This window comes from Carcharhinus amblyrhynchos, chromosome 35 (genome assembly GCF_965287045.1).
Source record: "Carcharhinus amblyrhynchos chromosome 35, sCarAmb.v2.hapA, whole genome shotgun sequence".
NCBI classification, from domain to species: domain Eukaryota; kingdom Metazoa; phylum Chordata; class Chondrichthyes; order Carcharhiniformes; family Carcharhinidae; genus Carcharhinus; species Carcharhinus amblyrhynchos.
In genome coordinates this window covers 8,802,672-8,857,431 of record NC_137358.1, presented here as the reverse complement: position 1 = coordinate 8,857,431, position 54,760 = coordinate 8,802,672, and the positions used below count along the sequence as shown (strand labels likewise).

At 48.8% G+C, this 54,760-nt stretch overlaps 2 protein-coding genes across 2 annotated transcripts in view; one reads left to right on the top strand and one right to left on the bottom strand.

Moving 5' to 3' along the window:
• LOC145361723 (dual specificity protein phosphatase 8-like) overlaps positions 1–4,463 on the bottom strand; it is a 19,355-nt gene extending 14,892 nt beyond the window's left edge. Inside the window, exons 1-2 of the mRNA XM_080217648.1 lie at positions 4,331–4,463; positions 48–269 (exon numbers count right to left, since the gene is read on the bottom strand). Coding sequence (XP_080073774.1) covers positions 48–263 — 216 coding nt within the window. The 5' untranslated portion in view covers positions 264–269; positions 4,331–4,463. The remainder of the gene's footprint in view (positions 1–47; positions 270–4,330) is intronic.
• Positions 4,464–24,507: 20,044 nt separating this feature from the next.
• LOC145361709 (cyclin-dependent kinase inhibitor 1B-like) lies at positions 24,508–29,429 on the top strand. Its single transcript, XM_080217628.1, has 3 exons — positions 24,508–25,152; positions 26,387–26,495; positions 28,873–29,429. Exons 1-2 carry the CDS (start codon positions 24,750–24,752, stop codon positions 26,467–26,469), a joined length of 486 nt encoding a protein of 161 aa, XP_080073754.1. The 5' UTR covers positions 24,508–24,749; the 3' UTR covers positions 26,470–26,495; positions 28,873–29,429.
• The last annotated feature ends 25,331 nt before the right edge of the window (positions 29,430–54,760 follow it).

Sequence of the window (54,760 nt, the reverse complement as noted above, 5' to 3'; positions counted from 1 at the left end):
TAGGGAAGAAAAAATAGGGGAGAGAGAGGAAAATGGCCAGAACAAACCGTTATTGTTGGACTCGGCTGCAGGGGGTCAGCGAGTGACTCTTCCTCAGTTGTGATCTCTGAGGCGCAGATGTTAACTGCATTCAGCACGTGAAGGACGTGATAGTCAGCAACAGGGCGACAGTCGACAACTAACATCTTCTCCTTTTGGCCTTGCAACATGGCCGCCAGCCTATTGGCCCTGATGGCTTTCACCGGCTTCTTGTCTCCTGCCATTAGATTCTGGAGAAGAACGAACATTTGAAAAAAATTAAGTCACTCTTTAATTAACGATTTAACCTCCCCCAACACCCCTCCCTCCCAACCAACTGTTCTCTCCTGAAGACCCTGACTCATCCTGCTCCATTTGTCACATATGGGCGAGTTTTGGGCGAATCAGAGCAGGCGAGGGGCAGACCACGGAACGCTCCACTGACCTTGGGCAGGGTTTTCCGGTTTTGGGATGAGCGCCGGAAAATCCCACCCATTACATCTAGGCCTCATGCATTGGCAGGCTATTTGATTGTGTGGGGCATCACCAATCCCTGAATCTTAGAATCACTACAGTGCAGAGGGAGGCCATTTGGCCCATCGGGTCTGCACCAATTACAATCCCACCCAGGCCCTATCCCGATGACTCCACATTTTTACCCTGTTACATTTACCCTGATGCAAAGGGGCAATTTAGCATTGACAATTCACCTAACGTACACACCTTTGGACACCAAGGGGCAATTTAGCATGCCAATTCACCTAACCTACACATCTTTGGACACCATGGGACAACTTAGCATGGACAATCCACCTAACCTAACACCTTTGGACACTAAGGGGCAATTTAGCTTGGCCAATCCACCTAACCTAAACATCTTTGGACACTAAGGGGCAATTTAATATAGCCAACCCAACTAACCTGCACATCTTTGGAGTGTGGGAGGAAAGTAGAACACCTGGAGGAAACCCACGGATTCTGGGGAGAATGGGATGGTTTGCTATATTAAAGGTGCTATATAAATGCAGGTTTCTATGGAAGATTCAGCAACCATGCTGCACAAACTGCCAGTTGCCAATCAGGCGGTGACTGGGGAACGCTCCCAGCCGGCATGGGAACACCACCGGCTTTTGATTGACGTGCACTCTGGGACACTGCTGTCACAGGGAGTCCCAACACAAAACCCCCTTGTGGATATCACCCAGTGATGTCAAAGCGGATTGAGGGGATTAACTCCCAGGCGAATGCCTTAGTTAATACCTAAGCTTCCCTTGAGAATCACCAGTGTTAACAAAACTGTGGACCAGGAAAATACAAGCTCTGGCACTCCAGATGTGAGATATAATCCAACAATTATCTGTGGCTTTTGACTAAAAATTAAGTAAAGTTCAAACAAATAGAAAGAGAAACAAGTTCAGCACTCTAGTAATGGTGAAGGTTACTTTTCCAGACTCCCAAGAGCTGCGCCATCTCTCCTGAACATGATTCACTGCGGCTCAATGGGTAACCCTCCCACCTCCGAGCCAGAAGCTCAAGTCCTATTCTGCAATGAGCTGAGAACTCCCAGTGCAGTACTGCAGGAGGACTGCACTGTTGGCAGTGCCATCTTTTGAGATGCGACATTAAACTACAGCGCCCTCTCAGGTGGGAGTAAAAATCCCATGGCATTATTTTGAAGAAAAGCAGGACAGTTCTTCGACCCCACATCCGGTATCTGTTAACAAACCATCCAGTGCGCAGGTGCTGTGGTGACGTCAATACCTATATATTTTTCGCTGTGTATTATTCTGCCTGGAATGATTATGCCTCAGTTGGATTGCATTATACTCCAAAAAATTCCTTGTCTCTCTCTCTCTCTCCCTAACCCCCACCCCCCGCCTCCCATTTCTCTGCTCAAGAATCTCCTCAGAGATCAAGATTCTCCTGTTGTGTAGCTCTGTCCAAAACAAAACCCAGTCCATCACACAAACCAGCCTCCCATCCATTGACTCTGTCCACACTTCCCGCTGCCTCGGAAAAGTAGCCAGCACAATCAAGGACCCACGCGCCCAGGACATTCTCTCTTCCACCTTCTTCCGTCAGGAAAAAGTCTGAGGTCATGTATCAACCAACTCAAGAACAGCTTCTTCCCTGCTGCTGTTGAATGGATCTACCTCACATTAAGTTGATCTTTCTCTACACTCTAGGTATGACCATAACATTACATTCTGCACCCTTTCCTCTCCTTCTCTCCTCTGTGCGCAATGAACGGTATACTTTGTACAGCGCGCAAGGAACAATACTTTTTACTGTATCCCAATACATGTGACAATAATAAATCAAATCAAAAGCATTCTGAAAGAAAATGTTTTTTAATAAATCATGGAAATGTACAGTACAATGGAGGCCATTCAGCCCTCATCACTGTACTGTCTGGAAATGGAACTATCCAGTCTCATTAAGTCTCCATGATTTATAATCACTCAATTCATCAACAAAAATCTTTAAGCAGACTGGCCTGGATTTTTACATATCTGAAAATTCTGCACAGAATTTGCCCACCACACTCTATCAGGGTTAAATACTTACATCTTTGCCCCCGTTCGCTTTCTTCGCACTTCTAATATCTTTCCTCTCCAACTGTTTGGTCAATGGCTTCACCAGCCCCTTGTGGTCACCCGTTCTACACTTACAAACGGAAGCATTTATTTAACGGCTTTCATGGCTTCCCAAAGCACTTTGCAGCCACTGGAAGTTATTTCTGAAGGAAACTTGGTAAGCAAATTGCACGCAGCAAGCTCTCAGAAGCAGCACTGTAACAATGGCCAGGTGACCTGATTTAGTGATCATCATCGAAGCATAGAATCCCTACGGTGCAGAAGGAGGCCATTTGGCCCATCGAGTCTGCACTGACTCTCCGACAGAGCATTTTACCCAGGCCCTACCCCCATAATGCCATGTATTTACTTTGCTAATCCACCTAACCTGCACATCTTTGGACACCAAGGGGCAATTTAGCATGGCCAATCCACCTAACCTGCACACCTTGGGAGGAAAACACGAGCATCCAGAGGAAACCCATGCAGACACAGGGAGAATGTGCAAACTCCACACACAGACAGTGACCCAAGGCCGGAATCGAACCTGGGTCCCTGGCATTGTGGACAATAACTATTGGCCATGACACTGCCAGAACTCAACATCCCTCTCCCACCTTCAAAATAGTGGGCAGCAGATCATTTACATTCACCTGCGAGGACAGATGGGGGTCTCGGGTTAACATTGCAAGGGATCTTCCTCAGCACTGCGCTGGAGCATCAGCCTAGATTATGTGCTCAAGTCAGATAATAATCCTTGCATAAGAAAAATCCCAATTTTCTCCATGTTGGTGGCACTAAATGGATGTTATCCTCCCCACGACCCCCTCACCCTCCCCTTGTTAACCATTCACCACTCACCCTTCTCAAACCTCTGTCGAGTTTCCCCTGCTCTGTTCCAATGAAGACAAAACCCTTCTCTTCCAAATCTGGCATCTTAACTACACGCTGACATAATCTCAGACCAATCTGTCATTTACCTCTTCCTCCTCCTTTAAGACAGTGGGGTCCTCAACAACTCTGCAGGCAGTATTGTAGCAATGGTCCAAGCAAGATTGTAGTCCAGAATGTGGAGATGCTGGCGTTGGACTGGGGTAAACAGGCAAGATTCACCAACAAGCCCCTTTTTGCTTGTACATTCAGTCAACACCAATACCACCACCCCCCCCCCCACGACTTCTCAATAAACTAAGCAAGATCCACTACTTTTGTACTGCCTGTCCCACCTTTCAATGGTTTAGGGGGGGCGGCTAAAATGTTTCAGCCATCTGCTGCAGCGAAGGGGATAGATAACATCTCTTAAAAAAACAAAACAAGACTTTGCAAAATCCAACTCTCACCTTAACTGTCCCAAGGCAACCTCAGAGGTGTCTGGGGCAAATGACATCAAATCGATTAAATATTTAAAACCACGTAAAGTGACTGCAGAGCTGATTTGACAGAAGAATGGCAGTGGGGGGGGGGGGGGGGGAGAGAAAAACGCTTCATGATTGATGACTTACCAAAAAGTTGCCACGATAATAGATAATATATTTTGTTTTAGAAAATTAGCTGCAAAAATGCATGCCTCCACCTCGATATTAGCACATTTTTTTTGCACCTCACATATCAGTGCAATCTTAAAATTAATTCTTAGCAACATGTCACCTTTGACAGAATTTTCCCCCGACTGATGCATGTCCACACCTGGGTAAGGGTGTTTTTTTTTGTTGCTGTTGCGAATATTATTAACCTACCTCTTGTATAAATTCCTCTTCTGTTTGCAGGGGTATTTTAAAATCTTGTCAGCGGCGGTATTGATGTATCCCAGGCGTTTGCAGGTAAGAGCGGGTCCCTTGCACCATGCACTCAGGATTCACACACACACATATACACTCTCTCTCTCTCTTTCTGTGTCTCTGTAATAGCTTCGATCTCTTTCCCCCCCTCCCTCTCTGAATACAATGAGGTAATGCGGTTAAAAATAGTTCAGGTACAGCAAATATGTCATCTCTAACCAATGGCAGGCTTTCCCCTTGTGTTGTGTTTTTTCTCTCCCTCTCCTGACTGATGTCAGAGGTTTTTTAGACATGTCGACTTCTCTCTCTCTCTCTGGGACATGCATAGAGACATGGATTTAAAAGACAATCCATCAGATTGATGATCAGATGTTGAGCAGAAGAAGAATTTTTTTTATTTTTTTATGAAAAAAAGCCAGTGCAATTCCCTGCACCATTCATTTCACATCACCCTTCCTGCTGGCCTATTGTCTAATCGCCTCGCATTGTCCCCGTTTGCAAGTTATCCCCCCACCCCAGCATCGTTTGAGCAGTGACAATGGCCTTTCAAGCACCCCAATATATCCCCCAGAGCACTTCCAAACCAATGAAAGTAGTTTTTTTTTATGTTCTGAAATGTAGGCGCTGCTGTAATGTGAGGGGGAGGGTGACAATTCGTACACAGCAAGATTCCACAAACAGTTGCTATGATCATAACTTGGCTTCTTGTTTTCTCCAGAACAAAGAGAAGGCTGAGGGTATGGGGTGAGGTGGGGGAGGGGGGCGGGGGGGGGGGTCGTGGTGTGGGGGACATTAAATTATTGAATCCTTGCAGTGCAGAAGGAGGCCATTCGGCCCATCCATCCTGTACCGTCAACAATCCCACCCTGTCCGCAAAACCCCACGTTTTTACCCTGCTGGTCCCCCTGGCATTCAGGTGCAAATTAGCTTGACCAATCCACCTTACCTGCACATCTTTGGACACTAAGGGGCAATTTAGCGTGGCCAATCCAGCTAACCCACACATCTTTGGATATTAAGGGGCAATTTAGCATGGCCAATCCACCTAACCTGCACATCTTTGGACACTAAGGGGCAATTTAGCATGGCCAATCCACCTAACCCGCACATCTTTGGACACTAAGGGGCAATTTAGCATGGCCAATCCAGCTAACCCACACATCTTTGGACACTAAGGGGCAATTTAGCATGGCCAATCCACCTAACCTACACATTTTTGGGCACTAAGGGGCAATTTAGCATGCCTAATCCACCCTAACCTGCACATCTTTGGGCACTAAATGGCAACTTAGCATGGCCAATCCACCTAACCTGCACATCTTTGACTGTGGGAGGAAACCGGAGCACCCGGAGGAAACCCACACAGACACGGGGAGGACGTACAGACTCCACACAGACAGTGACCCAAGTTGGGAATCGAACCCAGATCCCTGGCACTGTGAGGCAGTGTGCCATCCCCATGAATCTTTGCCCACCACTGAGTCTGTAAGGTATCTGCCCTTCATGGTCGCATCTGTTTTCAGCTGTGAAGCTGAACCTGGTTTCCAGCAGCCTGCTTCCAATATGGATGGTGAGGGGAGGTGTCCCTCACGAGGTGTCTGCATGTCAGAGCAGACCCTCAGAAGTGGCTGATTCTCCCTTTCCCTCCCCCTGCCCGAGAAACACCCCAATTCCCCTGCTTGGGAGCTGTTGAAATTGCACAAGACAAGCTAACAGGCTTCAAATCCAGAGGATGGCCAAGGCGGCGCGGTGGTGAGTGGAGGGGGAGGGTGGGCTCCAAACCAGGATGCAAAAGTGGAATACTGCGGATGCTGAAAATTTCTTTAAAAAAAAATACAAAAAAAGCTGCAAAAACCCAGCAGGTCTGGCAGCATCTGTGGAGAGAGAAAAAGAGTTGCAGGTCATAGAATCCCTATAGTGCAGGAGGAGGCCATTCAGCCCATCGAGCCTGCACCATCCCTAGTCCCGCAATCCCACATATTTACCCCGCTAATCCCCTTAACACTAAGGATCAATTTAGCACGGCCAATCAACCTAACCCGCACATCTTTGGACTGTGGGAGGAAACCAGAGCACCCGGAGGAAAGTCACGCAGACACGGGGAGAATGTGCAAACTCCACACAGACAGTGACCCAAGCCGGGAATTGAATCTGTGTCCCTATCCCAGTGCTAATCACTGTGACACCGTGCTGCCCCGAGTGACCTTATATCAGGAAACATTGCTGACGAACGGTCACTCGACTTACAACTCTGTTTCTCTCCCCACAGATGTTGTCCAAACTGCTGGGCAGGAATTTTCCATCTGGGCCCACCCCAAAGCCGGAAAATCCCACCGAAGAACTTTGCAATGGTCTGTGTCCCGTCCTCTCTTGATTCCCATTATTTAAAGTTTATTTATTAGTGTCACAAGTAAGCTTACATTAACACTGCAATGAAGTTAGTGTGTCCTTTGTTACAGGTTGGTGGGCAGGACAGGAAAATTCTGCCCACTGAGTTTTATTTGCACCATTCTTCTTTGTTGTTTATTGTCAAACTGAGATTGCATCCGATCCAATGGGATTCAACAGACACTTGCCAAGTTCCCCTCCAAACCACTCATCCCACACATCATTCCATCCCAATTGGAAACATACCTTTGATTTAATTTGATTTATTATTGTCACATGCATTGGTTTACAATGAAAAGTATGGGTTCTTGCGCGCTGAACAGACAAAGCATACCATCCATATCGGCCATTCCTTCACAGTCATGGGCTTACAATCCTGGAATTCCCCATCTAACGCATTGTGGGTCAACCCACAGCACAGGGACTGCAGCGATTCAAGAAGGCAGCTCACCACCACCTTCTCAAGGGGCAACTAGGGATGGGCAATAAATGCAACAAAAACATTTTGCTGGGGAGGAATTTAAAATCAGTGCCCCGAATCTGTCAGACTTAGTGCCAGAGAATGGCGTCTTTACCCAGTGGACTTTCAAGGCAGTGTTTAGGGAGTGATTCCTCTGTTGCTGTTGTGTAATTTACTATGAAAAGTATCCTGGTAATACTGCGTGCATGTCATGTCCCCAAGGTCCTATCTCATGCGGTGTTGTCAAGAAAACAGAAAAAAAGAACTAGGTCATTGAGTAAATCACCAGCTCACAATTAACAGGGTGCTTTTGCGAGAAATATACTGGAGGATGATGTCAGATCCCTCAGGCTGTTTACACAGAGCAGGGCAGATTAGAATCACCGGCAAATGCGGATTCTCCCCCAGCAGGATCGGCAACCTGGCACCAGGCAGGGATTGGGAAGGTGCCCTTGCCTGACATTTGAAGGGGGTGGCACAATGCGGGGATTAGGGATGCCACGCCACGCAAGGATTGGGAAGCAAGTGCGCAGGGATCCGGAAGACATTTGTTCAATTTTTTTTGTCCTCATATTGCTGGGAAATGCAACCATAGAAATAATACCGCACAGAAGGAGGCCATTTGGTCCATTGAACCTGACACCGACAACAATCCCACCCAGGCTCTATCCCCATAGCCCCACATATTTACATTGCTAATCCCCCTGACACTAAGGGGCAATTAAGCATGGCCAGTCCACCTAACCTACACATATTGGGACACTAAGGGGCAATTTAGCATGGCCAATCCATCTAATCTACACATCTTTGGACACTAAGGGGCAATTTAGCATGGCCAATCCACCTAACCTTCACATCTTTGGACACTAAGGGGCAATTTAACATGGCCAATCCATTTAACCTGCATGTCTTTGGGCATTAAGGGGCAATTTAGCGTGGTCAATTCACCTAACCTACACATCTTTGGACACTAAGGGACAATTTAGCGTGGCCAATCCATCTAACTTACACATCTTGGGACATGAAGGGGCAACTTAGCGTGACCAATTCACTTAACCTGCACACCTTGGGACACTAAAGGGCAATTTATCATGGCCAATGCATCATAATCTGCACATTTTTGGAGTGTGGGAGGAAACCGGAGCACCCGGAGGAAACCCACACAGACATGGGAAGAACATGCAAACTCCGCACAGACAGTTATTCAAAGCTAGTATTGAATCTGGGTCTTTGGCTCTGTGAGGTGCAATGCCAACCGTTGTGCCATTGTGTTGCCAAATAGAGATAGTTACAGTTGTAATTGTGGTTGTTGGGAACAAGATGTAGCTTTAAGTTCAATTTATGTTTTTTATTTTTGGTTTAAAAAGGTGAAACCTGGGCCTAGTTTTTCTTTGAGTGGAGTCAGCAGGTCGTTGTTTGTACAACCTGCATTAATGAGATTTTCTGACTCTTGAATGGAAGTTAAGAAAAACATAAAGTTAAGAAAAACTGTGGCTTAGCAGAGACCCATGGATAGACAAGGTGAGGTGAAAGGAAGCATCTTTTCACAGGAAGTGCCAGAACAGGTAGGACATGGAATGGGACAGATGGCAAGTCCCAAACTAAAGAAGAAGCCAGAAACCAGGGAGTGGAAGAGGAGCAAGATCCCAAGGGAAATCTTCTAGCCAAAGGAAAAGAACAAGAACCTGGAAAAGTATCCTGTTAAGTGAAGTCAAGATTGAGGAGCAGAGGAAAAGGCTCCAAGATAAAAGATGGGGCTGAAGAAAGCTGATGTAAAGTAAAATAGGCTTATGAGAAGCCAGAATACGGTGAACAGTTTTGGTCCCCTTATCTGAGGAAAGATGTACTGGAGGCAGCCCAGAGAAGGTTTGCTGGCTGATCCTGAGTATAGAATCATAGAATCCCACAGAAGTCGTCCATTTGGGCCATCGAGTCTACACTGACCACAATCCCATCCAGGGCCTATCCCCGTAACCCCAAGCATTTACCTTAACTAGTCTCCCTGACACTGAGGGGCAATTTAGCAGGGCCAATCGACCTAACCCACACACCTTTGGACTGTGGGAGAAAACTGGAGCACACAGAGGAAACCCGGGCAGTCACACGGAGAACATGCAAACTCCACGCAGACAGTGACCCAAGCCGGGAATCGAACCCGGATGTTTGGCGCTTTGAGGCAGCAGTACTAACCACTGTGCCACCGTACTGCCCCAATGGAGGGATTTTCTTTCTTATAAGGGGAGATTGAGTGGGTTGGGCCTGTACTCATTGAAGTTTAGAAGAATGAGAGGTGGCCTTATTGAGACATATTGGACTCTCCGGGGGTTGACAGAGTAGATGCTGAGAGATTTTTTTCCCCTTGTGGGAGAGCCTGGGATCAGAGGGCATAACCTCAGAGTGAAGGGGTTCACATTTGATGGACATGAGGAGGAATTTCTTTTCTCATAGGGTAGTGAATCCGTGGAATCCTTTACCACAGGGGGCTGTAGAGGCTGGATCATTGAATATGTTCAAGGCTGAGATAAACAGATTTTTAATCAGTAAGGGTTATAGGGATAAGGCGGGAAAGCGGAGTTGAGGATTATCAGTCATGATCACATTGAAATGCAGAACAGACCCGATGGGCAAGCCATGTTGCAGCTTTATAGAACCTTAGTTAGGCCGTTCTTAGAATATAGCGTTCAAATCTGGTCACCACATTACCTGAAGGAGGCTTTGTAGAGGGTACAGAAAAGATTTCCCAGGATGTTGCCTGGTATGGAGGGCATTAGCCATGATGAGAGGTTGGAGAAACTTGGTTTGTTCTTACTAGAGTGATGGAGGTTGAAGGGCGACCTGATAGAAGTCCACAAGGTTATGAGGGACATGGACAGAGTGGATAGTCAGAGGCTTTTTCCCAAGGGGGAAGAGTCACTTACTAGGGGGCACAAGTTTAAGGTGCGAGGGGCAAGGTTTAAAGGAGATGTACGAGGCAAGTTTTTTTACACAGAGGGTGGTGGGTGCCTGGAACTCGTTGCTGGGGGAGGTAGTGGAAGCGGATACGATAGTGAGTTTTAAGGGGCATCTTGACAAATACACGAATAGGATGGGAATAGAGGGATATGGTCCCCGGATGGTAAGGAGGTTTAGTTCAGTCAGGCAGGCTTGGAAGGCTAAAGGGCCTGTTCCTGTTCTTTGATCTTTGTTCTAATTGCCTTGGTGAGCTGCTTTCTTGAACCTCTGCAGTCCATGTGGTGTAGGTACAGCCACAGTGCTGTCAGGAAGAGAGTTCCAGGATTTTGACCCAGTGACAGTGAAGGAGTGGAGATGTATTTCTAAGTCAGGATGGTGTGGCTTGGAGGGGAACTTGCAGGTGGTGACGTTCCCCATGTATCTGCTGTTCTTGTCCGTGAGTTAGAGGTCACGGGTTTGCAAGGTGCTGTCGAAGGAGCCTTGGCGAATCGCTGCGGTGCGTCTAGTAAATGGTACATTCAGCTGCCAGTGTGCGTCGGTGGTAGAGAAAGTGAATGTTGAAGGTCCCAGCCGAGCTTTGTCCTGAGTGGTGTCCAGCTTCTTGAGTATTGTTGGAGCTGCACTCCTCCAGGCAAGAGTTTTCCATCACACTCCTTACTTGTAAAGGCTTTGGGAACCAGGAGGTGAGTTCAACATGGCGTGTGGGCCAGGTCAAATTACCAAGAGTAACAACAGAAAAAGCCTGAAATACTCTGGGTGTAAGGCTGCATCCATGGAGAGCCAAACAGAGTTAACATTTCAAGGCAATGACCTTTTGATAGAACACCCGCAAAGTTTTGAATTTGCTTTTGAAAAGAATGGGTCCACAAGCTCTGTACATGTAATAAATGGTGAATAATATCTTATTACCAATTTGAATGGGCAGCAGGTAACTTAGGTACTTTCAAAGTCCTCAGAGGTATTGTTGAGTCAATAGTGTTGTTAGAACACATCCAAGTCTAGTATTCCCCTAGGATTTATATTACTGTGTGTAACGTTTCAGCCATGCCATTATTGAGTTGACACTTTGCTAATATCCTGTTAGTCCTTGTGTTCTTATCTTTTACACGATGTTCTGAAAAAAAAATCCCCCATTTTCAATTTCTAAGTTTCTGGTTGGAATTATAGAAAAGTACAGACTGATGGGGGCCATTTGGCCCATGCTGCCTGTGCTGGTTCTTTCAAAAGGGTAGAATCCCTGCTGTGCAGAAAGAAGGAGGCCATTCGGCCCATCAAGTTCTGCACCGAAAACAATCCCACCCAGGCCCTATTCCTGCAACCTCACACATTTGCCCTGTCAATCCCCTGACACTAAGGGTCAATTTATCATGGCCAATCAACCTGACCCGCACATCTTTGGAGTGTGGGAGGAAACTGGAGCACCCAGAGGCAACCCACGCAGAAACGGGGAGAACGTGCAAATTCCACACAGACTGTGACCCGAGGCTGGAACTGAACCCGGGTCTCTGGGGCTGTGAGGCAGCAGTGCCAACCACTGTGCCACTGTGCCGCCCTGTGCTGAAGAGTCATGCTTAGTCCCACACTCTAGATTTCCACGTGTAAAAGTTCCTCATTTTCAATTAAGTACCTGCGCAAACCCCTGTTAAAATTCTTTATGATTTGATTGGATTTAATTGGATTTGATTTGATGTGTTACTGTCACATGTATGAGTTTACAGTGAAAGCCATGAGGTGGAGCTGCTGGCGTTGGACTGAGGTGGGCACAATAAGAAGTCTCACAACACCAGGTTAAAGTCCAGCAGGTTTATTTGGAATCACGAGCTTTTGGAGCACTGCCCCTTCATCAATTGATTCATCTGATGAAGGAGCAGCACTCCAACAGCTTGTGATCCTAAAGAAACCTGCTGGGCTTTAACCTGATGTTGTGAGACTTCTTATTGTACAGTGAAAAGCATTGCTTTTTGCACGCTATACAGACAAAGCATACCGTATGAAGAGAAGGAAAGGGAAGGGTTTCAGAATGTAGTGTTACAGTCTTGGCTAGGACATAGAGAAAGATCAACTTAATATAAGAAAGTTTGCAAATACAAACATGTGCAGGTTAGTGGGATTGGCCATGCTAACTTTCCCCTTAGCGTCCTATGATGTGGAGGTTAGATGGATTAACTATGGTAAATGCATTGGGTTATAGGAACAGGGTGAGGTAAAGCACCTGGGTAAGATATTTTGTCAGGTGACACAATGGTTTGCACTGCTGTCTCACAGCACCAGGGACCTGGGTTCGATTCCCGGCTTGGGTCACTGCCTGTGTGAAGTTTGCACGTTCTCCCTGTGTCTGTGTGGGTTTCCTCTGGGTTGTCCGGTTTCCTCCCACAGTCCGAAAAAGGTGCTGGTTGGGTGCATTGGCTAAATTCCCCCTCAGTGTACCCGAACAGGTGCTGGAGTGTGACAACTAGGGAATTTTCACTGGACCGTCATTGCAGCGTTAATGTAAGACTACCTGTGGCTAATAAATAACTTTAGCAGGTGTGGATTCAACAGGCCAAATGGCCTCTTCTGTACTGTTGGGATTCTGTGATTCTACTTTTTCAGGCATTCCAGATTACTTAAGTGAAAATAACATTTCTCACCATCCTCCCTCTAGCTCTTTTATCAATGATTTTACAACGTTTGATTATTGACCCACTGTAATAATCACAATGAGGCCCATGAGGTTGGCCTGTTGGAGTATGAGCTCCATGATTGAGATAATGATTGGAGTATGAGCTCCCTGATTGCCCCTTAGTGTCCAAAGATGTGTAGGTTAGGTGAATTGGCCATGCTAAATTGCCTCTTAGTGTTCAAAGATATCGCTCAGCAAGTGCGTAGATACATAGAATTCCTATAGTCCAGAAGGAAGCCTTTTGGCCCATTACGTCTGCACTGGCTCTTCCCCAGGTTTAACCCGTAACCCCATGTATTTAGTTCGCTAATCCCCCTAGCCTATATATACGGGGCACTAAGGAGCAATTTAACATGGCCAATCCGCCTAACCTGCACATCTTTGAACTGTGGGAGGAAACCGGACCATCCGGAGGAAACCCATGCAGACATAGGGAGAACATGCAGACTCCACACAGCCAGTCATTCCAGCTGGGAATTGAACCCAAGTCCCTGGGCGCTGTGAGGCAGCAGTGCTGTACACCGTGCTGCCCATGAGTGATAAGGAAACAAATGTTTCTGTTTCGAGTTGGGTCAGGAACACAGGAGTTCTGGATCACTTCCAGGTTACAGAGGATAGGATTTCAGCAAAGAGTGCATTTTAGTAGTCAAGTCTAGAGGTCACAAAGTCATGGGTGAAGGTTTCAGTAGCAGATAGCTGAGGCAGGGGTGGGATCAGATACTGCCCAAAGATGTGCAGGTTAGGTGGATTGGCCATGCTAAATTGCCCCTTAGTGTCCAAAGATGTGTAGGTTAGGTGGATTGGCCATGCTAAATTGCCCCTTAGTATCCCAATATGTGTAGGTTAGGTGGATTGGCCATGCTAAATGCACGAGGGGCTGTGGGGAGACTAGATAAGATACTCTCTTGCGGAGCTAATGCAGACTCAATGGGCCAAATGGCCTTCTTCTGCATTCTAGGGATTCTAATATAAATATGCACTTGATTTCTGGAAGGATTTCTAGTCAGCAGTGGCAAGCAGAATCATCGGCCAGTTTTTCCATAACTCAGGGTTTCTAACACATCATTTCTGGGATGGCCTTTATTTATTTTACTGGGCGATGATCATGCCCAACCTGTCAACTCTTCCCACACCCTTCCTGCTGTCCCTCTTTAGTCAGCCGGAAGGTGTCACCCTCACTGCGCAGCGCAGTAATGTCCCTCCACCATCAGGGGGCAGCAGTCTCTCACTGTTAAGCTCCAGGCCTGGTTTGGTGTGTCTCAAAGACATGAATCACTCTCCAAACACTAATTGCAAACAAATTGTCTTGCAACACAGAGACTACAATTAAACCTACTTTTATATTAAAGCGGGGCAGCTGGCAGCAGGTGTGTGGTCCTCCTGCCAGCCAGTTCCACTTTCCTTTCACACAATATACTTCATTCATGACGTTTGTCAAAATACGTTACATTAGAGTTCAGTTTTGGCGTTATGTAAAGGGCGATAAAGCTTAATTTCCCCCAGTAGACTGCACCCTCAATGCGCTTACAATTATGGGTTATATTTACACAATGCATTGGGTGGCACAGTTGTGAGCACTGATGCCTCACAATACCAGGTTAAAGTCCAACAGTACAAGCCACTAGCTTTCGGAGCGCTGCTCCTTCATCAGGTGAGTGGGAGTTCTGTTCACAAACAGGGCATATAAAGACACAAGCTCAATTTACAAAATAATGGTTGGATTGCGAGTATTTACAGGTAATCAAGTCTTAAAGGTGCAGACAACGTGAATGGAGAGAGGTGCCGGATCATCGACATGGATGCCATCATCTTACGTGAGAACACCATCCACCAGCTACACGGCACATACTGTTGCAACTCAGCCAATGTTGTCTACCTGATACACTGCAGGAAAGGATGTCCCAGGGCATGCTACATTGACAACAGATGAATGAACACCTCTCGACAATTACCTGGCAAGAGTGCTCTCTCCCTGTTGGCGAATCAGGAGTCTGCACATTCTTTGCATGGGTTTCCTCCGGGTGCTCCTGTTTCCTTTTGCAGCCCAAGATGTGCTGGTCAGGTGCATTGACCGTGCTAAATTCTCCTTTAGTGTAGCCGAACAGGCGTCAAAGTGTGGCAACTAGGGGCTGTCATCTAACTACACCTAGGTTGGTCCCTTTTTCTGCTGGTTCCCACAGTGGCCTGCTGTCTCACAGCACCAGGGACCCAGATTCGATTCCCAGCTTGGGTCACTCTCTGTGTGGAGTCTGCACATTCTCCCCATGTCTGCATGGGTTTCCACACGGTCTGAAAGATGTGCCTGTTCGGTGCATTGGCCATGCTAAATTCTCCCTCACTGTTACGTTTGTGTGTGTGTGCACATTCTCCCCCTGTCTGCATGGGTTTCCACACGGTCCGAAAGGTGTGCCTGTTTGGTGCACTGGCCTTCCTCAGTGTTACCTGAACAGGCACCAGAGTGTGGCGACTCGGGGATTTTCACAGTGACTTCATTGCAGTGTTAATATAAGCTGACTTGTGACGCTGATAAATAAATAAATGCACAAACATTTCCACTGATGCCAGTGTGGTATCATCCACTTCAACCTTCACTCTGGTTTCTTTAAATTTATTCCTTCCGACTCCCATTGCTTTTGCTTTTTTGGCTCCACCATATTCAGTGATGATTCACCCAGAGTCAGCTATAACTGTAACACTACATTCCACACTCTCTCCTTTCCTTCTCTCTGAAGGGTTTGCTGTGTCTGTATAGCGAGCAAGAAACAATACTTTTCACTGTATGCTAATACACGTGACAATAATAAATCAAATCAAATAGTCTAAACTCTTGAGTAGTTACCAAACTAAACAGCAGCGTCCACAGACTGCTGCCTGAGGCAGTGTCTGTAAAGGTGTTTATTCAAAGCTACAAGTCAGAGACACCCCACTGGTTTGGTAACACGAGGTAACAGCTTGTCTCAGAGATCTATGCGTGCTGAGAGTTTTTGCTTTAAGCAGCACCTGTCTGTCCCACACAGTGTGGAGCTGCCAGCGTTGGACTGGGGTAAACAGAGTGAGCAGTCTGACAACACCAGGTTAAAGTCCAGCAGGTTTATTTGGTACTGAAAGCTATCAAACAAACCTGTTGGACTTTAACCTGGTGTTGTGAGACTTCTTACTGTCCCACACAGTACAGGGTCTGCAATTGTGACAGGTGTCTTTGTACATCTGTGGCTGCTATGGGTAAAAGCAGATTACCCAACGGCTCAGAGAGGGTGGATGAATAACTGGTAAGAGAGATAGCTCCTAGAGGCACAATATGCCTCGAGGGACCAAAGAGCCACTTGCGTGCAGCACTTGTGACTGTTTTCACCCTGACTTTCTCCATACTGTGGAGAAAGACTACTCTCTGGAATCAGTTGCATTCTTGGATGCATGTGTCTCCATCAAGAACAGTCACCTCGGCACTTCACTGTACCGCAAGCCCATGGATAACCTCACGATGCTCCACTTCTCCAGCCTCTGCCCTAAACACGTTAAAGATACCATTCCCTATGGACAAGCCCTCCGTATACACAAGATCTGCTCAGATGAGGAGGATTGCGACAAACACCTACAGACACTGAAAGATGCCCTCATAAGAACAGGATATGGCACTCATTGATCAACAGTTCCGACACGCCACAGCGAAATACCACTCTGACCTCCTCATCTCTTTGTCATCCTGTACTTCCCCAGAGCGGAGAAGCTACGACATCTTCTCCGGAGCCTTCAACATATCATTGATGAAAGCATGGCCATCCCCACACCCCCACTTCTCGCCTTCAAACAACCGCATAACCTCATACAGACCATTGTACGCAGCAAACTTCCCAGCTTTCACGAGAACAGTGACCACAACACCACACAACCCTGCCACAGCAACCTCTGCAAGACATGCTGGATCATTGACACGGGTGCCATCATCTCACATGAGAACACCATCCATCAGGTACACGGTACATACTCTTGCAACTCAGCCAACGTTGTCTACCTGATACACTGCAGGAAAGGATGTCCCGAGGCATGGTACACTGGGGAGACCATGCAGAAAATACACTAATGGATAAATGAACACCGATTGACAATCACCAGGCAAGAGTGTTCCCTTCCAGTTGGTGAACATTTCAGCGGTCACGGGCATTCAGCCTCTGACCTTCGGGTAAGCGTTCTCCAAGGCAGCCTTCACAACGCAGAGTCACTGAACAAACACTGACAGCCAAGTTCCGCACATATGAGGACGGCCTCAACCGGGATCTTGGGTTCGTGTCACACTATCTGTAACCCCCACGACTTGCCTGGGCTTGCAAAATCTCACTAACTGTCCTCACTAACTTGAAGAAGGAGTCTGAGACTCCGAAAGCTTGTCCTACCAAATAAACCTGTTGGACTTTAACCTGGTGTTGTGAGACTTCTTACTGTGCTTTCTCCATACTGCCAGACACAGATTGTCATGTGGGTCTGCGTGCCTGAGGCCCCCAACCCAAATATAATCCCCACAGAAAACAATCTAGCACAGGAACAGGCCCTTCGGCCCACCAAGCCTGCACCGAGGCATGGTTTCTATCCCTCTGTTTGTCTTCCCTTCATGTGTCTACCAAGATATTCCTTGAGCATTACTAAGATGCCTGCTGGCAGCAGGTTCCAGACACCCATCACCCTCTGTGTGAAAAGCTTTCCCCCCACATCTCCCCTAAACTTACCCCCCAAGCCCGAACAAAACTCACCATAATAGATATAACCGCTGGATCAGCTTAATTTAAAAGAAGCATAATTGTGATATGATTTGCTGTGCGAAGCTGAAACAGACTACACATGCCATAGATGTCCTGTTTACCCTTGAGATGAACCACCAACCCTATGATCTCATAGAATCCCTACTGTGCAGAAGAGGCCATTCGGCCCATCGGGTCTATATCGACTTTCTGAAAGAGTGTCTTACCTCTCCCCCACCCTACTTCCGTAACTCCACACATTTACCATGGCAAATCCATCTAACCTACACAACGTGGGATCTTAAGGAGCAATTTAGCACAGCGTGGTGGCACAGTGGTTAGCACTGCTGCCTCACAGCACCAGTGACCCGGGTTCCATTCCGGCCTTGGGTCACTGTCTGTGCAGAGTCTGCATGTTCTCCCCGTGTCTGCGTGGGTTTCCTCCGGGTGCTCCGGTTTCCTCCCACAGTCCCAAAGATGTGCTCAGTTAGGTACATTGGCCATGGTAAATTCTCCCTCAGTGTACCTGAACAGGAGCGTGACGAGTTTTCACAGTAACTTCACTGCAATGTGCATGAGTTGCAAAAACCCAGCTTGCAGGTGCAGCAGGTGGTCAGGAAGGCGAATGGGATGCTGGCCTTCATAGCGAGGGGGATTGAATATAAAAGTAGGGAGGTCTTGCTGCAGCTGTATAGGGCATTGGTAAGGCCGCAGCTGGAGTACTGTGTGCAGTTTTGGTCACCGTACTTACGCAAGGATATTTTGGCCTTGGAGGGAGTGCAGAGGAGGTTTACTAGGCTGATACCGGAGTTGAGGGGGTTGAGCTATGAGGAGAGGCTGAATAAGCTAGGCTTGTACTCGTTAGAGTTTAGAAGAATGAGAGGAGATCTCATTGAGACGTATAAGATGATGAATGGGATGGATAGGATAGAGGTGGAGAGACTCTTCCCGCTCAGAAAGGACAGTAGGACTAGGGGGCACAGCCTCAAGATAAAGGGGGGGCGGTTTAGAACGGAGTTGAGGAGGAACTTCTTCAAAGGGTGGTGAATCTCTGGAATTCTCTGCCCATTGAGGTGATGGAGGCTACCTCGCTAAATATTTTTAAGACACGGGTTGATGGGTTTTTGATAAGAGAGGGGATTAAGGGTTATGGGGAGAGGGCAGGAAAGTGGAACTGAGCCACGACAGATCAGCCATGATCTTATTGGATGGCGGGACAGGCTCGAGGGGCTAGATGGCCTACTCCTGCTCCTATTTCTTATGTTCTTATGTTCAATGTTAGTGTAAGCCTACTTGTGGCACTAATAATTAGACCTTAAAATACTTTAGTGTTGGGGACCAGCAGCATAAATAAATGGGGTTACAGGGATAAGACCTGGGTGGGATTGTTGTTGGTGCAGGCTCACTGGGCCAAATAGCCTTATTCTGCACTATAGGGATTTTATATGATTTCAGTTCTGGAAATAGTACATAGATTCTATGGAATGAAAAAAAAGCCGATGCATTTTGTAGGATAAATACGTGGGGTTACGGGGATACAGTCTGGGTAAGGTGCTCTTTCAGAGACTCGGTGCAGACTCGATGGGCTGAATGGCCTCTTTGTGCACTGTAGGGATTCTTTGACTATTCCAATGCATTTCCTGGCTACCACTCCCATCTTCCAACTGAGCTTGTCCAATGTTGGCTGTTTGTATCAGGAGCTAACCATTCACCCATCGCCCCTGTGCTCACCGACCTACTTTGGCTTCTGCTTGAACAATGCCTTGAGTCTCAAGTTCTCATCTTTCTTTTCAAACCTCCCCATGGCCTATCCCTTCCCTATTTCCATAATCCTCTCCAGAAATACTGCACACCTACAATTCTGGCCTCTTCTGCCTCCCTGATTTTAATTGCCCCAGTGTCCGTGGCTTCACCTTCGGATGCTCGGACCCTAAGCTCTCGAATTCCCTCCCTAAATCTCCCCACCTCTTCTTTTTGAACATTTCTTCCAGTCCGTATCTTTCTGACCAAGTGTTTTGAGTCAGCTGCCTGGACCTGCTCCTTGTGTATCAGATGTTAATTCTGCCCCGGTGAAATGCACTGGGATATTTACTACCTTGACAGGTGCCACATAAATGCAAGTTATTATTGTTCTTTACTGCAAAATGGGACTTTCACCTGGAGGACATTTCCACACACAGGACATGGAATGTCAGATTGACCCAGCAGCTAATCATCCCCTGATTTCCTCTGGGCTAATTCTTGTTTATAAATGTTGGACTATTTACCTGTGTGTGTGTGTATGTGAATGTGCTTGTGTGTGTGTGTGTGTGCTTGTGTGTGTGTATGTGAGTGTGTGTATGTGTGTGTGTGAGTGCATGTGTGTGTGAGTGCGTGTGTGTGTATGTGAGTGTGTGTATGTACACGTGTGTATGAGTGTGCTTGTGTGTGTGTGTGTGTGTGTATGTGAGAGTGTGTGTGTATGTGAGTGAGTGTGTTTGTGTGTGTGTGTGAGTGAGTGTGTGTGTGTGTATGTTAGTGTGTGAGTGTGTGTATGTGAGTGTGTGTGTGAGTGTGTGTGTATGTGAGTGTGTGAGTGAGTGTGTGTGTGTATGTTAGTGTGTGTGTGTATGTGAGTGTGTGTATGTGTGTGTGAGTGTGTGTGTGTGTATGTGAGTGTGTGTGTGTATGTGTGTGTGTGTGTATGTGTGTGTGTGTATGTGAGTGTGCTTGTGTGTGTGAGTGAGTGTATGTGTGTGTGTGTGCATGTGTATGTAAGTGTGTGCGTGTGTGTGTATGTGAGTGAGTGTATGTGTGTGTGCGTGAGTGAGTGTGTGTATGTGTATGTGAGTGAGTGTGTGTGAGTGTGTGTTGTGTGGGTGTGGGTGTGTGGGTGTGTATGTGGGGGTGTGTGTGTGTGTGTCTCTGTGTGTATCTCCCTCTGTTTCCGTGTGTCATATCTCTGCTCGAGTGAACAATATGCTGAGTGTCTGTATCATCACATTATCATACAGATGGATTAGGTTCGTGCTGTCAGTTTGGTTTTATCGAAAACTGCTGAAGTTTCCTTTCTCCAGAAACAAGTCAGTAGAATCGTTACTCTTAGCTGCCAGCAGCCCAGGAGAGGAAACAGAGTTGTGTCAGTGCATGAACTGATAACGACTGTTTCAGTTAACCTTATCTAATACAGATTCTTACTGAACTATGAAAGGTAATTTGTCTGTGGAAGCCAAATAGAAGTTAGAATCAGAATCCCTACAGTGCAGAAGGAGGTCATTTGGCCCATCGAGTCTGCACTGACCACAATCCCACCCAGACCCTAACCCCGTGTATATATCCTAGCTAATCCCCCTGGCACTTAGGGGCAATTTAGCATGGCCAATGCACCTAACCCACACATCTATGAACGGTAATACGCTCTGTCTGTGTAGCGTGCAAGAAGCAATACTTTTCACTATATGCTCATACATGTGACAATAATAAAATCAAATCAAACAGCCTCCTGGCTAAAAGCAAGTGTCAGATCAAGCCCAGGATGGGGTGCAATGTCTTGTCAGCTTGGATCTTGGTTGTCTCCCTTTGGAGCGTGGGAGGGCCCTGGAGGAAACCCACACAGACACGGGGAGAACATGCAGACTCTGCACAGACAGTGACCCAAGCCAGGAATTGAACCCAGGTCCCCTGGTGTTGTGAGACAGCAGTGCTAGCCACTGTGCCACCGTGCCGTCTGCTGAAGTTCAGTGAAGCATCTCATGGTTCAATAGTCTGATGCGGAGTTAGAGCGGTCAGTCCAGAGCGGGCTTTACACACAAGTCTGAGTAGGGACAATGATAATGGGGAAACATGAATAATTGGGTGCCTGATTGAAAGGCTGGAAGAATGGTATACAAAGCAGGTATATATTTGATTTCATGGGGCCAGGCAAACCCAGATCCATTCCTTTCTTGCTGCAACAACAAATTCAAAGTCCAATTGTATCCAATTGATTGTCTCCAAAGAGAGAGACACACAGGATCCAAGCTGACAAGACAAGACATTACACCTGCCCTAAGCCAGAAGGCTGTTTTTTGATAAATATTCATCATATTTGTTGCAGTTATTCCCGATTGATAACAATCCTGATTAATTGAAATAATGCTATCTATCTCCAAAAGAGAAAATGCTAGAAAATCTCAGCAAGTCTGGCAGCATCTGTAAAGAGAGGAGACGTTTTGAGTCAAAAAGCATTGTCAAAAATAATGCTATTTACCTCGCTGTGTCTCTGACTTGGCTCTCTCTATGTCTCTGCCTGTGCAGGTGTATGTTGCTGAGCCTTTATTTCCCACTCCACTTGTCTGTCTCTCTTCATGTGTGTGTCTACCTCACTGTGGCTTTATCTACCTCGCTGTGGCTCTATCTACCTTGCTGTCGCTCTATCTACCTCGCTGTGGCTCTATCTACCTTGCTGTCGCTCTATCTACCTCGCTGTGGCTCTATCTACCTCGCTGTGGCTCTATCTACCTCGCTGTGGCTCTATCTACCTCACTGTGGCTCTATCTACCTCGCTGTGGCTCTATCTACCTCGCTGTGCCTATCTCCTTTCTGTGTCTGTGTGTATAGCAAAAATGGGAAATGCTGGAAAATCTCAAAAGGTCGGACATCTTCTGTGAAGAAAGAATAGAGCTAATGTGTGTGGATGTGTGTGTGTGTGTTTCTCTCCTTTGTGTGTGTGTGTGTGTGTGTGTGTGTGAGTGTGTCTGCCTCACTGTGTCTCTGTCTCCCTGTGTGTGGTGTGTCTCCCTCACTGTGTCTGTTTCCTTGTGTGTGTGTGTGTGTGTGTGTGTGTGTGTGTCTCCCTCACTGTGTCTCTGTTTCTTGTGTGTGTGTGTGTGTGTGTGTGTGTGTGTGTGTGTGTCTCCCTTTCTATGTCTGTCTGTGCCTCTATCTGTGCCGCAGTGGAGGATGCGAACAACGGCAAAACACATCGACAGCAACGAGGCCGCAATATCCCACCGCTGACCAATGGCAGGCCACGTCCACCACCACAAGGCACACCGCAGGGTGTTAGAATGTAACCGGTGACAACTTTGTATTGGATGTAATGTGACCAATGGCAACATGCTGTAAGGGTCAGCTGACCCAGTAAACCATGGAACCAATTATGGAATGATGTGATAGTCAGCTGACTCAGTATAAATAAGAACCTGTTGGGAATTGTGGGGAACTTGGAGTGGCCCAGAGTAAGGCCCCACATTTGGAGTAATGAAGTTTCTTTATTAAACCCATTCTTTGATTTATATGTTGGAGTCAGTTTAGTTATATTTTTATTGTCTGCACTTGAAGAGTTCCTTCTGAAGAAATACGGGGGAACGGCGGGGGGGAGCAGAAACTTTTGCCCAGTGTCTCTCTCTCTGCCTCTGAGTGTGTGTCTCTGACTCTTTCCCTGTGTGTGTGTGTGTGTGTGTGTGTGTGTGTGTGGTCTCTGCTGCTGGGTGTAAGACTCTTTTTCAGTCTCTGTTTCCCTCTGTCCGTCAGAGACTTGTGTGTGCTCATACAAGAAACTCAGAAAGTTAGCACCCAATAAAACAAGAAATTAGGAAGGCAATGCAAGGAGATTGGAGCACAGGAGTAAAGTAATCCTGCTACAGTTATGCAGGGTTTGGGTAAGACCACACTTGAAGCAGTGTGTGCAGTTTTGGTCTCTATACTAAAGGAAATATGTACTTGTATTGGAGGAATTGAGGACAGTGAATGTACACAACACTGGTCCAGGGGATAAGAGAATTGTCCTAGGTTCTGAGGCTTTATTTTGTCCATCCCTAGGACATGTTCATGGCTGGTTGGCCAGCATTTATTTCCCATCCTTAGTTCCCGGAGAGTAATTGAGAGTCAGCCACATTGCTGTAGCTCTAGAGTCACATGTAGGCCAGACCGGGTAAGGACAGCAGATTTCCTTCCTTAAAGGGACATTAGTGAACCAGATAAGTAAATAAATTTGGAGTTTGGGGGAATGAGAGGCATCTCACTGAACCATAGGTGATTCCGAAGGGGTTTGCTGGAGTTGAAATTGTTACTCCAGGCCACAGAATCTCGGACACAGGAGGAACTGCAGGCTCCAGAGGTTGATTATTTAGGACTGAGATGAGGAGAGATTTCTTCACTCCGAGGGGTTGTGAATCTTTGGAATTCTCTCTCGCAGAGGGCTGTGAGTGCTCCATCCGTGAATATAGTTCAGACTGACACAGACTGATTTTTGGTCTCTGAGGGAATTGTGGGATATGGCGAGTGGACAGTCCATGAACAGCCACGATCATACCAAATGGTGCCACAGGTTAACGGCGGTGGGCTATTCCTGCTCCTATTGTGTGTATGTGCTGTCTGGCTCTATCTGTGTCTCTGTATGTTACTCCCTGTTTGTCTCCTTCTGTTTCCCTCTCTGTCTCATTCTCTGTGTTTCAGTGTGTATCAGTGTGTGTCTCTCCCGCTCTATGCCTGTGTGTCTGCCCCTTTCTTGTGTCAGTGTGTATATGTCTCTCCCCGAGTGTGTGCATGTGTCTCCCACTCTCTGTGTCGCTATGTCTCTCTGTGTCAGTGTGCCTCTCCCTCTCTGTCTGTCTCCCTCTGTGTCTGTCTCTCCTGCTCTGCGTGTCTCTCCCCCTCTGTGTCTATGTATATCTCTCTCTTTCTGTCTCTGTCTCCTTCTCTCTCTGTGCCTCTCTATCTCTCCCTATGTGTTTCTCTCTGTCTCTCCCGCTCCGTGTGTGTGCATGTGTCTTTCTCAGTGTCTCTCTCCCTCTGTGTGTGTATCTCTCACTGTCTCTCCCTCTCTGTGTGTGTGTGTGTGTGTGTGTCTATCAGTGCCTCCCTCTCCCGCCCCTGCACAATTTGCATACAAACACAGTCCTATCGTCAGGCTTCGCTTTAGATTTGGAATCTTGCTGTGTTTTTTCACTCACTGAATAAATAAGACAGCACAGGCACAAGTGCGGAGAGTTAGAGGGGAGAGAGAGACTGTTTTGACTCTGGGTTGTGCCAGATGTGGGAATGGGATGGGACTAAAGGAATTTCGAATCCACTGATGCAAAAAAAAACTTTATAGTCAAAAAGTCAGAGTTCTGAAGCGGAGAGAAAAAAAACATTCTTTGTTTTTTTTAAACTCAATAGTAAATATTGAAGGTTTATTTTGAGAAGGGAGAAGGTTGTTTTTTATTCTTGTTGTTGAAGATGCCCCGCTTGCCCAGGGAGGAGCTGGAAGGGAGACAGCAGCCCAGGTATCTGAACAAGGCGGTGTGTAGGAGTTTGTTTGGGACGGTGGACCACGAAGAGCTGAGGAGGGATTTGAAAACTCAGCTCAAGGAGATCAAGAACTCCCACTGCCAGAGGTGGAACTTCGACTTCGAGAACCACAGCCCCCTGGCTGGTGACTACCTCTGGAAGGCTTTCGACACCCGCGACCTGCCCGCTTTTTACCGGGACCCCTCCAGCCCCCTGTCCGTCCCCGGCCCGGAGGAGGCAGCCAGGGGGCTGGAGGGCAGCGGCAAGGCGGAGGCAGAGGGCAAAACCCGCAGGAAGAGCCGAGGGAAAGCCGGCAGGAGCAGAAAGCGGGAAATCCCAACCCCCATAACAGGTAGATTGTGAAATCCACTCTGTGCCTGAACGCAGCAAGCAGCGGAGAGATGTTCCTTCCCGGTTTATATTCTCTATTCCAAAAACTGGAGAGATTCCACAAATCAGTGTGTCTCAAAAGTGTTGCTGGATTGAAGTGTGAGTGGGGAGGGGGGAGAATGTTCTGTTCTCACCAAAGTTTTGAAACTTTTGAAAAACTTTAAAAACTTTTCCTTTGACCAGCAATCCGTTCAGAAAATGTCTTGTCAAAGATTTGTAAGCAGCATAGTTGTGTCTTGGTGAGTTGAGTAGTCGGGTGTGTGTGTGTGTGTGAGGGAGTGTCTGTGTGTGTGTGAGGGAGTGTGTGTCTGTGTGTGTGAGGGAGTGTGTGTCTGTGTGTGTGAGGGAGTGTGTGTGTGTCTGTGTGTGTCTGTGTGTGTGAGGGAGTGTGTGTCTGTGTGTGTGAGGGAGTGTGTGTGTGTGTGTGTGAGGGAGTGTGTGTCTGTGTGTGTATGACTCCTTTAACAGCGCTGGGCTCTGGAAGTACCTTGTTTTGCTCTTTTTTTTTACAAATTCCACGCCCTCCAGAACTCCCGTTAAAGATTAAAAGTGTTATTGTGTGAGTGAGTGAGTGTGTGTGTGTATGAGAGGGAGGGAGGGAGTGTGTGTGTGTGAATGAGGGAATGTGGGAGTGAGTGAGGGAGTGTGTGTGTGAGTGAGGGAGTGTGAGGGGGTGTGTGAGGGAGTGTGTGTGCGTGTGAGGGAGTGTGTGTGAATGTGTGTGAGTGAGGGAGTGTGTGGGTGTGAGGGTGTGCGTGTGAGGGAGTGTGTGTGTGTGTGGGATGTGTGTGTGTGTGAGGGAGTGTGAGTGAGTGAGTGTGGGAGTGTGTGTGTGAATGTGTGAGGGAGTGTGTGTGTGTGTGAGGGAGAGTGTGTGTGAGTGAGGGAGTGTGTGTGAGTGAGGGAGTGTGTGTGAGTGAGGGAGTGTGTGTGTGAGTAAGGGAGTGTAAGTGTGTAAGGGAGTGTGTGAGGGAGTGAGTGTGTGAGGGAGTGTGTGTGTGTGTGCGTGGGAATGTGTGAGTGAGGGGAGGGTGGGAGTGTGTGTGTGAGGGAGGGAGGGAGTGTGAGTGAGTGAGGGAGTGTGAGTGAGGGAGTGTGAGGGAGGGAGTGAGTGAGTGAGTGAGGGAGTGTGTGTGAAGGAGTGAGTGAGGGAGTACAGGTTTGTTTTCAATCTCTCTTTCCTTTCTGTGTTGTAGATTTCTTCCCAAAATGCAAAAGGACAGTTGTTTCTAAACCATTGATTCCCAGGATGGAGACCCCCAGGAAAAGGATTCGATAAAAACAATTACACAGAGGGGAGAAGAGGTCGGTCTGGAAATTTTTATACTTCTTTAAAATTAAGAAATCCGAAAAAATACATCTGGGGAGTGCTTGAGCCCCGGTCAGTTTGTGGTCCAATTAACCCAGACCATTGTTAGTATTTAATTCAGACTACGTGTAATCATAGAATCTCTACAGCACAGAAGGAGTCATGATGTGGAGATGCCGGTGTTGGACTGGGGTAAACACAGTAAGAAATCTCACAACACCAGGTTAAAGTCCAACAGGTTTATTTGGCAGCAAAAGCCACCAGCTTTCGGAGCGCCGCTCCTTCGTCAGGTAAGTGGAAGTTCTATTCACAAAAGGCAAGTCTTAAAGGTACAGACAATGTGAGTGGAGAGAGGGTTAAGCACAGATTAAAGAGATGTGTATTGTCTCCAGACCGGACAGTTAGTGCAAGTCTTAAAGATTGTTTGTGTAAAGGTCTCCTGTTTGTGAACAGATCTCCCACTTACCTGACGAAGGAGCGGCACTCTGAAAGCTAGTGACTTTTGCTACCAAATAAACCTGTTGGACTTTAACCTGGTGTTGTGAGATTTCTTACTGTCCAGAAGGAGGCCATTTGGCCCATTGAGTCTGCAATGACCACAATCCCACCCAGGCCCTATTCTTCAAACCCCACGTTTTGATTTTGATTTATTATTGTCACAGTTATACAATGAGAAGTATTGTCTCTTTCACGCCAAGTAGACAGAGCATACCGTTCATAGAGAAGGAAAGGAGAAAGTGCAGAATGTCGTGTTACAGTCATAGCTAGGGTGTAGAGAAAAATCTCCAAATCCAAAAGAGATTGAATTCGAGCATTGTTAGAGAGTTTAAAAGAGTTGGAATGAAGTTTAAGAAGCATAGAACCAGAGTAAAAGATATAATTAGAAGGTATACTAGGCACAGATTGCAAAGAGTCGCCTCGCCGTCCCCTGACACTAAGGGACAATTTATTATGGCCAATCAACATAACCCGCACATCTTTGGACTGTGAGAGGAAACCGGAGCACCCGGAGAAAACCCACACAGGCACGGGGAGAATGTGCAAACTCCCCACAGACAGTGACCTGAGGCTGGGAATCGAACCCGGGTCCCTGGCGCTGTGAGACAGCAGCACTAACCCACTGTGCCACCGTGCCCAAAGTGTCAATTCATCACTTTCAAGCAATTATGCGCCTTTCTTAAACCTTGCAGTTCCCCAGGGGCAGAAATCCGTTTTAATTTGACTTCGTTCACTGAAATAAACAGCTTTGCAAAATTCCATTCGCCCCCAAGGACATCAATTTTGCAGCGAAGATGGCTTTGTGGATCAGAGTAACTCAGCAGATTATTTCTGACTCTCCAGGGTTGGGGCTGGAATGTCCCTCTTTTTGTTAAAGTGTCAGGTTTCTGGGTGTTTGGCATATGTTGTAACCTGTTCCTTCCTCCTCTGCAGGTAGGCTCTGTTCTAGCTGTTTGTGTGTTGTCCCTTTGTCTCCTGTTGTTTAATATCGCCGCTTACACCACCCACCCCCACCCCCACCCCCACCCCCCCACTGCACCAAAGTCACATTCATAGAACCCTACAGTGCAGAAAGAGGCCCTTCGGCCCATCGAGTCTGCACCAAACACAATCCCACCCAGGCCCTACCCCCACATCCCCATATATTTACCCGCTAATCCCTCTAACCTAAGCATCTCAGGACACTAAGGGGCAATTTAGCATAGCCAATCAACCTAACCCACACATCTTTGGACTGTGGGAGGAAACTGGAGCACCAGGAGGAAACCCACGCAGACATGGGGAGGATGTGCAAACTCCACACAGACAGTGACCCGAGCCGGGAATCGAACGCATGTCCCTGGAGCTGTGAAGCAGCAGTGCGAACCACTGTGCTACCGTGCCACCCTGTTGAATTCTGGCAACATTGTTACCAGAATTCACCCCTTGCCCCTACTCATCCATTTATCTCCCCTTACTCGCTCTCCTGGGAATAGGGGTGGCACAGTGGGTTAGCACTGCTGCCTCACAGCACCAGGGTTCGATTCCCAGCTTGGGTCACTGTCTGTGTGGAGTTTGCACGTTCTCCCTATGTCTGCGTGGATTTCCTCCGGGTGCTCCGGTTTCCTCTCTCAGTCCAAAGATATGTGGATTAGCCATGCTAAATTCCCTTTCAGGGAAACTGGAGGAGACCCACGTAGACACGGGGGGAGAACATGCAAACTCCACACAGTCACCCAAGCCGGGAATCAAACCTGGCGCCGTGAGGCAGCAGTGCCAACCACCCACCATATCAAAAGCACGTTGGTTTGGTTGATTTGCCCATTGCTCGCAGAAAGGGCAACCAACATTCAGACTGGTAAATAACGTTATTCCATTTTTTTTCTCTTTTTTCAGATTGTTTTTTGCCCTGGGCATTTCAATAATACCAAGGTACTCGATACACCTTCAACCCAGATCCAAGTTACTCAGATCCTGAACTTTCTAAAGGCTGAATGGAGTCTCCCAAAGGCAAAGGAAAGGTTCAAACCCGCATGCATTGGGAGACGACTTGTCTTCTGGACTCTGGAGAGCTTCAGGCAATGTTGGCCCATCTCTATTGTCCATGTGCGCTGAACCCTCACTGTGCACATTCCAAAGGAGAGAAACTCCTCACTGTATCCACAATGAGCAAGCTCAGGAACATTAACAACGCAGCTGGTTGCTCTGGCCACATATTCCTTTGGGAACTAAAGCAACTAGCTGGTCATCCAGCCATGAGTCAGGGCAAAACTATTCTGAATATTTATACTCCGAGGTGGCTGGTGTGGGGAGGGGAGGGAGTAGGCAAATAGTGCAGACTACTTGCACCTCGCAGGCTGTAATTATCAGCGAGTCAATGGCCTAGTGGTATTATCGTTGACTATTAATCCAGAAACTCAGCTAATGTTCTGGGGACCCAGGTTCGAATCCCGCCACGGCAGATGGTGGAATTTGAATTCAATAAAAAAAAATCTGGAATTAAGAATCTACTGATGACCCATTATCGATTGTCAGGGGAAAACCCATCTGGTTCACTAGTGTCTCCTTTGGGGAAGGAAATCTGCCATCCTTACCCGGTCTGGCCTACATGTGACTCCAGAGTCACAGCAATGTGGTTGACTCTCAACTGCTCCCCAAAGGCAACTAGGGATGGGCAATGGGCAACACACTGGATAGCACGGCTGCCTCACAGCACCAGGGACCTGGGTTCGATTCCAGCCTCGGGTCACTGTGTGGAGTTTGCACATTCTCCCCGAGTCTGTGTGGGTTTCCTCCAGGTGCTCCAATTTCCTCCCATGCTCCAAAGATCTCCGGTACGGGTGGATTGGCCATGTTAAATTGACCCCAGTGTCAGGGGATAAGCCGGGGAAATATGGTTATGGGAATAGAGCCTGGGTGGTATTGTGGTCAGTGCAGACTTGATGGGCCAAATGGCCTCCTTCTGCACCATAGATCTATGAAATTCTGGCCAGCCAGTGACACCCATGTCCCACCAATGAATGAAAAAAAAATTGGAGAGGTTCTATGGTGAGCAAAAAAATCTCATTGTGAGTAGCTGGAGCTTTGCTTTGGACCACAGTTATACTGCAGTCACGATGAGCTTCAAGTGGTTTGAACCAATGGGGTTGTCTAGCAGTCCTCGCTGCTTGGATATCTGACAGCATTGGTGAAACAAATGGGTTCTCCACGTTGATGCAAAGCTACATCTCACCAGCCCCTGTGCCTGCAGTACTGGGTGTCCGATGTGAGCACTGGTCACCATTGCCATTGACCATCTAGATTCAATGATTCACCAATGGAATAAAGTTAGGTCTACCTTTGGCACACCCCCAAGAGTTCAGCAGGTCCCAAAATCGGGCAGAGTATCTCAGGGACTGTGTGAAAAAAAACCCTTAAGGTTCCACATAGGTCACAACCCAGAGATAACGCGGGAAAAGAGATCTTGTAGCTGCATCTCCTAGCTCGCCTGCAACTGGGATTCTCCAGTCCCGCTGCGGTGAATTGAGCTTTGGCTGAGCGCCAAGTTCTCCATTCTCGCTGGCGGCTGGGCGAGTACAGACGGGAATTCCTTCCCTTGTGTCCAAAAATAACAAAGCCTATGGCATACGAATGTACAAAAAAGCAGCATGAGTAGGCCACTCAGCCCCTTGAACCGGCACCGACACAGATTGTACCCTTAACCCAATATCCCTGCCTATCTCCCATAACCTTTCACCCCCTCGCTCATAAAATACCTACCTCTACCTTAAAAATATTCAAAGACTCTGCTTCCATCGCCTTTTGTGGAAGAGAGTCCAAAGACTCGCCATCCTCTGAGAGAAAGCTTTTCTCCTCATCTCTGTCTTAAATGGGTGACCCCTTATTTTTAAACAGTGACCTGCCCTAGTTCTAGATTCTCCCACAAGAGGAAGCATCCTCTCCACACCCAATCTGTCAGTACCCCCGCAGAATCTTATATGGTTAGCACAATGGTTAGCACTGCTGTCTCACAGCGCCAAGGACCCGGGTTCGATTCCCGGCTCAGGTCGCTGTCTGTGCAGAGTTTGCACATTCTCCCCGTGTCTGCGTGAGTTTCCTCCGGATGCTCCGGTTTCCTCCTGAAAGACGTGCTGGTTAGGGTGCGTTGACCCGAACAGGCGCCGGAATGTGACGACCAGGGGGAATTTCACAGTAACTTCATTGCAGTGTTAATGTAAGCCTTTCTTGTGACTAATAAATAAAGTCAAACTCAGCAACAGGGAACTTTGTACAAACTTCTGTAAAATAAAGGGAAAAAGAAATGACTTTATAAGTTATATTAGTAAGTGTAATGTTGCGTACATTTAATTTCAAAATGATGCTAACTGAAGTTGCAGAATTCTTGAAGAAATTGTGTATAATTTAGATTTTTTTCATTTGCACATGAGTTGCGCAGGATAACAGAACACTGACCGCAACCCCCCACCCCGTGCTGGACGGTTTCAGCACAGCATCTCTGTGTCATTGTAATTAAATAAAACAAATTAATTTTTTAAAACTTGGTACAGATTCTCTGTGGCTCCATCCTTCCTCATTCTGTAAAACCTACTCCTCCTGTCCCATTTTTTCCTGCAGTAAAAAAACTGTAGACACAAGGGAAAAGATTCACCAGAATGAACCATAGAAAATTACTCCCACGCTCCAAAGATAGAACCCTACAGTGCAGAAAGGCCATTCAGCCCATTGAGTCTGCACCGAACACAATCCCACCCAGGCCCTACCCCCATATTATACCCACTAATCCCTCTAACCTACACATCCCTGGACACTAAGGAGCAATTTCTTAGCAATGCCAATCAACCTAACCTGCACATCTTTGGACTGTGGGAGGAAACCAGAGCACCTGGAGGAAACCCACGCAGACATGAGGAGAATGTACAAACTCCCCACAGACAGTGACCTGAGCCGGGAATCAAACCCAGAACCCTAGAGCTGTGAAGCAGCGGTGCTAACCACTGTGCTACCATGCTGCCCGGTGCAGGTTAGGTGGATTGGCCATGCTAAATTGCCCCTCAGTGTCCAAAGATGTACAGGTTAGGTGGATTGGCCATGCTAAATTTTCTCTTATGGTCCAAAGATGTGTAGGTTAGGGGACGTAGTAAGTAGTCTCGCAACATCAGGTTAAAGTCCAACAGGTTTATTTGGTAGCACGAGCTTTCGGAGCGCTGCCCCTTCATCAGGCGAGTGCAGGATTTGTTTCACAAACAGGGTATATAAAGACACAAACTCAATTACAAGATAATGGTTGGAATGCGAGTCTTTACAGATAATCAAGTCTTAAAGGTACAGGCAATGTGAGTGGAGAGAGGGTTAAGCACAGGTTAAAGAGATGTGTATCGTCTCCAGCCAGGACAGTTAGTGAGATTTTGCAAATCCAGGCAAGTCGTGGGGGTTACAGATAGTGTGACATGAACCCAAGATCCTGGTTGAGGCTGTCCTCAAGTGTGCGGAACTTGGCTATCAGTTTCTGCTCAGTGATTCTGCGTTATCGTGTGTCATCAAGGCTGCCTTGGAGAATGCTTACCCGAAGGTCAGAGGCTGAATGCCCGTGACCACTGAAGTGTTCGCCAACAGGAGCCTTCAACATGTCATTGATGAAGATGAACATGTCGCCAAGCCCATCCCCACACCCCCACTGCTTGCCTTCAAACAAGTGCGCAACCTCAAACAGACCATTGTACACAGCAAACTAACGCTCCAAAAGCTCATAAACCTGTTGGACTTTAACCTGGTGTAGTGAGACTTCTTACTGTGCCCGCCCCAGTCCAACACCAGCGACTCCACATCATAGGTTAGAGGGATTGGCCATAGTAAATTGCCCCTTCATCTCCAAAGATATGCGGGTTACATGGATTGGCCATGCTAAATGTGCAGGGTATACTGGGATGGGGCAGGGAAGAGAGACTGGGTAAAAAAAGTACTGGATTAGAGAGTAGGTGCAGACTCGATGGGCTGAATGGTGTTTTCTGCACACTAGGCAATTCTATGATCTTGGTGCTGTGTGTGGGATCTTGCTGTGCACAAAATGATCGTACACCCGGCCGACCCGATCTCACTCCACGGTGCCTGAAATAAAGAACGGGGCTGGGTGAGAAAGCCCATCCCGAAAGGTCCGCACACAACTGGCCGGCTTTCCAAACGGAAGGCTTTCCGAAGGCCTTTTGAGCGCTCGCTCCAAAAGCTGGGATTCACGGTAACCGTGGAAACAGTGTCTGGTTTGGGGATGAGGTATTTGCAACTTTACAGAAAAGATGAGTCAGGCGACGGCTGTTTCCCCCCCCCCCACACACTCCCCCCCCTCCTCACACTCCCCCCTCCCCACACCCCTCTTTCCCACACTCCCCCACCTAAGCCCCCACACACCCCCTCTCCAATACACACCCCTCTCCTACCCTCCCCAATCCCCCTCACACACTCCCCTTTCCCACACTCCCTCAACCCCCCCACACACCCCTCCTATCCCACGCACCCCCTCACGCAACCCCCCTTTCCCACACTCCCCCACTCATCCCCACGCACCACCCTCTCCCACACACCCCCCCTCCCACACTCCCCCACTCATCCCCACGCACCACCCTCTCCCACACACCCCCCCTCCCACACTCCCCCACTCATCCCCACGCACCACCCTCTCCCACACTCCCAATCCTCCCCACACACAAACCCCTCTCCCACACAACCCTTCTCCCACTCTCCCCCACACACTCCTCTCTCCCACACTCCCCCACCCCCCCCACACACAAACCCCTCTCCCACACACCATCCTCTCCCACTCTCCCCCACACCCCCCCCACACACACTCCTCTCTCCCACACTCCCCCACCCCCCCCACACACAAACCCCTCTCCCACACACCATCCTCTCCCACTCTCCCCCACACCCCCCCCACACACACTCCTCTCTCCCACACTCCCCCATCCCCCCCCACACACAAACCCCTCTCCCACACACCATCCTCTCCCACTCTCCCCCACAACCCCCCCACACACACTCCTCTCTCCCACACTCCCCCAACCCCCCCCCAACACATCCCCTCACACTCCCACTCTCCCCCACAGCCCCTCACACACTCCTCTCTCCCACACACACAAACCCCTCTCCCACACTCTCCCATACCCCCCCCCACACACATCCCCCCACATTCCCCCACACACTCCTCTCCCACACTTCCCCAAGCCCCAACCCCACTCCCACCCCACCACCTCCCCCCCCAACTCCCACACTCTCCCACATTCACCCACACACCCCTCCCCCAAGCCAGCACCCCACCCCACCCCCACACACCCCCGGCAAGTCAGGGCAGATGGGTAGAGTCTTTCATTATCAACTGTTACTGACTTGTCACCCCCCCCCTGAATGGCATAGAAACCTACTGGATTGAGAAAGGAATCAGTCGAGTGTGCCACAATCTATGGAGCTAATTTAGCAAAGCGAATGGACAGATGGCTTAGAGTCAGCCTCTGATTGAGTGACTGCAGCTCGGAGGCTGAAAGAGCAGGGCCAGCCGGATTATAATACCTTCGTGCCTCTTGTGTTGTTCCGAGTTGCTCCGCTCACAAGCACAAAATACTTGTTAACAAACAAACAATGCCTGAGGTCAGCTCAGGGCTCAGGAAGCAAGCTGCTGCTTTTCGGGGTTTTGTCCTGGTACACGTCTATGAATCTTCTTGTGTCTAAGCTGCACTCCCTGCCCCCCCCCCCCCCACCCTTCCCGTGCCTCCCGCGCTGGGCAGAACGATGGCTCAGTAACGCACCATGCGAGCATTGGCATTCCTGAGCACAAAATAATCGGTTGGCATTCCCACCACTCCCTCCCCAACCTCCGCCAGGCAGTGCTGCCCCATCTGAGGTGCCACCTTTTTAGTGGCAATGTTAAACGCGCCTGTCGCTTAAGGGTGGCACAGTGGTTAGCACTGCCGCCTCACAGTGCCAGGGACCCGGGTTCGATTCCCGGGCCTGGGGTCACTGTCTGTGTGGAGTCTGCATGTTCTCCCCGTGTCTGCGTGGGTTTCCTCCGGGTGCCCCAGACTCATCCCACACTCCAAAGGTGTGCGGGTTAGGTGGATTGGCTATGCTAAATTTCCCAGTGTCCCAGGATGTGTTGAGAGAATAAGAGATTAAAGATGTGGTGTTTGAAAGACATGCTGTTTAGATGTATTGAAATGATTTGATTTATTATTGTCACATGTATCGGTGTAGAGTGAAAAGTATTGCTTCTTGCACACTGTACAGACAAAGCATAGAGAAGGAAAGGAGGGAGTGCAGGATGTAGTGTTACAGTCACAGCTAGGGTGTAGAGAAAGATCAACTTAATGCAAGGTAAGCCCATTCAAAAGTCTGACTGCGGCCGGGAAGAAGTTATTCTTGAGTTGGCATATGTGACCTCAGACTTCTGTATCTTTTTCCTGATGGAAGAAGGTGGAAGAGAGAATGTCCGGGCTAAGTGCTAGTTAAGCACATTGGCCATGCTAAATTCTCCCTCAGTGTGCTCGAACAGCGTTGGAATGTGGTGACTAGGGGATTTTCACAGTAACTTAATTGCAGTCTTAATGTAAATCTACTTGTGACACTAATAAATAAACTTTAAACTTTAAGTTTATGAGAATCACAAGTAGGCTCACATTAACACTGCAATGAAGTTACTACAAAAGTCCCCTAGTCACCACACTCCAACACCAGTTTGGGTACACTGAGGGAGAATTTAGCACAGCCAATGTGCTTAATTAGCACTTTATCATAGAATCCCGACAGTGTAGAATAGGCCATTTGGCCCATCAAGTCTGCACCGACTCTCTGACAGAATATCTTATCCAGGCCCCTTCCCTGCCCTATCTCCGTAACACCACACCTTTCCCATGGCCAATCTATCCAACCTAAGTGGCAATTTAGCATGGCCAATCCACTGAACATCTTTGGAGTGTGGGAGGAAACCAGAACACCAGGAGGAAACCCACGCAGACATGGGGAGAACATGCAAACTCTGTACAGACCGTGACAGTGAGGTAGCAGTGCTAACCATTGTGCCACTACTATGGATGTATATTCCCATTTGTCTACACCAACTGTCCGACAGGTCATCTTACCCAGGCCTCAGTGTCGTAAACCCACATACTTGTCCCAGTTATCCCCCTAACCTGCACATCATTGGACACTAAGGGGCAATTTAGCATGGCCAATCCACCTAACCTCCACATCTTTGGACACTAAGGGGCAATTTAGCATGGCCAATCCACCTAACCTACACATCTTTGGACACTAAGGGGCAATTTAGTACAGCCAATCCACCTAACCTACACATCTTTGGACACTAAGGGACAATTTAGCATGGCCAATCCACCTAACCTACACATCTTTGGACACTAAGGGGCAATTTAGCATGGCCAATCCACCTAACCTACACATCTTTGGACACTAAGGGGCAATTTAGTACAGCCAATCCACCTAACCTACACATCTTTGGACACTAAGGGGCAATTTAGCATGGCCAATCCACCTAACCTACACATCTTTGAACACTAAGGGGCAATTTAGCATGGCCAATCCACCTAACCTACACATCTTTGGACACTAAGGGACAATTTAGCATGGCCAATCCACCTAACCTACACATCTTTGTACACTAAGGGACAGTTTAGCATGGCCAATCCACCTAATTGACACACAGAATCTCTTACAGTGCAGAAGGAGGCCTGTTCGGCCCATCGAATCTGCACCAACCACAATCCCACCCAGGCCCTATCCCCATAACCCCATGCATTTACCCTAGCTAGTCCCCCTGACACTAAGGGGCAATTTAGCACGGCCAATCCACTAAAACCTACTCATCTTTGGACTGTGGGAGGAAACCGGAGCAAACCCACACAGACACGGGGAGAACGTGCAAACTCCACACAGACAGTGACCCAAGCTGGGAATTGAACCCGGGTCCCTGACGCTGTGAGGCAGCAGTGCCAACCACTGTGCCACCGTGCCACCCCTCAGTGACAACTCTCTCCCAGCACAGTCCATCTTTAGAGGGACAGCGTACAATCACAAATTTATTTATTAGTAGGCTTACATTATTACAGGGGGGAGGGGGGATTGGGAATGGGGGGAATAGCAAGGGGGGGGGGGCGGAATGTGGGAGGAGAACCTGGAGACCCCACCAGCAGCGAAGGGCCAGAAAATTTAGCCTCATGTGACGGTGGCTGAGGGTTAAACATCAGCGAGGAGCTGGGGCTGGAACTACCCCCCCTCCCTTTGTTCTCTCTCTTCCCCATGGCAATCCAGAATCTTTCAGCTGGGAGGGGTACCGTCTGAGGAGCGGCACCTCCGACTGTGCGGCACTCCCTCGGTACGCAGCCCACCAGGACTCGGCGCGCAGGGCCCTGGCCATGGGCAGAGGAGAGGTGGGGATTGCAGCCACAGTTTTGACGTAGGCCCAGAGGCCTCAAGCTCGCTCAAAGCGCACAAGGACAGATCATTGAAATCCCAGGCCCCCCTTTTTCATTAACCTCCTCAGAATACAAGCGAAAGGCAGAAGTGTGTCTGAAGAATGCGCACAGCTGGACTTTTTTATTTCCATCCCATTAACCACGGTGAAGGAATTATTGATGTGGGAGGTGTATTCGGGTGGGTGTGACTTTGAGGTGGGGTGGGAGGGGGGGAGGGAGGCCACAATATCCTTCCACCTGCTCCCCAGACGGAGGGGAAAAAAAGAGGGAATTAGTGGTGGAATTAGTGGAGTGGGGGTGGGGGCATGGTGAAGCCTGTGGGGGGAGGGGGGGGATTAGCCATTCCGAGAGGCTGCAGAATGGCCTCATTCTCCGGGAGGGGGTGCAGGGGAGGCAGGACAATGGGCCAGCGAGTGTTACAGGCCAGGGAGAGCGTGCCGGAGCTTTTATTTGGATGACGGGGGGGTGGGGGGTCGGGGGGGGGGTGGTCTGTACATGAATTAGTCTGCCTGAGAGATTAGTCCTGATCGCTGACACCGCCTCTAATAGCGGGGCCCATGCTGTTGGTGGAGGCCCAGGGCTGGTGGGGGTGGGGCGGGGGTATATCTTAGAGACAACACAAAGGGTCGGGGCGGGGGGAGGAGGGGGCAGAGGCAAAGGGACAATGGCTGCTTCACTGCATATAGGCAGTGGCAGTCAGAGAGACCCAATCACCTGCCAATGTTGCAATAACTTCAACTGATCAGTTTCTATATAACATTAGGCTCCATGTATCTCTATTTCTCCCAGGATGTTTACATCAATCGCTTTGTTTATCTTCAGTGATCCAACAGCCTATGTAAAAATCTAGGCATTTACCTCCATCTGTCTACCTGCCTTTCTATCTATATGATCGTATTATTGGGTGGCACAGTAGCACAGCGGTTAGCATTACTGCCTCACAGCACCAGGGGCCCGGGTTCGATTCCCGGCTTGGGTCACTGCTTGTGTGGAGTTTGCACATTCTCCCCGTGTCTGTGTGGGTTTCCTCCCACAGTCCAAAGATGTGCAGGTTAGATTGATGTGCCACGCTAAATTTGCCCTCAGTGTCCCAGCATGTGTAGGTTGGAGGGATTAGCAGGGTAAATATGTGATATTACGGGGATAGGGCCTGGGTGGGATTGTTGTCGGTGCAGTCTCGATGGGCCGAATGGCCTGCTTCTGCACTGTAGGAATTCTATGATTACCTGTCTGCCTAACTATCTATCTCCCTGTCTGTCTATATGATTATATTATTGAGCAGCATGGTGGCACAGTGGTTAGCACTGCTATCTCACAGCACCATGGTCCCGGGTTCGAATCCTGGCTTGGGTGACTGTCTGTGTGGAGTCTGCACGTTCTCCCCGTGTCTGCGTGGGTTTCCCCCGGGTGCTCCGGTTTCCTCCCACAGTCCCAAAGATGTGCGAATTAGGGTGCATTGGCCGTGGTATGTAGGTTAGAGGGATTAGTGGGTAAATATGTGGGGTTATGGGGATAGGGCCTGGGTGGGATTGTGGTCGGTGCAGATGGGCCAAATGGCCTCCTTCTGCACTGTAGGGATTGTATATTATCTATCGCTCGATCTACCTGTCTGCCTAACTATCTGTCTATGCAAACATCTATCTATCTGTTGATGCAAACATTCTCTCTGTTAATGCAAATATTTTATTTATCTATCTATCTAATAATCTATCTAATAATCTATCTATCTATCTATCTACTACCTACCTACCCAGTTCCCTCCCTCCCTCCTAAAAGGTCTTTCCTGTGGATTATTGAATGGTAAATCTTGCTGCTTTGTAATCCATGGTTCAAAGATTTTCTTCCTGAACTATTCTCATTTCAGTTTCTCTCTGAACTGAAAGTTCTGATCAAGCTTTGGAGTGCTGTTCTTTGACACATAGGCTGTGCGTGTGGGTGGGGCAGATACTGCCTCACCTCCCTGCCCCCCCACAACCTCCCTCCGCCAAACCCCGCTAACCCCACATCACCACCTTCGTATCTCTGTCATGTCTCTGGCTAGTGTGGTCAGTCCAGGATTACAAAGCTGCTCTCAGCCTGTCCCCCAAAAGAAAGGCAGAGAGATTGGGGAATGTTCCACTTGAGATAGCGATCATTCAGACATCCTCCCCTCCCCCCCCAGCCCCAGGCCCTGGAGGAGAGAATGAGCGAGACAGAGAGAGAGAAAGCAAAACGCAGAGAGAGGGAAAAAGAGAGGGAAAGGTCAGAGCAAAAATGAGAGAAACATGTACAGAAAAAAAAAGAGGAAGAAGAGGGAAAAAGGATCGGGAGAAAAACATAGAGCTGAAACAAAGGGAAAGAGAGAGCGACAGAAAACAGATCGGGAGCAAAGGATAGTTAAAGATTATTTATTAGTGTCGCAAGTAGGCTCACATTAACACTGCAATGAAGTTACTGTGAAAATCCCCCAGTCGCCACACTCCTGTTCGGGTTACACTGACGGAGAATTTAGCACGGCCAATACACCCGAACCAGCGCGTCTTTCAGACTGTGGGAGGAAACCGGAGCACCCGGAGGAAACCCACACAGACACGGGAAGAATGTGCAGACCCCTCACGGACAGTGACCCAAGCTGCGAACTGAACCCAGATCCCTGGTGCTGTGAGGCAGCAGTGCTGACCGCTGTGGGTTTCCTCCGGGTGCTCCGGTTTTCCTCCCACAGTCCGAAAGACGTGCTGGTTAGGGTGCATTGGCCGTGCTAAGTTCTCCCTCAGTGTTACCCGCACAAGTGCTAGAGTGTGGCGACTAGAGGATTTTCATTGTGGTGTTAATGTAAGCCTACTTTTGACACTAATAAATAAACTTTAAATGGAAATCCCTGCTGCCAGCGTGACTGATTTGTTTTTCAACTTGAAAAATTTTGAACAGATTTCCGTTCTGGAAAGGAGGGTAAAAGCAGAGGACCACACGATGCACCTTTTAACATCACCTCCACACACGTTCAGAGGAGCAGAGTACTCTGAAGCAATCCGTCTGGTAAACAGCACCATCACCTACACAGAAAGTGTTTATCAATCACTGGAACTCTGGCTCTTGGAGCCGAGAGTGTTGTTAAGATAAAGAGCTGGAGAAAGAGGTAATATATATCGCGGGGAAGGACTCACCCAGGACAAAGACTCACGGATCAGCAGTAATGATTTTGGAGCTCTATCTATTTAACGCGGATTCTTTCGAACGACCGAGCAAACAGGGGCAACAATAGGGTTCACAGAATAGCCTCAGAGGGTGATTAAACCACACTCCCTTCAAACACTTCCACTGTCATTCCTTTGGACACGATGCCCGGCGTTGGACTGGGGTAAACACAGTAAGGAGTCTCGCAACACCAGGTTAAAGTCCAACAGGTTTATTTGGTAACAAAAGCCACTAGCTTTCGGAGCGCTGCCCCTTCGTCAGGTGAGTGGGAGTTCTGTTCACAAAAGGACATGTAAAGTTTGTGTCTTTATATGCTCTCTTTGTGAACTGAAATCCCACTCGCTTGACGAAGGGGCAACACTCCGAAAGCTAGTGGCTTTTGTTACCAAATAAACCTGTTGGACTTTAACCTGGTGTTGCGAGACTCCTTACTATATTCCTTTAGACACCAGGAGATGTTGACTGCTGCTTTTTAGTATTCACTCTTTCTTGATCAGATGCCTAGATAACCTCCGAGACCCTACACCCTGCCTGCACCACCTCCCCCACCCCCCGCGACACACAGTAAACACCTTTCCCTCCAATATTCATCCTCCGCGGTGCTTCCAAAGGAACTGATTCAAGCTCATTGGAGAATCGCAAAATAATCATCGAATCCCCACGGTGCAGAAGGAGGCCATTCGGCCCATCGAGCCTGCACCGACAACAATCCCAGCCAGGCCCTATCCCTGTAACCCCACCTATTTACCCGCTAATCCCTCTGAGACTAAGGAGCGTGGCCAACCCACCTAACCTGCACATCTTTGGACATTAAGGGACAATTTAACATGGCCCTTCCTTCACAGGGCAGCACACGGTGGCACAGCGGTGGCACTGCCTCATGGCGCCAGGTTCAATTCCGGGTCACTGTCTGGGTGGAGTTTGCACATTCTCCCCGTGTCTGCGTGGGTTTCCTCCGGGCGCTCCGGTTTCCTCCCACAGGTTAGGTGGATTGGCCGTGCTAAATTGCCCCTTAGTGCCAGGGGGACTAACTAGGGTAAATGCATGGGGTGATGGGGATAGGGATTGGGTGGGATTGTGGTCAGGACAGATGGGCCGAATGGCCTCCTCGTGCACTGTAGGGATTCTCTAACTGTTGTTGGCTCAAAATCCTCAAACTCCCTCGCCTAACAGCACTGTGGGTGTACCCACACCAGATGGTGGGTCAAGAGGCGGCTCACCCACCACCCTCTCAAGGGGCAGTTAGGGACCGGGCAATAAATAATGGTCTCGCCAGCGAGGCCAACGTCCCATGGAAGAGATTTTAAAAGCTGTCGGCTCCTTGAATGTCTGAAGGGTAAAGAAGAATCCTACATCCAACACACTGTTGGGCCTCAAAGCAGATGCTCCGTGGAATTCTTTCAGTCACTGCCCATCTGCTCCCTTGAATTAGATTAGGGGAAGGTGGGGAGGGTGGGGTCAGGGGCACCCAACTTCAATACCTTACGTGGGGCCTGTTATTGACTGGGTCTGACTGGAGCAGGAGGCAGTAACTTCACTCCAGTGACTGTGGAGATATTCAACTCAGGCCCCCCGTGGAACAATTCCAAATGAACCCATGCATTTTAATGAGCGCACTGGGAGAATGCAGTGAGCTCTCCCATTGTGTCTCTCATTGTGAGCCGGCTGATGTCTCGAATATACATTGAAAACCCTTTTTTATCTCTCTCTCCGAGAGAGATCCCGACTCCGCTCTCAGGTTAACAGCTGCGGGAACCTCCCCACGACGACCCAATTTGTCTGAAAGAAAGGTCCAATTATCCTTCGCAGCCTCGGGACATCCCTCAGTGTTTGCTACGGGCCAATGAGGTACTTGCCGTCGCTGCCGTAACGCACGAAACCTGGTGGCCAAACGCATTGGCCAACACCTCCAAATCCAGACCGGCCTTCCAAGGCAGTACCGAGAGAATGCTGCCCTGTCCCTCAAACAAGACATTACACCGAGGCCTTACTTGATTTGATTTATTATTGGCGCATGAAAAGTATGGCTTCTTACGCACAATACAGATAAAGCATACTGTTCATAGAGTACATAGGGGAGAAGGAAAGGAGAGGGTGCAGAATGTAGAGTTACAGTCATTTTTTGATTTGATTTGATTTATTGTTGTCACGCGTATTAGCGTACAGTGAAAAGTATTGCTTCTTGTGCGTTATATCGACAGAGCATACCGTTCATAGAGTACATAGGGGAGAATGAAAGGAGAGGGTGCAGAATGTCGTGTTACAGTCCTTTTTTGATTTGATTTGATTTATTATTGTCACATGTATTGGGAAACAGTGAAAAGTATTGCTTCTTGCGCGTTACACAGACAGAGCATACCGTTCATAGAGTACATAGGGGAGGAGGAAAGGAGAGAGTGCAGAATGTAGAGTTACAGTCATAGCGAGGGTGTAGAGAAAGATCAACTTAGTGCGAGGTAGGTCTGACGGCAGCAGGGAAGAAGCTGTTCCTGAGTCGGCTGGTGCGTGTCCTCAGACTTTTGTATCTTTTTCCCAATGGAAGAAGGTGGAAGAGAGAATGTCCGGGGTACGTGGGGCCTTTAATTATACTGGCTGCTTTTCCCAGGCAGGGAGAAGTGTAGACAGAGTCAATGGATGGGAGGCTGGTTTGTGTGATGGATTGGGCTATGTTCAAGACTCTTTGTAGTTTCTTGTGGTCTCGGGCGGAGCAGGAACCCAGACCAAGCTGTGATACAACCAGGAAGAATGCTTTCTCTGGTGCATCTGTAAAAGTTGGTGAGAGTCGTAGCGGACATGCTGAATTTCCTGAGAAAGTAGAGGCGTTGGTGGGTTTTCTTAACTATAGTGTCGGCGCGAGGGGGGCAGGGATACCAGGACAGGCTGTTGATGACCTGAACACCTAGAAGCTCTCAACCATTTCCACTTCATCCCTGTTGATGTAGACAGAGGCATGTTCTCCATTACGCTCCCTGAAGTCAATGTTTAGACCAACTAAAACTCACTGAATATTGTCCCTCTGAGAATTGGGTTAACCTGGGCTGATTGCTGAGGGAGTGCTGCACTGCCGCAAGTGCTATCCCTCAGATGAGACGTTAAGCTGTGGCCTCGGTTCTCCAGTCAGCAGCCTCAAAGATGAATTGTGGGATCTTGCTGTGCGTAGGTCAGGTGTCACGTTTCGTGCATTCGGTGGCCGTTTCTTATCACCTGCTGTATCGGCCACGCCTGCCTCACCAAGCCAGCATGTCACCTTGGTTACGGACCCCCTTGTGCCCTTACCCCAGACCCAATGTCAGAGTCTGGGGCACAAGTTGCCAGGGGTAACCGGGCTGTCATTAGCTGGAAGCTAAACGGCAAGAACGCTCCAAAAATGTTACCCATTGCACAGGAAGATCCCACAGCAACTGCCACTTACACCCAGATACAGGAAGATTAGCCATCATTCCCAAACATAAGGGGATTGGCCATGTTAAATTGCCCCTTGGTGTCCAAAGATGTGTAGGTTAGGTGGATTGGCCATGCTAAATTGCCCCTTAGTGTCCAAAGATGTGTAGGTTAGGTGGATTGGCCATGCTAAATTGCCCCTTAGTGTCCAAAGATGTGTAGGTTAGGGGGATTGGCCATGCTAAATTGCCCCTTAGTGTCCAAAGATGTGTAGGTTAGGTGGATTGGCCATGCTAAATTGCCCCTTAGTGTCCAAAGATGTGTAGGTTAGGGGGATTGGCCATGCTAAATTGCCCCTTAGTGTCCAACGATGTGTAGGTTAGGTGGATTGGCCGTGCTAAATTTCCCCATAGTGTCCAAAGATGTGCAGGTTAGGTGGATTGGCCATGCTAAATTGCTCCTTAGTGTCCAAAGATGTGTAGGTTGGGGGGAATTACAATCACAGAATCATAGAATTCCTACACAGTGTAGAGTGAGGCCATTTGGCCCACCGATTCTCTGATAGCCCATTTCATCCAGGCCCAACCTCTGCCCTATCCATGTAACCCCACACATTTACACTGCCAACCTCCCAAACCTACACATCACCAATTGGACATGCTAAATATTCGGGGCTACGGGGGGGGGGTGGAACTGGGTACGATACTCTTTCAGAGAGTCGGTGAAGACTCGATGGACCGAATGGACTCCTCCTACACTGTAGGGATCCACAGGTTACCACATGGTGCAGTTATGATTTGAGTAGTTCAGGAGCATTTAAGGGAGAGGTGAAGGGGAAAGGAGTAAGAGAATATATAATATTAGCAATGTTAGCATTCATTCCGAGAGGGCTAGAGTACAAGAGCAGGGATGTACTGCTGAGGCTGGATCAGGCTCTGGTCGGACCCCATTTGGAATATTGTGAGCAGGAAGAATGTGCCGGCCTTGGAAAAGGTCCAGAGGACATTCATAAGAATGATCCCTGGAATGAAGAGCTTGTCATATAAGGAACTCTGAGTCCGTACTTGTTGGAGTTTAGAAGGATGAAAGGGGGGAATCTTATTATAACTTACAGAATATTGAAAGGCCTGGATAGAGTGAACATGGGGAAGATGTTTCCATTCGTGGGAAAGACTGGGATCTGCACTCTGGCATAGCCTCAGAGTGAACCCTTTAGAAGCGAAATGAGGAGGAATTTCTTCAGCCAGATCTGTGGAATCCATCGCCACAGAGGAAACCAGGTCATTGAGTCTGGTTAAGACAGAGATAGAGAGGTCCTTGATTGTAAAAGGATCAAAGATTATGGGGAAAAGGTGGAAGAATGGGGATGGGAAACTTATCAGCCATGATTGAATGGCTGAGCAGACCCGATGGGCCGAACGGCCTAATTCTCCTAGATCTTATGGCCTAATACGCGATTGGAGAGATAAAGTTTATTTATTGGTATCACAAGTAGGCTTACATTAACACTGCAATGAAGTTACTGTGAAAATCACCCTAGTAGCCACGCTCAGGTGCCTGTTCGGGTCAATCCACCTAACTGGCACATCTTTGGACTGTGGGAGGAAACCGGAGCACCCGGAGGAAACCCACTCAGATATGGGGAGAATGCGCAGACTCTGCACAGACAGTCACTCAAGGCCAGAATTGAACATGAGTCCCTGGCGTTGTGAGGCAGCCCCAATCCTCCCCACCACACACACTCACTCACACTCACACACACACTCACACACACACTCACACACACACACACGCACAGACACATACACACACACACACACTCACACACACACTCACACACACACTCACACACACACCCACTCACTCACACACCCACTCACACACACACACACTCACACACACACTCACACACACACTCACACACACACCCACTCACTCACACACCCACTCACACACACACCCACTCACACACACACCCACTCACACACACACACAGACACTGACACACACTCACACACACACACACACAGACACACACACACACTCACAGACACATACACACACACACACACATGCACAGACACACACACAGACACAGACACACACACAGACACAGACACACACAGACACAGACACAGACACACACACACACACACGCACAGACACACACACAGACACACACACACTCACACACACACACACACACGCAGACACACACACACACACTCACATTCACACACACGCACAGACACACACACAGACACAGACACACAGACACACACACACACTCACACACACACACGGACACACACACAGACACACAGACACAGACACACACACAGACACACACACACACACACTCACACACACACACACACAGACACACACACACAGGCACACACACACACACACTCACACTCACACACACACACACACACGCACAGACACACACACACACACAGACACACACACTCACACACACACACTCACACAGACACACACACGCAGACACACACACACACACAGACACACACACAGACACACATACAGACACACACACACACACACACGCACAGACACACACACACTCACACACACACACGCACAGACACACACACATACACACACACACACACTCACACTGTGCAGCCCCTAAGCTGCAAACCATTCCATTCTTATCAATAGAAAGTTGACATTTTGGATTAGAAGCTGTTTTCCCTTCCCACTTACCCAATATCCCCTGAAGTGGGATCATTGCTTGCCGAAAGGATCGGGAGGGAGTATTGAGTATGTACACTGGGGGGGGGGGAAGGAGAGAAGAATGGGAGTGATGTCAATGAAAACCAATACAAATCTCTCTGTGCACCACACGACCATCTGGTGTACGATATCCATGCTGTCAAACAGACACCCATCAACTGGAGGGACTGATCGCGAGGGGAGGGGGTGGAGAGGGTGGGGGAGATGGGGAAGATAGGGGTGGGTGGAGGCTCAAGAGCCTGGTAACCATGGTGACCACAGAATGAACAGCATTAGGCTTTATTCATTGCTAGGCCTCAACGCCCATGGCCCATTCTCCTCCTCTTTGTCACAGAAGGGGCTCTCTCGCTGCTTCATGACGGACACCAAAGTTTTCTACCGGGAAAATAAAGTGACCACAAGAGGAGGCCAGGTGGACAGGCCGGGTCTCACGGGGCAATCTGGCCTGGCGGTGGTTTCATTTCCAGACTCTCTGACTCGCTTCTCAGAAAACAATTCCTCTGTCGGAGCGGCAGTCCCTGTGTTCAGAGGCCGGGCAGGCGGACAGGAAGGGTGTGGGTCAGATGCTGCTGGGGTTAAAGGGTGTGTTAGACACGGTAAACCCCTTAACTTCATCACTGTCCCTCTGCACGGTGCAAATCCCGGGTGTCACTCATCATTGGATCATTCTTCACAACAATGGAAACCAGCAGCCTATTCAATCTCAGGGGCATCACAGCTGAGTCTGGCCCTACCATGGCCAGACCACACCCCCCAACCCTCCCCACCACACACACAATCAGGGAGCTCATACTCCAATCATTACCTCAATCAGGGAGCTCATACTCCAATCATTACCTCAATCAGGGAGCTCATACTCCAATCATTACCTCAATCAGGGAGCTCACACTCCAATCATTACCTCAATCAGGGAGCTCATACTCCAATCATTACCTCAATCAGGGAGCTCACACTCCAATCATTACCTCAATCAGGGAGCTCATACTCCAATCATTACCTCAATCAGGGAGCTCACACTCCAATCATTACCTCAATCAGGGAGCTCACACTCCAATCATTACCTCAATCAGGGAGCTCATACTCCAATCATTACCTCAATCAGGGAGCTCACTCTCCAATCATTACCTCAATCAGGGAGCTCATACTCCAAATCATTACCTCAATCAGGGAGCTCACTCTCCAATCATTACCTCAATCAGGGAGCTCACTCTCCAATCATTACCTCAATCAGGGAGCTCACTCTCCAATCATTACCTCAATCAGGGAACTCACTCTCCAATCATTACCTCAATCAGGGAGCTCATACTCCAATCATTACCTCAATCAGGGAGCTCATACTCCAATCATTACCTCAATCAGGGAGCTCATACTCCAATCATTTCCTCAATCAGGGAGCTCATACTCCAATCATTACCTCAATCAGGGGGCTCATACTCCAATCATTACCTCAATCAGGGAGCTCATACTCCAATCATTGCCTCAATCAGGGAGCTCATACTCCAATCATTACCTCAATCAGGGAGCTCATACTCCAATCATTACCTCAATCAGGGGGCTCATACTATAATCATTACCTCAATCAGGGGGCTCATACTCCAATCATTACCTCAATCAGGGAGCTCATACTATAATCATTACCTCAATCAGGGGGCTCATACTCCAATCATTACCTCAATCAGGGAGCTCATACTATAATCATTATCTCAATCAGGGGGCTCATACTCCAATCATTACCTCAATCAGGGAGCTCATACTCCAATCATTGCCTCAATCAGGGAGCTCATACTCCAATCATTACCTCAATCAGGGAGCTCATACTCCAATCATTACCTCAATCAGGGGGCTCATACTATAATCATTACCTCAATCAGGGGGCTCATACTCCAATCATTACCTCAATCAGGGAGCTCATACTATAATCATTACCTCAATCAGGGGGCTCATACTCCAATCATTACCTCAATCAGGGAGCTCATACTATAATCATTATCTCAATCAGGGGGCTCATACTCCAATCATTACCTCAATCAGGGAGCTCATACTCCAATCATTACCTCAATCAGGGAGCTCATACTCCAAAACGTCAACCTCACAGGCCTTGTTGAAGTCATCATTCCGTCACTCTGACCTGAAGACCTTAGTGCCTGGATCCATTCTTCAGGTGCTGCGTGGCCCTGATTAGGCTCCAAAATAGCGGCACAAATTGCCTCTTTTGCAATAGTTTTTTATAGTACTATAGGATTTCGTGGGTGGCACTGTGGCAGAGTTTGCTTATTTTCCCCATGTGGGTTTCTTCCGGGTGCTCCGGTTTCCTCCCACACTCCAAATGTGTGCAGGTTAGGTGGATTGGCCATGCTAAATTGCCCCTTAGTGTCCAAAGATGTGTAGGTTAGGTGGATTGGCCATGCTAAATTGCCCCTTAGTGTCCAAAGATGTGTAGGTTAGGTGGATTGGCCATGCTAAATTGCCCCTTAGTGTCCAAAGATGTGCATAAATTAGGGGGATTGGCCATGCTAAATTGTAGGGATCCTATGTATCAGGTTGAGTGCAAGTGGGCTGCATTTGGAATCAGGGGTTGGTTTGGGGAGCAGGTAGGTGGGGTGGGTTTTGTTTTTGTGGGGACGGAGGGGGGTGATGGAGAGAGCAGGGGGAGCAGTGGGGGGGGGGGAGGGGATGCTGGCGGAGAGAACTAATGTTCTTATTTTTGCAGAACAGAACATTCCGGGACATGTTGGCAAGCGCCCAAGCAGAAGGCAGCGACATACCAACCCCTGAAAGTTAACAAACTCGTTTTCGAGGCAGGAGTGATAGTGAGAGTGGGGAAAAGAAAGGCCTGATGATTACGTACCTTCCTGAGGGCCCCATCTCCCTCAAACGGCAAACCCCCCCTTCCCCAACCCTCTCTTATCTGTAACCCCTGGGGTACAGAAGAGAATGGTTTCTATTCCTTGGCCGCACGAGAGAGAGGGAGAGAAGTGAAGATGGAGTCTCAAAAACAAACTCATTCCCTTTGGCCTAACATTGGGAACAGAACCTTGGAGATTCAGGTTGAGTCACGGCAGCTCATACTCCAGTCATTACCTCAATCAGGGAGCTCATACTCCAGTCATTACCTCAATCAGGGAGCTCATACTCCAGTCATTACCTCAATCAGGGAGCTCACTCTCCAATCATTACCTCAATCAGGGAGCTCACACTCCAATCATTACCTCAATCAGGGAGCTCATACTCCAGTCATTACCTCAATCAGGGAGCTCATACTCCAGTCATTACCTCAATCAGGGAGCTCACTCTCCAATCATTACCTCAATCAGGGAGCTCACTCTCCAATCATTACCTCAATCAGGGAGCTCATACTCCAGTCATTACCTCAATCAGGGAGCTCATACTCCAGTCATTACCTCAATCAGGGAGCTCACTCTCCAATCATTACCTCAATCAGGGAGCTCATACTCCAATCATTACCTCAATCAGGGAGCTCATACTCCAGTCATTACCTCAATCAGGGAGCTCATACTCCAATCATTACCTCAATCAGGGAGCTCATACTCCAATCATTACCTCAATCAGGGAGCTCATACTCCAGTCATTACCTCAATCAGGGAGCTCACACTCCAATCATTACCTCAATCAGGGAGCTCATACTCCAATCATTACCTCAATCAGGGAGCTCATATTCTGGGCGACACGGTAGCACGATGGTTAGCACAGCTGCTTCACAGCTCCAGGGTCCTGGGTTCGATTCCCAGCTCGGGTCACTGTCGGTGTGGAGTTTGCACATTCTCCTCGTGTCTGCGTGGGTTTCCTCCGGGTACTCCGGTTTCCTCCCACAGTCCAAAGATGTGCTGGTTAGGTTGATTGGCCGTGCTAAGAAATTGCCCCTTAGTGTCCAGGGATGTGTAGGTTTGAGGAATTAGTGGGTATAATATTGTAGGGATATGGGGGTAGGGCCTGGGTGGGATTGTGGTTAGTGCAGACTCGATGGGCCAAAGGGCCTCTTTCTGCACTGTAGGGTTTCTATGATCTGTGCTCATTCTCCAATCATCACCTCAATCAGGGAGCTCATACTCCAATCATCACCTCAATCAGGGAGCTCATACTCCAATCATCACCTCAATCAGGGAGCTCATACTCCAATCATTTCCCCCTGGGAATGAACAACTCGCCCCCATCTCTGGGTTCGATTCCCAGCTTGGCTCACTGTCTGCGTGGAGTCTGCACGTTCTCCCCGTGTCTGGGATTGTAAAGCTGGCCATTGGTGTATGGAGCAGAGGGGCCCTGCAAGGACTCCCCGGCGAAGCCACTGCCTGCGTCCCACCTCGATCATCACCAGCCGGGGGCTACCAAGCCCCTACTTCATCGGGTGAGCAACGGGGCAGTGGTCTGAAAGCTCGTGCTACCAAACAGACCTGCTGGGCTTTAACCTGGGGTCGTGAGACTGCTAACTGCACCCACCCCAGTCCAACACCGGCGTCCAGACTGTGCGAGGAAACCGGAGCACCCAGAGGAAACCCACGCAGACACGGGGAGAATGTGCAAACTCCACACAGACCCGGGAATTGAACCCGGGTCCCTGGCAGTGTGGGGCAGCAGTGCGAACCACTGTGCCACCCGTATAGGTCCTTGATTGGTAAAGGGATCAAAGTTTATGGGGAAATAGGCGGGAGAATGGGGTTGAGAAACAGGTCAACCATGGTGCAGTAGACTTGATGGGCTGAATGGCCTAATTCTGCTCCTATACCCTATGGTTTCATGGAGGATGAGAGACTCGAGCATCGACCCAGTGTCTTCCTGAGAGATGAAGGGGAAACGGGTCAGGTGGAGGTGTCTGTACCGACACCTGAGATCCAACACAATCTGCACTCAATCACTTCCCAAGGCCCGCTGTGTGTTAATGTTCCAGCGGAGACAGAGGACGCTCCATCACAAACAGTCTGCAGCTTTTAATTATGTGTGTGTTCTCCAAGGCAGCCTTCACCACCCACGACAGCGCAGAGTCGCTGAGCAGGGACTGATAGCCAAGTTCCGCACACATGAGGACGGTCTCAACAGGGATCTTGGGTTCATGTCGCACTATCTGTAACCCCCGTGACTTTCCTGGGTTTGCAAAACCTCACTTACTGTCCTGTCTGGAGACAATACACATCTCTACCAAATAAACCTGTTGGACTTTAACCTGGTGTTGTGAGACTTCCCTTCCACAGACATTTTATACAAGCGGTCTCTGAGATCGTAAGTAAATTCTATTTATTATCGTCACAAATAGCCTTACATTAACACTGCAATGAAATTGCTGTGAAAATCCCCTAGTTGCCACACTGTTTGGGTGCACTGAGGGAGAATTTAGCACAGCCAATGTACCCTAACCAGCCCGTCGTTGGGATCGTGGGAGAAAACCGAAGGAAACCCACGCAGACACGGGGAGAACATGCGGACCCCACACAGACAGTGACCCCCCCCCAGCCGGGAATCGAACCCAGGTCCCTGGCGCTGTGATGTCTCTGTGCATTAACCATTGAAGGTCAGAGGTGAGATTCAGAATTAATGAAACGTACAGACCGGAATTTTCCGGCTATCCAGGTGGGATCTACCGGTCCCGCCAACACCCTCCCGCTCCCCACCCCCCCGCCCACTAAGGCTTACCCAGCAGCGAGGGGTACGTCTCATGGTAAAGTCTGGATAACGGCGGGTCTGGAAGATCCAGCTTTGGCTGCCTCTCGTCGCCAGGAAACACGTGACGTGCGCGTGGAAAATCCCACTCGCCGTATCCCGGGACTTAGCAATGAGGGTGTCGGAGCAAAGGGGGTTCTGTTAAAGTGTACAAGGCATTCCTGGGGCCTCGGTTAGAGTATTGTTCTGGGCAACATTCATAGAGTCTTAGGATCCCCACAGGGCAGGAAGAGGAGGCCATTCAGCCCATCGGGTCTGCACCGACCCCCTGATAGGGCATCTTACTCAGACCCTCTCCATCTAACCTCACATATTGGCTCCAAACCTACATCTTTGGACAGTAAGGGGCAATTTAGCATGGCCAATCCACCTAACCTGCACATCTTTGGACACTAAGGGACAATTTAGCATGGCCAATCCACCTAACCTGCACATCTTTGGACACTAAGGGACAATTTAGCATGGCCAATCCACCTAACCTGCACATCTTTGGACACTAAGGGACAATTTAGCATGGCCAATCCACCTAACCTGCACATCTTTGGACAGTAAGGGGCAATTTAGCATGGCCAATCCACCTAACCTGCACATCTTTGGACACTAAGGGGCAATTTAGCATGGCCAATCTACCTAACCTGCACATCTTTGGACACTAAGGGGCAATTTAGCATGGCCAATCCACCTCACCTGCACATCTTTGGACAGTAAGGGGCAATTTAGCATGGCCAATCCACCTAACCTGAACATCTTTGGGCACTAAGGGACAATCATGGGTTTTCTCCCACACTCCAAAGATGTGTAGGTTAGGTGGGTTGGCCACGCTAAATTGCCCATTGGTGTCGGGGGAATTAACAATGTAAATATGTGGGAATAGGTCTGGGTGGGATTGTGGTTGGTACAGGCTGGGTGGGCCAAATGTCCTCCTTCTGCACTGCAGGGATTCTAGGATTTCCCATGGCCAATCCATCCAACCTACACATCTTGGGACACTAAGCGGCAATTTTAGCACGGCCAACCCACCTAACCTGATGGGTTCAAGGCTGTGGGAAGATGTGGAGGTGTGAGGAAGAAAGTTTTTACGCGGCGAATGGCAATGACCTGGAACCCGCTGCCCGCGAGGGGAGTGGAAGCAGAAACGGTAAATGATTTTGGAAGGATTCGGACAGGATCCTGACGGAAATAAACTCACAGGGATGCGGGAATAGAACGGGGACCATAGGACTGACAGGATTGAAAGAGCTGGCAAGCACCCTGTGGGCCGAATGGCCTAGTTCTGGGCCAAAATTGACTCTCAGAGTTATTTAATCCCCAGGGCAGAATCAAAGACCCCCCCACCAACACCACCCCACCATCTCCTCACCCTGAGTCTCAGGAACCCATTCACCATCTTGTGGTCTCTGTCTCCCCCGTGTGGCCAACACTTCCCATTACAAGCTCCCACCTCCAAGGGGCAGAGACTGGAGACGGGTCCATGTGAAAATCCTGCCTCTTGTTTTCTAAGGGTGAATTCCAGCTGCCCTGAGTCTCACAATCTCCTTTCAAAGAGGATTTTCCGATTCAGTTTTCTGCTCCTGTCTCATTAACCCAAATCTGAACTCGAACATTAACAAGGGAGAGCAGGAGAGCTGATGGATCGAATGGCCTCCTTCTGCTGCCCAGCAATCCTGCTCATTCAGCCCTTCCGTGTGTTCAGAGAAAGTGAACCCCCCTCACCACCCCCCCCACCTCACACCCCCCTCACCCTCCCTCACCCCCTCGCCCTCCCTCACCCTCCCTCACCCCTCACCCTCCCTCACCCTCCCTCACCCCCCTCACCCTCCCCACCCCCCCTCACCCTCCCTCGCCCTCCTCACCCCCTCACACCCCCCTCACCCTCCCTCACCCCCCTCGCCCTCCCTCACACCCCCCCCTCACCCTCCCTCACCGCTCCCCCCCATCCCCCTCATTACCCTCTAACAGTGGCCATCTGGAATACCCTCCAGAATCTCTCTCTCTCCTCTTTCCCTCTTTTTCCCATTCTTTTCCCTCTCTCCTTCACCCTCTCTTCCACTACTTCCCTCTCTCTCTCCCTCTCTCCCCACCTCTCTCCCCATCCCGGTCTCTCCCTCTCTCTCTCCCTCTCCTCTCCCCCGTCTCTCCCCCCCTCCCTGTCTCTCCCTCTCCCTCTCCCTCTCTCTCTCTCCCTCTCTCTCTCCCCTCCTCCCCCCGTCTCTCCCCTCCTCCCTGTCTCTCCCTCTCCCTCTCCCTCTCTCTCTCTCTCTCTCTCTCCCTCTCTCTCTCCCTCTCTCTCTCTCCCTCTCTCTCTCTCTCTCTCTCCTCCCTCTCTC

Coding starts and splice junctions, on each gene's coding strand:
- LOC145361709 (XM_080217628.1), top strand. CDS start 24,750: ATGCCCCGCTTGCCCAGGGAGGAGCTGGAAGGGAGACAGCAGCCCAGG. Junction 25,153..26,386: donor AATCCCAACCCCCATAACAG/GTAGATTGTGAA, acceptor TCTGTGTTGTAG/ATTTCTTCCCAAAATGCAAA.